Raw genomic sequence first — 72089 nt, forward strand, 5'->3', positions numbered from 1 at the left:
GCGAAGAAGGGGGGCCAGCCGATGTATAGGAAATGTATTTCGACAGAGCTGTCAATTTGTCCGGTAATGGGATTGGAGCTGTGTTGATATCCCCGGAGGGGAAACACTTTCCGATAGCTGTCAAGTTGAGATTTGACTGCACCAACAACGTCGCGGAATACGAAGCTTGTGTAATGGGTCTACAGGCTGCCATCGAAATGAAAATCAGGAAGTTGGAGGTATATGGAGACTCAGCCCTGATTATTTATCAAGTCAAAGGAGAATGGCAAACTAAGGATCCCAAGCTAATCCCATATCAGAAGTACTTACTAGAGCTGATTAAGAAATTCGAAGAAATCTCTTTCACCCATCTTAGTAGAGACAAGAATCAATTTGCTGATGCTTTAGCTACTCTAGCCGTTATGGCCCAAATCGAAGAAGGGCAGGAGATTCAGATGTTGAAGATTAGGGCAAGAAGTGAGCCAGCTTATTGCTTCATGATTGAAGAAGAGCCCGATCGAAAGCCTTGGTATCATGACATCCTGGCCCACTGTAGAACCAGAGAATTCCCTTTGGGGGCAAGCAGAAATGAAAAGAGGATGCTTCGAAGATTAGCATTGGGTTACTTCCCCAGTGGTGAAACCCTATACAAGAGAGGGTCCGACGGTGAGCTATTAAGATGTGTGGATGCAGAAGAGGCAAAGAAAATCCTTTTTGAGACTCATGAAGGAAATTGTGCAACCCATGCCAATGGGCACATGATGGCTAAGCAAATCATGCGACGGGGATATTTTTGGACTACAATGGAAAAGGACTGCATCGAATATTTCCGAAAATGCCATAAGTGTCAGATCTAGCCGGTCCGATAAATGTGCCTCCTCATAAGCTGTTCAACCTCGTCTCACCATGGCCATTCGCAATGTGGGGCATCGATGTGATTGGTCCCATCAATCCCAAGGCATCCAATGGGCACAGATTCATCCTTGTAGCCATCGACTATTTCTCCAAGTGGGTCGAGGCGACATCCTATGCGCACATCGCACAGAATACGTTTCTCAAATTCTTCAGAAACAATATTATCTGTAGGCATGGCCTCCCTAATGAAATCGTCACTGACAACGCCAAGAATCTGAATGGTCCAAAGATTCAAAAATTGTGTGATCAATACAAAATCCGACACCTCAATTCCTCCCCATACCGGCCCCAGATGAATGGAGCGGTGGAAGCTGCAAACAAAAATCTCAAGAGGATAATTCGGAAAATGACGGTCACGTATAGGGATTGGCATGATATGCTCCCCTACGCTCTTCACGCATACCGAACTTCCGTGAGAACCTCAACCGGGGCAAGTCCATACTTGCTGGTTTACGGCATGGAAGCAGTATTGCCTATTGAAGTTGAAATTCCTTCCCTAAGGATTCTGAAGGAGTCAGGAATTGATGAGTCAGAATGGATCCAGTCAAGGTTGGATCAGTTAAACTTGCTTGATGAGAAAAGGTTAGCAGCAGCATGTCATGGGCAGTTATACCAGATGAGAATGGCTAGAGCATTTGACAAAAATGTTCGCCCGTGTGAATTCCAACCCGGAGACCTAGTTCTGAAGAAAGTGCTGCCGAATCAAAACGATCCCCGGGGCAAATGGTCACCAACCTACGAAGGACCCTATGTGGTTAAAAAGGCATTTTCCGGAGGAGCCTTGATCTTGACCCACATGGACGGTGAAGAGTTTCTGAGACCTGTGAATGCTGACACCGTCAAGAGATACTATGCCTGACAAAACCAAAAAAAAAACAAAAAAAATAGTAGTAGGAGTGAAAACCCGAAAGGGCGCTCCTAGCAAAATGTGTGAAAGAAGGCGAAAACCCCGAAGGGGCGCTTTCTGTAAAATGAGTGAAAGATGAAAACCCGAAAGGGCGTCTTAAAAGAGATACTATGCCAAAAAAAAAAAAAAAAATCTAGGGGTGAAAACCCGAAAGGGCATCCCAAGAACCAAAAGGGAGAAATAAGAAAAGAAGCATGAGGCCGAGAAGGGAAATAAACCGTCGTGACATGAGGCTTCAGAGAACTCGAAATAATGGCAGTTAAGGGATTTCAGAACCAGCCACAAGAAATATGTGAGATCTATCCTTGTACCCTTCCTCTTTGAAACTCTATCTTTGTTTTTATTAAAACCATAATAAAGTCATACTTCATTCCTTATGCTTCTATCTTTCTCTTATATTTATTCTTTAACATTATCCCTTTGCAATCTAGTTATTTAATGCGCTATTAATTAGTTAAAATTTTTTCCATAAGATTAGGATTTAACAAATTGATAACCTCACGTACTTTACTATGAGATTTACAGGGAATGAACCAAAAAAAAAAAAAAAAAAAAACTAGAGGTGAAAACCCGAAAGGGCATTTCTAGTCATATACACGAAGGAAAAGTGAAAACCCGCAAGGGCGCTTTTTCGGGGAAAAGTCGAAAACAAAAAAGGGGCATTCGAAGAAATGGAGGTCATGGGTCAAGTCTTGCAACTCGTCCTCCATTAATCTTTGGCCTTCGGGTTTCTGTTAAGTACACTTCATTGGGGAAGAACTTCTTGTGTCCGGATCAGGCTTGCTTTGTGAGTACAATTTAAATTTCCTGCTGATTTTAATTTCCTGCAATTTAAATTTCCTGTTATCAACCTCTGGTTCCTTGATCTAAGTTGATTTTAATTTCCCGCATTTAAATTTCCTGTTATCAACCTCTGGTTCCTTGATCTAAGTTGATTTTAATTTCCCGCATTTAAATTTCTGTTATCAACCTCTGGTTCCTTGATCTAAGTTGATTTTAATTTCTTGCAATTTACATTTCTTGCTATCAACCTCTGGTTCCTTGATCTAAGTTGATTTTAATTTCCCGCATTTAAATTTCCTGTTATCAACCTCTGGTTCCTTGATCTAAGTTGATTTTAATTTCTTGCAATTTACATTTCCTGCTATCAACCTCTGGTTCCTTGATCTAAGTTGATTTTAATTTCCTGCAATTTAAATTTCCTGTTATCAACCTCTGGTTCCTTGATATAAGTTGATTTTAATTTCCCGCATTTAAATTTCCTGTTATCAACCTCTGGTTCCTTGATCTAAGTTGATTTTAATTTCCCGCATTTAAATTTCCTGTTATCAACCTCTGGTTCCTTGATCTAAGTTGATTTTAATTTCCTGCAATTTACATTTCCTGCTATCAACCTCTGGTTCCTCGATCTAAGTTGATTTTAATTTCCCGCATTTAAATTTCCTGTTATCAACCTCTGGTTCCTTGATCTAAGTTGATTTTAATTTCCTGCAATTTACATTTCCTGTTATCAACCTCTGGTTCCTTGATCTAAGTTGATTTTAATTTCTAGCAATTTAAATTTCCTGTTGTCAACCTCTGGTTCCTTGATCCAAGTTGATTTTAATTTTCTGCCTATTTCTAGGTCACTGATTTAGGTATGCTTTAGTTCCCTAACTTCGAGCACTTAATCGTCCAAAATATGGGTCTGAATCTTTACATAATTCCTACATGGAATTTTTTTTTCCTTAATAAAAATTATGTAAAGAGGGGCAGCTGTCGACACCATATTTTGGCCGATCCCCAGAATCAACAAACTTCGAAACCGATCCCTAGCACTAAGTCTCTCCTCGCCATCTAACCACGGTTCCGATCTCTCTTCACAGAAAATTGGATCAATGCTAAGTCCTCATATCAGTCAAAGCCTTACCGGTCTCTCAAATCATTCACCGATCTCTCAATCCCATTGTCAAATATCCTGACCAGTTAACTACATTCCCGATCTCTCTTGTCAGACGAAATTGAACTAACACTAAGAACCTTGCTGCCAGTATTTATGGTCGACCTCTCTTTTAAAAGTTTAGGAATAATCAAGCTAAGGTTCTAATCCGGTTTAATGAAGATCCCGATCTTAGATGTTCAAGCCAAAATTTTCAATTAAGTTCCGTTTAGCAATCTCATGCATGTTGTATTTTCCGATCTCTCACACTTAGGACAATAATAGTTTTCAGTTATTTCATTATACTCAGACAATCAAGTGTTTAGAAATTTTTCGATCACAACCATTCATCGAACAAAAAGGCATTCTATTTCATTTCATTGCAAAATTTGTACAAGTTATCCCCCAGCCTGATCTACATTTCGCTCCTCCTCTCCCTCCTCTTCACTATCCTCACCCTCACCCCCGGGAGCCAGGTCGGCCATCCAAGAGAAGTCCTCTTCTGGGTAACGCTTCTGGAATTCGGCCAAGAGGTCCTTGTGAGCATTCACATAGGCACCGGCTATTCCCGTCACCATTTCTTTGTCTTTTGCCTTAAGCTCCTCGATAAGTTGAGCGACCTGAGAAGCTTCGTTGGCCCGAAGCGCCTGGACTTCCCCGAGAGCACGATCCTTTTCAGCCAGAACATGATTCGGCGCCGTGTCTTCATAGAACTTCGCCCGCCCCTCAACTTGAGATATGTAATCCTGAGCGGATGCGAGTTGGGATCGGAGGGAAGCCCCTTCCTGATTCTTCTTCTCGACCTCCTTACCCAGGCGATGAGCCTTTTCCCGGACTATGGTCTGGTTTACCAGACACTCCACATTCAGGCTCATGGATCGAGTCAAGATACCGTCAAGGCTGTCTGGGGATAGCCTGTCCCGATCCTCTCGAAGGCAAATGGAAGATCCCAAGACTTTGGCAAAATCGGGGTTCTCCCGAACAGTTCGGTTATTCTCCAAACAAGCGATCAGCGTTTGAGCGCCGCAAGAGGGGGGCCTCGCAGAAGAGCGGGAAGGGCCCCTTTCTGTGCTTGGAGCAATTGGAGGAGGTGGAGGCGGCTCTGCCTGTTGAGGAGGAGATCGGACAGCTTCAGTGATCGACGGCCCCAAAGGTCGGGGCGGGTCCCCTTGTACCTCCCTAGGTTCATGACCGAGTGTTCGAAGCATTTCCGAACGCTTCATCTCCTTTATTTTCCGGGAGATCTCTCTTTCTTTCTTCCGCTTCCTGGAACCCTCACCACCCACCATACCTGCACAAAGAAGAGGTCAGTGAGATCGCTAAGGTCCTGAGATCTGAGAAGTAGAAAATACCAGTGCCAAGGTCAGAGAGCGGAAGTTCGCGATCATGACCGGTAAGCAGCTGTATGGTCCAATGGTGCACTCGGCCACCGTGATCTAAACAGAATACTTTTGAGTGGCAGCCTGATTCTTCAGATCCATCACTATTAAGCTTTCCTCCTGGTTCAGGGTAATGCGCTTCGGAAGCAAGGGCCCCTGGTGCCACCAGCTACGGGGGAAGTCCTCAAAGCAGGTCGGATTTTTGCTCCTCAGGATAAAGAAGCGATTTTTTCAATTTTTAAGGGAGGAGGGCAGATCGGTGAAGAGCTCACAATGAGGCATCGCCTGAAAGAACCAGTGCTCGTCGTCCTTTCGGTGAGTTAGCCTGTGCAGTTCGGCAAACACCTTAGCCGTAGGTCTGATTCCCTTAGCTCGGCATAGGCCTCGGAAGGCTACTAAGATCCACCACGAGTTAGGGTGAACTTGAGCAATGCACACTCGGTGAAGTTTTAGGACCTCCTTGAAGAAGTCATCCAGAGGGAACCGAAGACCGGCCTTTAACTGTTCCTCGTACACCATAACCATGTCATTCTCTTCAAAGAAGTGATCGGCTCGGTGATCGCCGTGACACCGGATAAGTTCGTACGAATTAGGACGAATATTGTAATCCTGGCTAAACGATTGCAGATCGGATTCTTACAAGATCGATGGCAGCTCGTCCATAGGGAGATTCTCCCTCCCTGAAGAAGGTGCGTGCCTTGATGGTCCGATCCGCCCCCGAGCTGGAACGGAGACCCTAGGAGGTTCTTGTTGAACGCTTGGCCCGACTACCTCTTCTTCATCGGACGACCACGAGAATTGAATGGACGGAGGGCTCGTCGCTCTCTGACCTTCGGCACCGCTCATTTTCAAAGAAAATAAAGAATTTAAACAAAAAAGAAGATCAAAGCCCTTACCGGAGTCTGATCGGCGTCGGAAGAACTTGAGAAAACGAGAGAACTTTGAAGTTGTGAGCAAGAGACTGAAATGACATACAGGAGCAAATGGCTAACCCCCCACCCCTATTTATACTCGTCCGAGCATTTAATGCTCACGGGGTTCCAGGCAGTGCATCGGTTAATGGGACTCGCCAGCTGTTCTGACACGTTTCTCAAACATTCCGAATTACATAAAGAGATCGGTTAACTAGAGATCGGCATATTAAGTTGAATATTTTGAATAAAGGATCAGTTAAGAGTCGTTTCGTTAGGAACCAGATCGAACAAATATATCAGAGATCGAAAAATAATCAATAAGATGATAATTGACAAAATAAAATTTTTATTTCCAAAAGATCGGATTACATCATTTGGGCGATCTTTAGGGATCGGATTACGATAAAGGTCTAACTACATCATTTGGGCGATCTCTAGAGACCGGTGGAACATCCTATCTAAAAGGCCTATGTCAAAGCCTAGTCTCGTGGCTGAATCAAAAGATGTGTTGGACCAGGAGACCGGCTATTGACAACGGATAGATGTACAGCTCAGATGGGGTGACTATGACTCCCATGAAGATGAGAGACATCGTCATCGATGTTACCGCTCGAAACCGACCCGCTGTCGGAATACCCAATGTGGAGGAAAGACGCTGTCGGAACACCCAATGTGGTGAGAAGCCGAATAAACTCAGTTGAGCGACTCGAGACCGGCACGATCAAGGTCCGCAATCCAGATCGGTCAATTGATCCAGTTCTCTCACCATCATCAGACAAGGTTATTCGATCACCGGGATCGTAAATTTTCAGTCGGTGAGTAAAAAAGTCCATCGGAAAGAGATCAAAAGCCACAGCCGTAGCCGAAATTACTGCCGGAACAGTTAAAACAAGAAAGAAAAAGCAAGAAAGGAAAATCGAATGAAAGGGTTCCTTCTGTCAGGGGTATATATAGGGGAAAACGGGCATTTATTCTTTGAGCGAAAACGGCGACGCCGAATCGAAAGGAATTAATGCTTTGACCGGACCAAGGCTGATTAAGGGATCGGAATAATAGAGATCGGAGGATGGGAGATCAGCATGAGAGATCAGAATAAGAGCGTGTCAAGAAGAGGGATCGGAAGACAAAAGGAATAAGACAAATCCCAAATAACCGTCGTCAGAATCAGAGCCGAGGTAGTTAAAGCGTGGCAGACGAGATCTCCACCGCACGCCTAAGAATTGCCCGCAATGCTGACAGGCGCTAGGGTATGTCATGACAGTCCTGTACATCCCAATCTCCACCGTTGATCTCACTTGTAAGGACAGACCCGGAACCCTTGGATCAAGAGAGAAGATGACAAGACCAGCGTCTTTCGCTCTTAACCCTCAGATCGTTCCGGACAAGAGGATTTAAGACCGTTAGATTGAACGAAGAAAAGGACAAATATTCTGGAGAGTAATCTCAGCCATTCATTTTGATTCTCTTTAATTCCTGAACATCCGATCATGTCTTTCGAAATCTTGACCCTCCATCGCCCTCAAAATAAATCCTGACCCTTCATGGGGAGCACCCGATCCCTATAAATACCTGTAAGAAAAACTGTTCAAGGGACGGAAGGACGGGTAAAAAAGAGAGGTAGTTATTATAGCGGAGGAACTCTGAAACTTCATTCAGTTTGTTACTCTGCTACTTGGAAGTGTTGATTAAAAAGACTTTTGAAACTAGTTTTCTGAAGTGTTTTCTTGAAAAGAATTCTGAATACTGGAACTCTACATTTTCAGTTTGTTCATTATCTGGTCACACTCTCACTTTCAGCCCTTTATCATCTCTGTTTTCATTCCCATTGTCCAAGCTCAACTTCATTCCACTCGGTTTTTATCTTAATCTAATCGCATTTTAGCTAAGCACCCTTCAGTTCACGACAAACATCAGCCCTCAGGCTAATCAATCCACTGCCTTATCATTATTTGTCACCCCGTAGTTATTTCAATAGATTTGGCTCCTCACAGGTAAGAGCTCATATTGCTGTTTTATTAACTGTTTACGTTTACTTTTCGCACTTTCTTTGTTCTTACGTATGCGATTTTCTCCGAGTTCATTTTGTGCAAAAGAATCCCAAAGAACGTTACTCTCAAATTATCTCTTTAGTGATCAGTCCATCATTTTATTAATCTTCGTCATTTCTGAATGCAAGTTTTCTAGCTCCTAGTAGCGTGTAAGTGGTTGGGTAAAACGTAGGTAACTGCAACTTAAGGGTCTCTTTTAAAAGAGAGAACCTGAATAACACGTCAGGAAAATAGCCAAACTATTAGGCTGACGTAAACGGCAATTCGGCAAGATACCATAAAGTGGAATAAAACCAAAGTAAACGAAACAGAATAGATCGGATATTAATAGGTATTGGTAAAATGACTACATGGAAGGTCGGTAAATCAAGTCTAGTATTCCCCGTTTAGTCACAAGGTATCAAGAAGCCTTATCCCCAGCATCTTTGAATGCCAGAATCCTTAGCTTTAGGCTCTTATGACATGTAGCTGAAATTAAAATTCGGGAGATCGGAAAAGTCCCTTTCAGGCTCTTGTTAATCTAAAAGAGATTGGAGGAGAGTTCTTATCCGGTCTCAACTCAAAACTTTAATAACTATTTAATAGAGATCGGAGGAGAGTTCTTATCCTATCTCAACTCAAAATTTTAATAACTATTTAATAGAGATCGGAGGAGGGTTCTTATCCGGTCTCAATTCAAAATTTTAATAAATATTTAATAGGGATCGGAGGAGAGTTCTTATCCGATTCTCAGCTCAAAATTTTAATAAGTACCTAAAAGAGATCGGAGGAGGGTTCTTATCCGATCTCCAATCAGAATTTTAATAAATAACTTAAAAAGAGATCGGAGGAGAGTTCTTATCCGATTCTCACACCAAATCTTAACCTGTACGCAAGATAATCCCAAAACCAAAAATGATTCGTGAGGTCAACTCACTAAGGTTGTCTCATTTACTTATGTATCTGGGTAATCCGAATTTAGTGAAAGATCAAATATTCCTTTTGTCAAAAGGATTAACATTTTCGTTCAAGTCCTCTTAACTAATTTATGAAGAACATGAAATTAAATCTACTTACCCTTATTAAGGGACGAGGTGGGGTGCCTAACACCTTCCCCACCCATTTATGGACCCTGAACCTAGAATCTCTGTCTTGAAGTGGTTTCATTTTTAATTTATCTTCTCAAATAGTTTTCTTTAGTTTCCCTCAAAACTAAGGTGGCGACTCCTCACTCTTTCCCACTTCGGTGAGTGATCGTCCAGGCGACCGCAAAATCCCTTGCGACACTAGTACTGTTCAGTGGTACCATTAATTTCATATTAATAGGATATTAGTCCCAATTTACATATTCATATCATTTTTAATATTTAATTAGCCTTATGAGTATTTTAATTACCATGTATAGCATTTTTCCCATAAACCCTTCTTTAGGTTCGTTTTGATGTATTATCTTTATCTAGGAATTTCGCTAGGTTAGGATGCCTATTTGGTCATATTTCCTTCACAATTGCTCCTCTATGTTTAAACTTGAATTTCAATTTTTGAATCACTCAATTTGGGTTTATAAAACTCAAGTTATGGTCAAAATACCATAACTGGTCCCTTTGCCTCTAAGCTGTCCAGAATTTACAATTCCTGGTCAATTTATGGTCATTTTTACTCTTTGGTTCCTTCACAAGATATGTTCCTCTATGTCTTAGGGACTCCCAGGTACAATTTCATAATTTTTTAAGCTTAGTATAGTGAGTTATGGTCAATGTATTGACCTAGACTCTTAATTCTATAAAGGCAATAATCAAACTTCAGGGCAGTATGTTTGACCCTCTTTTTAGGGTCTTTACACTTAGAATTTAGCAAAGGTGTCTAAATCAATGTTGTAGCCCTAAGTATCATGTTTCCAGATCATATTGGCAAATCTCAAATGGAATTTCCTAGTGGGAGTTATGGCCAAATGAACACACGGGTATCAAATGGCATTCTAGGTTCAACTTAATATTTTCCAGATTTCAATTCCTAAATTTGGCTAATATTATCCCTAGGATGCAATGGTTTTTAAAGCTTGGTCAAAACATAAAAATTATTTTGCTATGTCTTATAAAACTTTTGGCACTAGTTTCACTCAATTTGTATCTTTAGAGACCAAGTTATGACATTTTTGCCAAAACTGGTCAAGTATACCAAAGGAACAGTATTTTGGATAATTTCTGGGTTGGCAGTTTTAGTGACCCAACTTGTGCTAACAATTTAACTTGGTTAAAGGCAAAACTGGGTCAAGTGGTCTTCATGAAAAGTGTAGCCCTATGTCTAAGCTTTCCATTGATGTAAATTTTAGGTCATTTGGACTAGTATAGAGAGAGTTATGACCAAATGAACACGTACTGTTCATTTGGTCATTTTCTGGGTTTCAGTGTTTGGTCATCCGGGTTTGGGCAGAGAATTAGTCATAATTTTGACAAAATTTGGGCATAGTGTCTGCATGAAAAATGGGCTATTTTGAGTTTAATTTCACCTCCAATTGGTCTCATACTAATTAGAATCACACATTTTCAATTATAGGTCAATAAACCCACTGGACTCATTGAGTCCAGACCTGCAGAAAATTGAACACTCCCAATATCTCAATTCCTCCAACTTTGTTACTTCAATTTGCATGAAATACACTTCTATAAGTAACAATCTCAACTCAATAGGTCAATTTCAAGTATTTACACAAAGTCCTCAAGCATTTACACAACCCTAGTTTTCAAAGTTTCAAATTTACACAAACACTACACAATCAAACACCCAAACATTTCAACTCATCACACATTCTCATGGAACCATTTTTTATCACTTAAAAGCAACAAACTTCAAGTTTCATGGCTGCCAAAAATTTAAGGGTTCTTTCCTCAAGATTTTCTTTTTATTTCATGCACATTTTTACTTGATTTAGCATGATATTCATGCTTAAAGAAGAGATTAAAAGTTTAAAGCACTAACCTTTTTAGGTGTCTTGCAAAACTTTAATTTTCTTGTTTCTTTTTAATATCTCTAGCTTCCTTAGGGTGTGGAGAGTATTTTTTTGTGAAGTGGGCTATGGGTTTTGGTGTGTGGAAGCTTGGGAAATCAAGCTTGGAAGCTTAACAACAATGGAGGAAATGGGGAGGAGGTGTGCCGGCTCCAAGGGGAAAGAGAGAGAAGAAGTGGAGGTGGAAGATGAAAGTGGGTGGAAGCTTGTCTTGTAGTATGTATTTATATTTTTATTTTTATTTTTTTGAATTTTTCCTAAGCTTTTTCTTTTCTTTTCTTCTTCTTTTCTTTTCTTTTTCTTCCTAATTGAATTCATAAGGTTTTAATTTATTTTAATTATTTTAATTCTCTCAAATTTTAATTTGACATGTAGGTCAAAATTCAACTCTAGGGATGAAATGATCAAAATGGGGTTAGTAGTGCATATTAGATTATTTTTATTATTTTTGTACCAATTTATAAATTCTCTAAATTTTAGTTTATTTTTCTCTAAATTTTTCTTATATTTTCTTAACATTTATTTCTTCAATTTCTATGTGTAGTTCCAGACATTTTAACTGTCCGAACAGACATTAGTCGTCGGAACAGTAAAATGTACGGACTATCTATGATGAGGCGTTACACTAAGTAATAAGGTAAATAAGTTTTGTTATTTGAAATAGCTAATAACAATGGAACAGATTTTAGATTTAAAAAGTTTCGAATATAAAATTTAAATAGAATTCAATCGATAAAATAGAAAATAGTCTCATTATTTTTTTTTCCTTATAATTATTTTAAAGATTTAATGGCTAATATTATGATTTTTGAAGAAATTATCAATTTTAATTAATCTTTCTTTTTAATCGATTATAAACTCTCAAACAAAGGAAAAATTAGTTTTGCTCATTTATGGAAATTTGCTAGAGGCTTTTCCTTTGATTTGAACTCAAGGGAAGTTCTTACTTAAATCTGATATATTATGGATAATAATTAAATCTGATCTATTATGGATAAAAACATAAACATGTAAGATCTCCATTATATATTTTGTATTTTTAGTCGATAATAGATAAGTTTAGACAAGAAAATTCCTAAATCCATAATTAATAGGATATAGTAGGTATTTAGGTGAACTACTTTTATGAAAGAACATGTTCTTTTCTCTCTTTGCTAGATTTGTGAAATTACATACACTTTCCCTTTGTGGTATTTCAACTTTTAAATCAGAGTGCACAGCCAAACACATGGAGAGAAATTTAAATTTGGCACCTTGCATAAGAAAAGAATAAGATAAGATTTTTATTTTCTTTTTTTAATACTTTTCAACTATTTGGTAAAAAAAGAACTTTTCAACTAAAAAGTTTAAATTTTTTTAAATAACAAAATTTAAAACTTTGTTTGTTTCATAAAAAATTACTTGAGTGTGAAAAGTACTTTAAAAAAAAGATTATTTTCTATAATTTGATATGACATTAAACATAAATTGAAAAATAATTAAATTTATGGTCAAAAATTAAGTAAAAAAAAAAATTAAAGATGCTAATTGATTACTAATCCAATGATCCAAGAGCATAAGTGAGATATTAAAAAAAAAAAAAAAAACCAATCAAGTAGGTATTGGAGAAAATAACTTCTCAATCTTAAAACAAGAAGTTATTTCTCTAAATTTAAAGAGTATTTTTCTATGACTGACAAAATGATTTTTTTAATTTTTTTTACTTTTAAATAAAAAATATAAAAAAAATTTCAAGAAAACATTTTTCTATAAAATAAACAAAGGCTAAATATCACATTAACTTTCACTTAAAAAATATCATATTAAATCTTAATTTTTATATATTATTTCAATTTAACTCACACAAGCTTATTATTATTATTTTTCCTATCCTCATAATTCGCAATACAACCATAATATGTCGGCATTAATAAATGTCTGTCTGAGGGTGCCCCTGGAGTGTGACATATACCTAATTAAAGATGGGACTTTAATACTTGAATCGGCAATTTGTGTAACCATTACCATTTTCATTTTGCTTACTTCTAATGTGGAAATATAGAATTATTCTTGAAACCCTTCTCTACGAGTTTAAGTCCTTAGATTGAGTGATTTCTTGACATGGTATCGAACTTTTAGATCAAAAGGTTTAGAATTCGAATTTTAACCACATTTATTTATTAGTTAAATATTTTAATACAAGACAAAATAGATTTGTATTCATTCACACTTTAAATCTAGTAAACTTTCACGTACGTCAATAAATTTATATTTTTAAATTGAGTGGTTTCTTAACAGCTTCCAATCATTTCATGGAGTCATTTTCCACCCAATTTTCATGCTCTGATTTTGCAATTTCATAGCTCCTGTTAACTTGCCGACAAGTTGGTGCAACCCCTTTCATATATAATCTAAACATTTTGAGTTGGATCTTTGGACGATTCATAACATACGTTTTTATATTTAATTAACCAATAATAATACTATGATTGTAGGTCATAAGCTATTAGGCTAATTTATATCTTCTGTTTTTATAATAGGATATATAAGAATTCTTTATGAAACAATTCATCACTTAAAAGAAAAAATCTTGGCCAGAAACTATGTATTTTATATTATTTTTATTTATCTAAATTTTGTATATTTAGAAGCCTTTGTAAGTGATAAAATTCAATTTTTATTAAAAAAATAAAATTTTTATATAATTGACTCTAATTAAATCTTTAATTTGAGATCTTATAGCTCTAAAAACTACTCTAATACCACCGATAAAAAATAAAACTTTTCCACCAATACATGACCTACAAAAGGGAATGAAAAGTAAGAAGTGATTGCGGTGCAATTTTAAAGGGCCACTTCAACATTTAATGCATCAAATGAACTTTAATATGTACATATTTACACGCATTAGAAAAATCGTTTGAGTTAATAGACTTTAGTGTGATAGAGATAGTATGTACAAATTCATGTTTCCTCAAGTTAATAATTAATTTAGTTTATTAAATAATTTAAGTTTTTATTTGAAATCTGTAGAGACTCTGCAATTTACTTATGGGATATTTATGTTGTTTATTAAGTGTTTGGTTTATTGGGATTTTTATTTTTGAGGTTAGTAAGTGACAATATATTTATTCAAGATACTCTGATAAGACTTGTATGATTTAAGAATACTTAAATTATACGCCGGTGGCGACACAAAATTTTAGATCATGACACTGTAGATCTATATGAGAGAAGAGGTGTAGCAGGCTTCATCACTTTAGTTTTTCATGATGAGAGATAAGGTTTTCAGTCTTACAATTGACAATAATCTCATATTTAATGCAACCCTCAATCTTGTCTGGATTAGATTTTTTTTTATTTATCGAGACTAACAAGTGTAATTGTAATAAATAATAGAGGTGTGCAGTGCAAGGTTCATGGAGTCTTGAAATGATCTCAAGTACCATATCAAATTAAATTAAATTTATTTCACTGTTTTGTTTTGATTTTGATAGCCGTGGATTATATAATTAAAGGCAGATCGAGGAAAAAAAATTTCATGGTCAATATATAAAAGTATAATAAAATATTAAAAAAAATGTTTTTACAGTTACACTCGACGAAGTTTAATACTCAAAAATTTTCTCATCAACTCGTACTTTACATTAAAAGTCAATTTAAACAATAGATATTAAAAAATTTTCTAATAAATATAAGAGCCAATTAATTTTTCATTATGAAAATATATTTTTCAATAAAAAAAAGCTCAATACTTAAATTTAAGAGGAGTCAATTTATAAAAAAACACATGCTCATATAATTAATTTCATAAATATGAGGGGTCAATTAACCCCTCATTCATGGTAATGAATCCACCACTATATATAATATAATATTATCTTTCATTTCTATATTTTTTCTTTGTAATTTTGATCATAAATATATTAAATTATTTTATACTCTTAATTATAAGTATATTAATATATTTAATCCATAATTATATTTATAGTTAAAGATTATTATAATTAAAAAAAATAACTAAAAGGTATATTATATAACATATCATGTATAATAATGATAATTTAAATATGACTTTTGCAATAATAATTATATAAATAAATTGAAATTAAATCAAATTAAAATTAAATTAAATTAAAATTAAAATATCAAAAACTGTATTAAGATCGTATCAAAATTTCTATTTCTAAACAGACTTTAAATCAAAATAAAAACCACACACCGTATTGTATTAAATGTCTTTATCCAGGTTAGTTGGTGCCTGCTCAACCTAATGATAAGGCTGATTGGAGTCAACGCGACCTAGCCAAGATGGCCCCATGTGTTGGCATCAACCCAACCTCCTTTAGATCGGTTGTCCTCCACTCAGATTGCCCATACATACAACTTATTGACTCAAGAGGTTTTGTGATGATTTTCTGAACAGAAGGCACAAAAACAAATTCCAATGTGGCAGACAAAGAGCATGCAACAAGTGACAATATTTGGCTGAATCCACATAATCCAAAAATAAATGAAAATTTTCCAGAAACCAATGAGCATACGTGCATTCACAGTTAGATGCTTCAATCAACTTCATCATAACAAATACAAACTTGGTTCACCCACTGATTAGAACAGTGAGAATTTTGTTTATTACAAGCCGTTTAATTACTGCATTAGGGTATCTACAGTTGCCCAAGAAGATCATCATATATAAACATATTAATCTATTCACTTATTGAACCTTTAAGATTTTTCAGATATCAAAGCATCCACGCTGGTATGAATCCATTAAAATTTTGTTCTGTGGTTGCAATAGTGACTTTATCTCTTTCATCTGCATTGGAACTGTGAATCCAAGAAGGGAAAAAAATTAAATAAAGGAAAAGAACCTAAACGTAGCAATCTTGAATCAGAATTCTTGCATTGTAAGCAGAGATTACCCAATTCGCAAATTCCTATTGCATTGCAAAGGATTGGCAAAATCCTCTGGTTGAGTAGGCTGGTGGTTGTATTGAACACATTGTTCCCTAGCTTCCCATGATGATTGAAGGCCTGCATCAGTTTCCTCCAACTGTCCATAAGACATGGAACTATTTACATGTTGAAAAACAAAATTGATTATTGTTATAACAAGTACGCAATTCTAAGACGCACACACAAATCGCACAATTACACAGTATAAAATAGAAAAAAAAAAATAACACAGGATTTAATGTGATTCGACCGTAAAGTATACATCCACAAGCAAGAAAAGAGAAAAAATTCCACTATGATGAAAAGAGCAAGATACAATCACTCAGAACTCTCAAACCCTAACCCCAGTGCGTTTGAAAATATTATAATATTTACACTGGTCCTATCAGTTTGTGCCTTCTGCTACCACCACAGATCTTACTTTTTATTTCAATCGAATCGTAGCGTGAAACTTTTGGATTAAGTCACAATTAGAGTCCATTAAGGCATATCTAAAATTCAAGCCACAAAAAATAGCAATTATGATTGATCAGCAAGCTCATGATGTATGACCTAATGGTGGAGTGTCTGCCCCATAGTGTAAGAGCTCAAATATTAAAACCATGATATTGTTTTTCTTCCCTTTAAGCAAGTTCTGGTTTACCTAAAAAATCCTTGTAATGTATGCCACAAGTTTTTTAAAATATGTTGTCTCACATTAGTTTGAGACAATACTCTGATAAACCTTCTCCTCTTGAGCTAACTTTTGAAGTGGAGTTAGGCACAATCTATTTTCTCTACATATATCAAAGCTACTCTATTTTAATGTTGAGCTACTCGCAGATGTGTTTGCCTTCAAAGTTCAAACTTTATGTTACAGATATTCATGTAAGCGTGAGGAGGATTTGTTGTCTCACATTGGTTTGAGATAAGATATTTGAGCTAAATATAAGACTTGAACAAATCTCTTCCCCTTCCCCTTGAGCTAACTAGCTTTTGTGATGGCATTAAAACTAGTTCATTTTCTCTATATGTACAACTTTGAAGTTTTTTAGATGATGGTTAATTACTCAATAATGGTAAATAGAGTTGAATCCTAAGGTTCTGTTTGGGATTGTGATTGGGAGGTCAAAAAATTAGTTTAAAACTATTTTTAGAAGAAGTATTATTTTAAATATTATTAAAAAAAGAAATTTGAAAAAGATGTTTTACTGCTATAATTTTTTTTACTATATCAAATTTAAATAAAAATTAAAATTTAGATATGAAATAGTATTTTTCTTCACAACAGCTCTAAGAACAATATCAAATAGACTCCAAATCAACACAAGCACAGACAAAAAGAAGGAAAGTTTTAGGTAATCCAAAACTCAGAGAGCCAAAAGATGTAAATGTGACAGGATTCATGAGAAAGTTATGTAAAATTTCACATGCCTTCTTCCTTAGAGCATTGTTAGTCTCCAATAACAATTCTTCCTGTACAAGAATCAAACTCAGGTTGATAAATTTGTATGATATACATATAGCAGAAAAGTAGAAGTAAAAGAGGTCTTCTGTACATACCTTCCTTTGAAGTTCAGAAAGTTTATCAAGCATAAATTGGGTCTGCATACAAATTAATAATAGCCAAATGAGAGCTCAGCATATGTTATATGCAACCAGGTTCACATAGAGTCTATTTGTCATTATTGTTGAGTTGTTAATTATTGAAAAAAACACATTGTTTCATAAATATTTATTAAAAACCTTTTAATTTTAATTTAAATTTAGCATGATTTTATTATAAAAATTTCAAAATAACAAAATAGCTTTTTGAATTTTTTATTATTTTTTACTTTTTTGTATGGTGATTTTTCAAAAAGCAATTATAAATATTTTTTTTAATGTCTTAATCACAATCTTAAATCGAGTCTTATTTTAAAAGTAAATATATATATATATATATATATATATATATATTTGTTTTTTGATATTTCAAAGTTAATTTAAAAATTACTAAAATATAAAATTTTAATTTATTGCACTATATTTATTAGATAAATGCTTCATTATTTATTCCTTTAGAAAGGGATAGAGTTTGAAGTGATAACAAATATGAGTGAAAGGATAATAGACCATAATCAACATTATATTTGAAGTATTATTTTTATAAAATAAAACAAAACATCTTATGATTTAAAAGCTCTAAACATTTTAGATTAAGAGAGTGTTTGACTTGCCTATTTATTGACTTAAAATGTATTTTTAACTTATAAATTAATTTAACAATAATTAATTAATTAATTGATAAAAAATACTTAAAATTAACTTTTAAATAGTTTAAGTGTTTGGTGAAAAAATGATTAAAAAAAACTTAATTTATCAAAATGACAAAAAATGGCATATCATTGAGTATTGTGGTTGTAAAAATGAAGATAATGCTGATATTTTTAAAAATTATTAGGATAATATAGTATTTTACTTGGTCAAAAACATAATTTTAAAATAAATAGATAAATTATAAGTATCACTTCTAATTTATTTTAATTATTTTTTTTAATTTATAAGTCTAATCAAATACTAATTTACTTATAACTTTCTACTTATAAGTAAATTTGATCGGCCTATAAACTAAATGAAACACCCTCTATGTTTGGATCTACAAATTTTGAATTTCTATCACATGAAAATAAGTAATGAACCTAGATTATAGAAAAATTACCTTTATTTTGTGATTTTTTTATTTGATATTCAAATTTAAAATCTGACGATTCTGAAAATAATTTTAATATTATTAAATTAAAATTTATAGATGTATATTTAGATATCAAAATTTGAAATAAGGTATTTAGATTTTATTTTCATATGAATTATTAAAAAAATATAAATTTTAAATAACAATATTTTATTTATTAAGAATTTTTAGAGTAAATTTTAAATAATGTTATTTTTTATATATCATTTTAAATTCACACTGAAATAAAATGCTATCTATATTTATGAGCCTAATATAAATTCTTGATCTAAAGAATAGAAAAAAGAAAATATAATGACATCAAATTTAAATCTTATATTTTAAATTTTCTATGCAAATGTAAGGTAATATTTTTTATATTTACTTTATATGAAAAGTAATATTTAATCATAACTCCCTCACTACTCTTGGATAAATTGGATCCATATTTTTATATAGGAGGACAATTCTATGTCATTTTATAACCAATAATTATCAACAAAAACTTTCAATCAAATAAGGATGGATGACTAATATGAAAAACATTAAAAAATTATAAATTAATATAAAAAAAAAACCAACCTTTTAAAATAATAATAACAAAGTTAATTAGTGGTAATTTAGTTAGTTTTCCTACATTTTTAAGGTGTAAAGAGTGGGAAAGTTTAGAATTTGAGTCTCATCATTTACCTTTTTTAAGATTATTCACCTTTGTACGAGAAAAAGAGAAAAGCCACATCCTGCTATGTAGTTAATCAATTGTAATTGGTCCATTGTGTTTTCATTGAATAATAATAATAATAACAATAATAATAATAATAATAATAATAATAATAATAATAATAATAAAAGCATATGAAAATTTTAATGTTTCATTTGAAAAAAATCATTTACAAGAAATGAATTTAATTTAATTAACAATTATATTATTTTTATATGATTTTTTTATGTCTTTTAAATTGAATTTTTTAAAAAATAAAATTAAATTATTTCACTTATTAAACATAAGAATTAACAAAAAGAAATCAATTAAATTAAATTTTTGTAAACTTTTTAATTTTAACAGAGAGTAAATAAAAATATAAACTGAAATTTCTCATCTCTTTTTAAAATTGAAATATTCAAAAAATTTTAAAGAAAATTAATAATAGGAAATATTTAATACTTTAGGGCATTTATATTCTAAAAATTTTAAAAATTCAAATTTAATATATCTTTCTTACATTTTTGTACCTAACCAAAAACAAATATACTATCATACAGTAATAATTAATTTATTCATTTGACATGTTATTCTGAAAGTCTTGGAGGCAATATTCTACCAAATTTATTTTTAATATAAGTTAAAGTTGTTTATGAGTTTGCTCATCAACATAATCAAGCCGATCGAATTCACTTGTTATGGTGTTTTTATTCTAGTGATTGAGCTCATATTTTTATTCAATCTTATTCAGTTAATTCATTAAACAAAATCAAATAAGATTTCACCAAATTATTTCAAAAACTTCAAGGACAAAAATATAATATCAATATTTTTACCGTATTCAACTCTCTAGAACTGTAAGATCTCTTTAGACTTTGTTTATTTCGCAGAAAATAATTTGTATATAGAAAATGTTTCCATAGAACATGTTCTCTATAGAAAATGTTTTCCAAAAAATAAAAATATTTTTCATTGTCCGGTTATAATGTTACTAACTGTATATCACATTTTAATAAGATTATAAAAAATCTAGAAAATGAAAAATGACTTTCTCATTTTTCTTAAAAATAACTTAGTCTTCCCTTTGACTAAGAAAATATTTTTCGTTTACTATTTTTCTGAGTATCTCAAATGCCAAAAAATACAAAAAATATTTTATGTAATAAACAGAGCTTTAATTTGAATCTCAATGAAAATAAATAAAAGACAAAAATATGTAATTGGGTACCTTTGTTGACCTGATTTGCTTCAATGAGGAGTCAAGCTGGTGTTCAAGCTGCTTAAGATCTGTTGTGTTCAAATCTCCCAAATCCTCCCCAAGAAGATTCCTATAAAAATTCCCAACTCAAGTCTACCAAATCTATATATACAGATTATTTTATTATAATTTAAATACTTGTGGAGTATTATATTCATAATTCATTCATGGAAGATATGAGAATATTATACCTCTGTGAAAGCTGTAGGGCCTCCACTTTTTCCTTTAGCTTCAAATATTCCTGGTAGCAGTTCTGTTTCAGAATATTGTAGCAGTTAAAATTTGTTGAAATTCATTAATTAATTGCCAAGCAATCAAAAAACCCTTTTATTTATGCTTAGGAAAATTATTTTTTTAGATTTGTGATCTAAAATTTTAATGAGATTTGGATTGAGACCTTTTTTTTTAATTTAAGTGGGAGAAATATTCATCAATATGAAGAAAGAATATTTTATATATTAAGTAGAATTCTTATTATGGTGTTATTCCTAAATTGAATAAAACTCCTAATCAAATTAGGATTGAGGGGACTAATACTATGAATAGAAGTATTTTCAAAATGTTATTGTGAAAAGGTTATTTGGCTTTGTCCATGAAAAGTGACTTCAACCATTGAAGAGAGTGGCTTCAACCCATGGAGTAAATGGTTTTGCCAATTACAGAGGATTTGGGACTCCTGCCCATTGCAATCTCATGGAAGGGAAGAGGCTTTAGCCTTAAGTGTAGAAAAGATATAGAATTCAAAAGGAATGAATCCTTGCCCATTAGGTGAAAGGTTATTGCCCATATAGTTGAAAATACCCTTTGTGTTGTAGCAGTTAAGATAGTAAATATATTAGATTATGTCTAGAGGAGACTGTAATGGACTAACTAATATATTTACTATGAGCAGTTTGTAATGGCATCTCTTGGGTATAATTAGGATAATGGGTAGTATAGCTTAAATTTTGTAATTGATTATTATTTTATTTATAGTGAAAGATGACATATTCATAGATGTAATCTTATGTGAAAAGAATGAAACCACGTAAATGTTAGAATTTTGTATGTTTTTTTTTTATTTTTTTTTATAGTTTACATACTTTCGTAATGCACAACACATATTAATAAACATTTTTATGCTTAATTAATTATGTATTTTAGTATTTGATCACAAGGGATTCAATCTATGAAGATGACCAAAAAAAATTGAAAATATTATTTTTGCATAAAAATAAAATTAAAAAAAAAAAGAATTACCTGTATGTCATGCATGGATTGGTTGGCCTCCAATGGCGCATAACTGCATCTATGGTACTTCTCAATTGTCTTTGCCATGCTTTGAATAATCAACACAAAACTCAATCAAAGTAGTGATAATAATAACAATAATAATAATAATATTAATAATAATAATAACAACGAAGATGACAACCAATTTGTGAACATCTATTTATCCATATACTAAATTCTTAAAACCCTATGAGAAATATAAAATCCTTATAGATTTGAAATAAAATTTCTTTTTTGGTGATGTAAATTTTATAAAGTTTATAAAAGAGTAATTATTTATAAATTTATATAGCCAGCCCCAAATTTTTGAATAAAGGCTTAGTTGAGTTGAGTTATTTATAAATTCACACTTCTCAATTGTTTTTGCCATCCTGGAGATTCAATTTTGTATAATATTTTTCTTGAGATATATCCACAAATGCATGTAAGTAGTAAAGTTTATGCAGTTCAGTAGATACAGTAAACTGTTGCTGTGATCAAAGGTTAACAATTAAGAAAACTTTGGTTAAAAAATTGAAAGTTAAGTGTTACTTTTACAGGGTTAAAAAATTATTAATGATATAATAGTTAATGATGTTTGATAAGAAATTAATAAAAAAGACTTAAATGAAAATATGAAGTTGCTACATTTGTTAATTTAGTCCCTGAGGTTAATATTTAACTTTTAAAGATGAATTAAATGTTAAAGAGGTTAAAAATTAACATATGCTCTTATAGCATCCAAACAATATTAATTATAAGTTAAAATATACAAGAGTAATAATTACTCCTTGCTAACCTTCCCATGACAAACGCTCCATAATAGTTAATAGTTGAGAAGTCAAAAATTTAGAAATCTCAATTTTACTGATATGAGCTAGTTTAGGTTTAGGTTTAATTAACTCTTTATATTTATATTTGTGCTCTATAAATGAAACTACATAGTTTTAAATTTAAACAACATGGTCACAATAGATTTACATGGGTCAAAATAAATATGTTAACTTATTAACCCGATTAAATAAATGGGTCATTTTGTATCTTATCAGATTAAGTGAGTAAACCCGATTAAAAACTCTTATTTTTGGCGTGTCATAAGCGGGTTGCCTGACCCTATTTAAGCTAAACCCAAACCTATTTAACTACATGTCGAGTTGTGTCATGAAATTGGGTCGTGTCAAAAATTGCTAGCTCTAATCAAGCTTACAACCAATGCTTTGATTGTTAAATGATGTAGTATTATGTGCCTTTAAAGAAGACAGAATTATCTGGAGGGGTCATCCTAATGGCATTTTCTCTGTTTATTGATTGTATCAAACCATTCTCAACAGCTGCTCGCAAGCAGGTCTCCACCTAAGTGAAATTGTTTTTCTAGTTAGCATGCTGAAATAGAAATTCCCTCAAAGGTTTGGCTTTTTTACCTTGGTTTGATTATTATAGCTAAAAACAAATGCAACTTTTTTGGTTGCCATGGTGACACTACTACCCACCTCATTCATTGCAAATTCTCCTCCAAAATTTGCTTTTTTTAAAAAAAAAAAAAAATGGTGGAATGTTTCATTTTGCTTTCCTATTGATATCTGTAGCTTGTTTTATCAATGGCTATACTCTTTAAATGCTTTCTTCTGAATTGGACTCTTCAAATGCTTCCTGTTCTATTTCTCTTGTTTTTCTCACCAAGTTTTTCCATTTATCATGCCACATTTAGGTTGGATACAAGTGAAGACCGAGGCATTCATGTTAAGTTTTTCCTAGTAACTTTTTTTATTAATAATAAAAAAGTTGTATTACAGATAAAAAAAAGTGAAGGACCTTGGGTCTACTTAACCTCATCATGTCATCTCTGAAACTTAGTGCTATTCTATCAAATGTCTCTTTTATAAACATAAGGAGAGAAGCTAATAACTTAGTGGACTATTTGACAAAGACTTGGTGCTCCAAAATTGAAGACTTTAACTATCACTTTAACCATTGCCTTTTATGATGTGTCATGTTGTGAAATTGTGTGAGATAAGATGTTTTGTTTTGGTTGATTGTATCTTCTGAGGGTGTGATCATATTGTTGGTTTACTTCATGGTTGTTTCTTGAGCACTTGTTGGGACTAACTATTAATTTGGGCTGGCTTTTGGAGTTTCTTGTATTACCAAGCTTTTTCATATAATATGCCACATATTAAGTTAGTTGTATAGGAGAGGTCTGTTTATTGAGATTTAGTATATGTGACCATGTTAAGTTTTTCCATATTTCTTTCTATTAAATAATATAAATTAATCATTTTGTTGATAAAAAAAAAAGCGTGATACAGTAACACTCCCTAATACAAGCATAATCCAACATCCCTATTTATCTGGATTCCTAGTCCCACTACAATTAGACTTTCTCTAAAATAGAAATATATTATAATTCCACTCATTATCCAAAGAGTTTACTTGATGCCTATACAAGAGGCTGAAGCCTCTATAGTCAGGTACATTATTTTCTCTAGTCAATTATTTTCAATCTCAATTTCAATTACTGACTTAAGTATCGGAGGAATTATCCAAGGCAACTCACCTAGTGTTCTCTTTCTTATCTTGCAGGTTCACATCGCAAAAAAAAAGAAAAAAATCTACGAATAGCATCAAAGTGCATGCTTTTCTCAACAACAATTTTAACAATAGTATTCAACGCACCCTTAATTTATTGAGGGATAACTTTTTTTTTATATCAACTTTAAATAGCACTCAAATGTAAAATTTCAATAGCTATGGAGACTTTTTTAAGATAAATCAAACATACAACTGCGAATATGAGTAGTCCTTCTATCCAATTTTATTTGTGGTTTTTTAAAAATTAATTTATTCAAAATTATTTATCATTTTAAAAAAATTAAGAAATACTAATTAATTTTTTTTTATAATTATTTTTACAATTTTCTAAAATATATCTTATTACCTCTTTCTTTTAATTAAATAAAAATTAAAAATTTAATAAAATTAAAAAATATTCTATTATAATTTAAATAATTTAATTATTTTTGTAATTATCGTGAAAAACCTTAAATCAATCACGCAGACATATGCATGTTTATATATATATATATATATATATATATATATATATATATATATATATATGAGGACTGTCTCTTTTATTAAGTTCCGTGCTATCTTATGTAGTCTCGCCAGTCCTTTTACCGAAAAAGTTGTGGAAAGCTGCTCGCATAATAACTAGGGGTCGTTAATTACGTCATATTTAACACAATCACTCCGTAAAGGTCTGTTTTTTTTTTTTTTTAAAACAATTACTTCATAAAGTTGTTAATTAAATGATTAGAATGAAATATTTTACTATTTAAATTTGGTTTGTTTCATAAAAAATAATATATATAAAAAATATTTTTTATTTTTTATAAAAATATTTTTCATATTAAGCATGTATAAATAATTTTACATTTTAATGATATTATAATTAAAATTTAAAAAAATAACTTTACCTTGTGAAAAGAATAAATAATTCTCTTTAAAAAATTTGCTTAGTTTCCTCTTTAACAAAGAAAATATTTTTTATTAACTCATTTTCTAAATGTTTTAAATGCTAAAAATATTTTTTACACAACAAATGAAACCTTAATGTGAATTTTATTATTTTTTTTTATTATTATGCAGGTTTTTTCAAAAAAGGAAATAAAAACATATGTAATGATTATTGTATCCTGAAAAAAGATCACCACAAATAACAAATTTATCAAATTAAAAATATTGTTGCGCATGGTGTCATAATTAACACAATAACCAAACATCATTAAGTTATTGGTCTGTCATTCAATGATCGAATATCTATATCGTAATGCATAAATTTAAGATTCAAATCTTCATAAGTCTCATACCCTTTTATGAATTTTTGACGGACAAAAAAAAAGAAAACAAAAAAGAAAAAAAGAAAGAAGAAGAAGAAGAAGAAGAAGAAGAAGACTAGTTTACTTAAACATAGCACTTAATGTTCTGCATCAAATGTAAGGTTTCTTTGATGTTGTTTCAAATGGTGTAAGGTGGAAATATTCCTTCAGTAATATACTTAATGTTCTGTATCCAATGCAAGGTTTCTTTGATGTTGTTTCAAATGGTGTAAGGTGGAAATATTCCTTGAGTAATATTCTTAATGTTCTGTGTAAAATGTAAGGTTTCTCTGATGTTGTTTCAAATGGTGTAAAGTGGAAATCTTCCTTCAATAATATATTGGGTTCTTAAGCTATATATTGGGTTCTTTGATGTTATTTCTTCTTCTTCTTCTTCTTCTTGGAATCTTAATCCACGATCACCAGCTAACGCAACTCAAGAGGATTTTAATGGAATTTAATCAAGAGGATCCAATATTCAAATGTTCCATTTGAAGTTAATTATTAATCATAAGGTTATTAAGCAAGATATGAATAATAAACCTCTGAAAAGAAACTCATCACCTACACAGCAAAATTTTCCTTAATTACCATATCAATGATAAAACTTTCAGCAATTCATTTAGACAATTTCTTGAAATTAGAAAACAGAAGAATAAAAATATGAACAAGTGAGTTAATTTCTTCTTATTATTACTCAGATCTTCAAGAAATAGACACCCAAATCACCACTTAGACAAGAAAAAAAATAGTCCAACCAACAAAAATAATCCTCTAACAGAGACCCTTTATATCTTCTAAATCGAAAAGGGAGGAAAAGAAAATGGATGAGAGATCAAAGAATAACAGAAACAAGCAATCTTAAAAAAAAAACCACAAATTTAAAAAGAATCCAAAATGAACCCAAATTAATATCGTCTTAAAAGCATCAAATAGAGGGAGAGAGAACACACAAATTTTCCACAAGATAAACATATATATGTATGGATGAGACCGTACGTACCTAGAGGTGCTGCAGAACTCATAGAGCTTGCCACGATTAGAGAAAATGATAAGGGCAACCTCAGCATCACATAGAACAGAAAGCTCATAAGCTTTCTTAAGCAACCCATTTCTTCTCTTAGCAAATGTTACTTGTCGATTTATCTTGTTCTCTATCCTCTTCAGCTCTACCCTTCCTCTACCCATCCTTTTTTTCTTTTATATTAAACAGAAACCTGGTGAAGACTGCAGTATGCTTCCTCTCCTTCTTCTTTAGGGCAATAACTGGTTCTTCTTTTGACAAAGTAGGTGGTTAATATCTAGGTATTAGGTTTGCTACAGTAAGGTAATGATACCCTTTATTAGGAATAGTAAGGAAGACATCAAGAAGGAAAAAAAAAAGTGTTGGGTCATTGTTTGCTTTTCCTTTTTCTCCTTGAGAATCCTTTGCTTTTGGTTTTGCTAGCTAGCCATATGTTGGCTTAGTTTTGGTTATGGTAGACTTTCTTCTTGGCCAGAGAAAATTATAAATCATAGTATTTCTTGGCTTTATTTTCATTTATCTATTCATTAATTTTCAATTAAAAATAAGCTCAAGACCTATAAATAATTTTAATATATCATTAAAGTAAAATTTATTATATTAGTAATTTTAATTAATGATATTAGAGTATTTTTTATAACCGTGATGAGATGTTGAATTTGAGTCCAACTATTAAAAAATATTTTTTTCCTTCATGGGGCATCACAGAAAGTACTGGCAAGCCCCAGTTTTTTAGGTAATTTTTATAGCATGTCTCTTGAATTTTACTTCATATTTTACTTTTATTCCTTAACTTTAATTTGTTACTAAAAAAAACTTTTAAACTTTAATTTTATTGTTCAAATATCCCTCTAACTAGCTATAACAGGTTTTTCCAAAAAAAAGATAAAATTATCTTTGGTTTAAAGCTCAATTACACCCCTTTACTTATTGGAGAAGTTTAATTTAGCCCATTTTCAACTTTTTACTTAATTTAGCTTAAAATTCTCAATTTAAGCTCAATTCAGCCCAAAAATAAAGAAAATCAAGAAATTAAGCTTCTTAATTTTTAGGTTTAAATCAAGAAATTTAGTCCTAAAATTAAGAAATTGAAGTTCTTGATTTTTATTTTAAATAAAAAATAAGAAATTTAGCACAAAAATTTTAATTTTTAGATAAAATTGAGCTTAAATTGAAATTTTTGGGCTAAATTAGACAAAAAGTTAAAAACAACTAAATTGAACTTTCCCAATAAGTACAAGGGCTAAATTTAACATTTTGCCAATTATCTCTTTATGTCCTTTCTCTTCCACTAAAAAAAACATTGGTTATTTCAATCACCGTCTGGACCTATTATAAAAATGTCAATATCATTACAACGATCTGCTTCCTAGAAAGGAGGACTTATCCTTCGCCAGAAAGTACTAAAATTGTATTTATAGAATTCACACCATAACTTTAAATAAATTTTTTAATCTAAAAACTTGTTATTTTAAGTTAAAGGGATTTTTTTTTTGGAACAAAATAAAATTTTAAGGATTTTTTAATAATAAATTGAAATTAATGTACAAAATGAAATACAAAGCAAAATTCAGGAACGAGTTATAAAAATTACTCTGATTTCCTTAATTAGTTTACCAATAAAAATAAATTCTAAAAGAATCTATTCTTTAAAAAATAATTCTAAGAAGTTTGTACCTGTTGATGGTTTTCTTTCCCTCTTTGGTTTTTTAACAGTAAAATTCCAGCAACTCAGTAACATTCATGAAATTGTCCATCTCAGGAAAAGAAAAACAAAATCATGAAAATTCAGTTGCTACACCTATATTACAATCATTATGGATTCATCAGTTAATTTACAAAAATTACAATAATTATAGGTATTCTTGACATTATAATGATAGTATTATTTTGAATTTAATGATAAAAGAAATTAAAATAAATTTAATAAAACCAATATTAATTTTAATGTTGTGATAATTGTATTATAGTATTAATTTTTACACATTAATACACCATATTTAGTGCCTGTTTCGCATTAACATTGAAGGGTCAAGTTTATTTTTCAGAAATTATAAAAATTATTTTGTTGTTTTAGAATTCTTATAACTGAAATCTATCAAATTTAATTTTAAATTATTTTTATTATATTTAAAAAAATATTTTTCTTAATAGTGGCTATAACAGCAATACCAAATAGGTTTAACATTCTCCAATTTGATCCATTGATAGAAAAAAAATAAAATAAAAATAGTTTTATGCTATTTTTGTAATATTAACAAAAGAAAAAAAAATATTTTGAAATAACACTTGAAAATTAAAATAGTTATTTAAAAAAAAACCACAATTAATGCTTTATTGCTATGTATAGGGTTGGAATAAATGCTTTATTTTTGTTACACATAATAAGAAAACTTTAGTACGCTGTGCAGGTATGCATCTTTTATGAAAACTGTACCATAATTAATTATGTGTTCAAATATTTAAACAGCAAGTACACTAAATATTTTTTAAATTGACAAATAAAATTTTATATTAAATCTGTAAGGTTTCAATCAAAATCAAATGAAATAATTAAAAAAATAATAATATATATCTTCAATTCTATGGTTATAGCAATGGATTAATTTCATATATGATGAATAATTCAACATATATAAATTTTATTATTATTGTGGTTTTTAAGATAAATAAAAAAAATTCATTTAGAAAAAGAAAAATTAAAAAGAAATTGTAGATCATGAAATTAGACTAATTTAATTTTTTGAGTTTAATTTCTGTTAAAATTGGACTAATTTAACATGTACATTAATATTAATAATTTTTTTATTTTCATAAAAAAAAAAACATAATTTTGATTAGCACTGTGCACGGTTCTTAGGAGTCCAAAACGAACCTAAGAATCATACTGAATCAATAAGAATCGTACCAAATTAAGGTTATTTTAATACTTTGACTTGGTTCTGATTCTTCACTAAGAACCAAATTGAAACCATGCCAAAACTGAACTAGAACTATACCAAATTGGATTGAACCGAGAACCAAATTTATACATATATTTTTTATTTTTTTTAGATGTATTATATATATATATATATATATAATTGTAAACTAAATACAACATAATATTATATTTTATTTTTCTATTTTTTTAATAATTTTAATTATAAATACGTTAAATTATCTTATAATTCTTAAATAAAATATATTATTATACTATATATATTCATTCATAATTATATTTATATCTTATAATTAAATATTACATAATTAATAAATAGTTAAAATATATATTATATGATATACTTATACTATTATGTTATATAATATATTTAATTCTAAATTATATATTTATTTTATAGTTAAAGATTATGTAATTTAGAGATAGCTAAAATATATATTATATGATATTTTCTGTATTAATAACTCAATTTAAAATTTAAATATTAATTTAAATATGATTTTTTTAAGGAAATAATTATATAAAATGTTTTAAGAACTGAGAATCAAATCGAACTGAACTGAAATCGAAGAATCGAGAACCTTACCAAAATTGAAATAATGAAGAACCAAACCGGAACTATATCGAAATTTTAATTCAATTCGGTTCTATTTCGATTCGGTTCTTGAATCAGAATCCCAAATAAGATGACATGCTTATTTTTAACGGATAGAGTTAGTTAGATCCTTATCAAACCGTACGTGGTAGGTTGAACTTGTAAATCAACCCTAGGCTTGATATAAAGCAGAAAAATTATTATCACTTATCGGTAGGTATGAAACTCCAACAGTTGAATCCGTTAATATGTATAGATTACAGTATCATTTATATCCTCAGTTATAATTTTATATTATACTTCAGACTTTTAATTTTATTAATTTTATTTTTAGATTGTTTTTATTTTATTTTAATTATATTTGATCATAGAATTATTTGATGTGGTACTCAAGTCTTTATATGAATAAAAATTAATTATTGATTTAAATGATATAAAGGGCTCGCTTTAATTAAACATTTTAAACAGTCTTCTCAAAGGGTAGCTAGGATTTGCATATATATTTTAAACAAGTCTTTCAATTTTAATTTTAAATGTGTCAAATAAACTTTATGTGTTTTAATTTCAATTTAATGATGTTCAATAATTTCATAAAAAAATTTAAAAAATTAATAAAATTTTTTATCTATTTATATATTTTTTTAAAAAAATATATCCAAAATTAATAAAAATTATTAACTTGTCAAATTTGGGTTTTTCTTCCATAAAAAATAACTCTATATCTCCAAGAATAGTTTTTTCAATCTTTATTATACTCTGCACAAAAGCCCACTAAATTTGAAATGTAAATAAGCACATGTCCTCTTTACCTTACCCTGAAATATTCAACAAATAAATAGGAATGGCTAGGATTCGAACGTTCATCATAAACTTAAGATACAAGATATATAGTGGGATCTATTTATTAAATACATAGGTCCCTCACATGTTTGTCTCTTATCACATGTTTCTCTCTTGGATTCATGATAAACCAAATCTAAATAAGAATGATATTAAAATTTTAATTTAATGATATTAAAATTATCTTTAAAATTATAAAGATCTCAATAAAAACATAAAATGCCAGAATATACAACAAAATCCACTACAATAAGGATAAGAAAATAAAATAAAATAAAATAAGCATATTTTTCTCTCTCTCACTGTCTCTCTTTCTCTCTTACCGATTCATTTGATCCGCTGCTCACTACTCAGCCTTGCTAATCCCAACTCGATTCATTGCCATGTTCCTAAAGCTTCTACACTAGCCAGCCTGAAACCACATATGAAAACCTTCTCTGCAATTGACACTGCCTCTACCTACAAAATGTGCTCATGTCCCTAATTTCACTATTTCTTGCTATGAATGGCAACGCATAAGATACTCGCCAAAATCACTCTATCGAAACTTCAATTAACATTTTCAATAGCATACTCACCATCTATACCACTGCAACGATAAGAAGAGAAATTTTTAATTTTTTTAAATATTTTTAATTATTTAAAATATAAAATATTATTTTATTAATTATTAACTTATTTTATTAAAAAATTATAATTTAATTTATTTATTTTAACAAAATTAATTACTTAATTCTTATATTTTAAAAAATACATTACTTAATTAGTTTCTTGTTTTTGATTTCATCTATAATTTAATTTTTTATTAGTCAATATATTCAAAGAAAATATCTTACTAAATAATTAAAAAATGAATGCATTATATAATTACATATATTAAATTATATAAATTAAATAATATTGAAATTAATGTTTAAAATAACTGAATAAATTAAGTGTAAATAAAATAAAAATATAAATTTTTTTTAAATAAAATAAAAATATAAAAATTAATTAATATATTTTTTAAAATAAATAATGTGTAATAAATTTTCCCTTTATTAAATTTAATAAGAGTAGAATGAAAGGGCGGGCATTCCAAGAAGAGCATCTCTATGAATAAGATTTATAGTAGAGAGAGAGACTTGCTGTCACTATCAAGAATGACAGAACACGCTCAACCACTGATAGCTCTACGTGTCGACCAGTCATTTGGCCTTTTTCACTTTCAATCCTCTGTCTATCATTTTCTCTATACCTTTTAAACGTGTCGATCACGGGGTTCGGACAAACACATCCTTTCGTACTAGGGCCATCCCCTGCTCCCCAGTTTTCGTGTCTTTTTTTTCCTCCGTCCACGTACACATATTTTTTAATTCTAAAAAAAAAGAAATATAATTCTTTTGTTCAACTTGTAATTACAGTTAGTTATTTAATTTTATTCATCAAATATGAAAAGTTTTGCCTGAGGTTGAAATTGAGATATTAAAAGTATTTTTTTAAAAAAATATTAATTAAAATATTGTTAAAAAATTATTTTAAAAATTCCATAAAAATTATTTAAAAAATGTCAAATTTATTAATTTTGATAATTTTTAATTATTTATTTAAGAATATTGATGTGACTCAATCACAGGTGCATAGTTTAAGTAATATAGAAAAAATATTATTCCTATGGAAAATTTGTTTTTGCAATTGAATTTTTAATGTCAAATAAATCATGTTAAAATTGTATTTTAATAAAAAAATAAAAGAAATTTGAGAATTTGAAATTTAAAGTACGAAAATGTAAAATTCAATTCAAATAATAATTAATTTAATAATTAACTAAATAAAAAAATTAGTAATATTAATAATAAAAATTGATAAATAAAATCAAACTAAGCACTCAAAAGTAAAATTCCAAGTAATAATTGATAAAAAACGATTTTGGAGTTAATGATCTATATTTAAGTCAATTTGAAATTTTTCGAACTAGCCCAATTTATGAAATTTATGGGTTTAAAGGAGACTAATTCTAAAATTCTTTAAAATCTCCTTTCGATTAAATCAAAGAGTGCCTTGATTAATTAAACTCTACTTTCGTAGAGTTTAAAATTAACTAAGACCAATTAAAATATTTAATCAATCTCTTAATCCTTAGTCTATTTCTAGATCTAAGCTAATTAAGTTCAATTTCTTGATTATTTATCACTTGATTTTTTCCTTTTGGTCCTTCAACCAATGATTAAGAATATAACTTAATGGGGCCATTCACTAAGCATGTAAATAAGTATACAAGAAATAAATTAAATCTCATAAATTTCATTAAATAGGAGCTAATCCAGTTCAATCCACAAAAATAACTCAAATATTACATCCCTAACTCTAAAATCTTGGAAAACTACTCACAATCCATGTTCATTACAGGAGATTTTGTGCAGAAAAAGAAATAAAACATGAAAAGTAAATTTAAAATGTTTGGCATGAACAATCTGATGAAGAAGAGCCAAAATCCCAGCTGATACGTGAAAAATGACGTTCTTTCTCTTTTTGTCTCTTTCCTTCATTTTATTCTTTTTTCTTATAGCAAAAAGTGATGTAATGATATTTAAATACCCCTTGACAAAAACCCTAGAATGGTCTAAAAATGGTGTGAGGTGAGGTCATTACATGTGTGAGAATATTTCTCCTTCAGCCAATTAATGAGAAAGTGCATAAGCTATGCAGTGCCTATGCAGGATCTTATGCAGAGTCAAGTCTTGAGAGGATGAGTAAAAAAAGGTTTGCATAGTCATGCAGGTCCCTGTACACATTTTAGTAAGCTCCAGAAGTTTTTCGTGAAGGTACATAGGTGAGTTGCATAGGCTGTGTAGAAGGCTATGTAGGTTTCGGCATGTTCAAGCTTTCTCCTGTGAAGGTACACAGGCTATGCAACATCCTGTGTAACTTTTAGCAATTCTCAAAATTTCTTCTAATTTCTGCACACAAGCTGTATAGACCATGCAGGATGTGCAGATTTCGGTAGACTTCAAAATATTAAATTTTCAAGCTTCTTTTTTGGCACTTTTAGACCTGGAATTTACTCTCACTTGCACAATTATCTTTTAGTCCCTCAAGAATATTATTTTATCTACAAAACAAAAAAAAAGATTATAAATTAATCCAAAAATTGTCAATTATGAAAAATTAACTAAATAACTAATAAAATTAACTAAAAATGGCAAACAAATGAATAAAATGACTATGAAATTCAACCTAAATGACCACATGAAATGAATTTATTAAATACCCCCAAACTCGAATCTTTGCTTGTTCTCAAGCAAACCTTAAAATATAAAGTAATTTTAGGGTGCCTTGTCCATGGAGTCATGAAAATCACTTATTAGATCAATCTAACTCACCTTAGCCATACCAATAATTCATAAACCCATCCTTCAAGATGCAAAGAATCTATTGCTTATTCAGGCTTTTACCGCTTAGCCTCAAGTCAATTACTCATCCAAAAATCCCAAACCAAGCAATCAAAAGAGAAAGTCATGCTCAAAAGAACTGTAGAACAACCAATAGCCAAAGTGCCTCTATATAGAATGATGGAATTTAATGAATGAATGAATAAATTCCCAATCCCATAGGCAAACCTTCTATCCCTATCTCCACTAATGTCCAAATACAATCAAGAGATCAAAGGTCTTTTAGGGATGTAATGGGGCTATAGGGTTCAAAATGAGGCTAACAAAAAAAAAAGGATAAAAGGGATTCAAAGCATGAGAATATTTTCAATCTTAAAAACATAAGGTACACCTCTTTTTTTCTTTCTTTCTTTCTTTATTTTTATTTTCTTTAACTTTTTTTTTTAAAGATGAGAGAAATACATAATGAGAACTTTCAAGTACTTGCAAATTTTACAAAGTACATAGAATGAAAGGATTACTTTGATACTTTAAGTTTATATATTGTATCTTCTCTTGATGATTGTCCCTAAAAATACCACCCCCCAATCTCGTTTTCTTTAATTACTTTGGGTGCATTTCCTTTAATTTGAATAACAACAATGAAAAGCACATATATACTAGCACTTTTACAAAATAATAATCATTTCTTCTCTTTCTTTTTTTTTTTTCATAGTGTACCAAATATTATGCATAATTATTCTCATGAAAAAGGGCACGAGTGTTTAGTTCATTGGCTAGGTAGTAATAAAGGTTCCAAGAAAAATTAGGTGTAATGTAGGCCCAAAGGGGTTTTTAAGGGTTAAGTTTAATGAGAAGAAAAGGCCAAAGGTTTAAAATAAGAAGGTTTAAGTCAAAGAATGCTCAATCATCCAATCATCTTTCTTTTCAAGTACTGTCACACCTTACCCCTCTGTAAGGCATAACATGATCCCGTAGAATACTTAATGAACTACCGAACTTCACCTACCGATAACTCATTAAGTACCCTACAAGGGATTTTAAAACAATTTTCTTACATTTTGAAAGTGGTGAGCATTTTGGTAGGAATTAAAAACCATTTATTCAAAGTTTAAATACTAGTAAAAATTTTTGTCCATTTTAATTTTGCCGCAAATTTTATAAAAATTTTGACAGAGTTCCATTTGTAATTAGAGAAAACAGTTCTTCAAATACTTGAGAAAAACACTTCCAAAAATTTTTCACAACTCCCATCCTCCAATAAATCTCAAATCAACTCAATTCAAAACACTTCAACGTAATTCCACAATACAAATCAAAAGTCATCATCTCAAAATATTTAATACTTCATTCACAAGGCATAAAACATGAAATTCACATGTACAAATATTAATTTACAGAAGGAAATCCAAAAATAATATTATTACAATTTATTTACAACTGCTCAACTTACATTGATACATACAACATTATTATATTTACATCAAAATTAACTATAAGGGTATAAAATAATACCCGTACAAAATGATCGATGTGGTCCACAATTCGATAGCAGCTCACTCTGCTGCTTTCTCCTTGCTCTTATCTGCGATAGCAAAATAAGCTATTGCTGAGTATAAAAATACTCAGTGGTGCACAATAAAAATTTAAAATGCAATACATAAATCGTTCATTGATGAAACACAATTTGAATACTTCTCAATCACATTTCACAAATATCAAAGCTCATAATAACACCATTTAGTCAAATAATTTATTAAACACAGTGTTGCCAACATCATATACACTTAAGCCATGACACAAAATTTCTGATCAATGCCGTGTTGTACACCACGACAAAGCAATCTACAACCCCATTAATCGAAATCAGTGAGGGAGGTGGCTAGCTAGCTAATGAGTACTCATCCGATCTCAACCTCAACTGGCAAGCTAGAGAGGGAGGAAAATAAACGATCTCAACCCCATAAATGGAGGAGGAATAATGCGATACTGTCATGCTAAGTGTGAACATAAAATCAATTCAAAACAAGTTATTCAAATAATTTACTGGAAATCGAGTAAATTTTCAAAGTCATATTCACAATCATAAGTGGCAACACAATTCATAATTAACTCAAAAAAATCAAAATTTCAAGAATCATATATTTAAACAACAATTACTGTGCACAGACCTGACGTGAGTCACCTCTAGGCCTTGACTCAGTCTCTCAAAGCTTCCAAGTCTTGTTCAGCTGAAACACACAATTTCACAGTGTTTCAGTACCATAACTTAGCATAAATCCAAAAATAAATTTCACTTCATTTTTACCTAGCTTTAATGTGCTAATTTCGACGTTCTCGAAGTTTTTGTGTTCGGGTTACTATTCACTATACTATTCAAGTCAAATTGTTGACTTTTTAAGGCTTAATAGGTATGGGAACTCCAACTTCACCCACATACCACATTTTGGTCATTAAATTTGTTGGTTTTGGTCATTTTCTCAAAGCTTAAATCCTTTTGGCCAAATTGTCAAATTTTCAGTTTTGGTGCTCTAAGTTGCACTGTTCCATTGGTAATTTTACTGTTGGAATTTGATAAAACTTCCTTCATAGAAAATGTTCCTTATTGTCTTAAGTTTATTCTCATTTTTGAATCACCCAAATTGGATTTTTATAGCTCAATTTATGGCCATTTGAACTAGGGTTGCAGCATTGGACACAACCCAGTTTTTCTGGGCAAATTTTGGTGTTGGCAGATTTGAGTCACCAACTTGGGGTGGCCAAATGGCTTGGTTGCTGGCAGAATTTGACTTGTGTTCTTCATGAAAGTTTTAGGTCTATATGTCATCTAACCTCTGATAAAATTTCAGGTCATTTTAACCTGCCTAGCTCGAGTTATGACTAAATGAACAAACACTGTTCATTTGGTCAGTTTGAACAGTGGCAGACTGCTCTTATTCAACTTTGGTCAATTTGTTCACTAGGTTTTGGTCACTTTTTGGGCATGGTTCCTAAATGAAAATTGTGTCATTTTATGTCTATTTTCATCCCCCATTAGTACCATATCAATTGGACTTGTAAAATTTCAGTTTTGGTCCTTCAAAGTTGACTTGGTTATACTGCCAGCAGCATGACCATACAACCTCCGAATTTAACTTAATTTCCAACCATTCCCACACAACTCATTTGGTCATAATTGACCATTTTTCACTTCACAATAAGTAAAAGATATCATTTATTCATTTCTCACATTTTTGGTTCACAACCCTAATATTCAAAACCCTAACTCATCCATCTCATGCATATAATCACAATTAGTGCTCTTAATCCTAACCATTCAACTAAATAAGGTTTTTAAACTCATTCAAATCCATCAAACCATACAAAATCATACTCCCATTCAACAGGCTGAAATTTCAGTTTAGTCCTCCCCCCATATTTTTATTTCATTTTATTAGTTTCTAAGCTCATTTCAACAACTAATTATGCATTTAAAATGGAAAATAACAAGTTAACATACTAACCTCTCTTAAAACTTCAAATCTCTATCTTTTACCCTTCTTTCTTCTTGTAATCTTCTTCTTAAGTTGCAATAACAAGCTCTAATAAGGTTTTTAGGGGAGTTATGAAGATTGAGTGAAGGAATTTAAGCTTAAGTGTAAGCTTAAATGAAGAGTTTTCATGGAGGAATTTGGGAGAAGGTGGGGCGGCAAAGAGAGGTGGAAGATGACTAATTGTTTTTTTTTTTTCTTTTCTTTTATCTAATTTTGGCTTAAGGAAGACTACAAAAATCTAAATTAATAAATAAATAAATTAATTTTTTTATGGCATCATGCATGAGGTCATGCATGATGTCATCACCTTTTTACTTTTTCATTTTCCTCTTTTTTTATTTTTTTTTATTTTTCTATTAGTTCTTTAATTTAATTCTCGATTCCGAAATTTTCTTTTCTCCAATTTTATTTGACAGTTAGGTTAGGAGTCAGCTCTCGGGGTCAATTGACCAAATTGCCCCTCGCCAGTTCATCCCGGTTTGCAAATAATTCCATATTTCTTCCGGCTCCCTGACCTAATTATTTGACTGGCTTAACAGTTCTTTTTCGTGATTTTCTCTTTTCCACTGTGTTCATAAGGGTCCTAAGGACCGCAGCGTCACATTTTACGGTTCGAAATTTGAGTTTAAAATGACTTCGCAGTCGTTCCCGAGGAGGTCACCCATCGCTGTGACTCTCGGCTCGTTTAACTTCTTATGTTCTGTTTTTCTTATTTATACTTAACTAATTGAACATTACTAATTATTTGTGTTTATGGCTTCTCTAGTTGTTTTAAGTATGGTTCTAATCCCCTTAATTATCTGGACCGACACCGGTCACCGGAACAGTGAAATATACCAGGCTATACAAATAGGGGTGTTACAAGTACAAGCTGATATTTAGCCTTGAAAGGTTCCAATCTCTAAATAACTAGCTGGATGACTTTTGGCTAAGAAGATATAGGCAAAGGTAAATATTTCAAAACTTTGCACCTCTTAGGAACTTTCAATCCTCAAACCCAATTTGAGGTAGGTTAAATCACTCTATTAAGTAACTCTCATTATTCAAGGGACTTGATAAAAATTTTATTTCATAAACGCATGATTCCTAAAAATGAGCAATGCATTAACTACATATAAGAAATTTATAAGCAAATTTTTTATATGGTTGCTATATGAAGTATGTATGTATGTGTAAAATATTTATAATATGAATGTATGATGTATATAGAGTATGAAATGAAATGAAATGAAATTTACTTAGACTGAACATGCTAAAAAAAATTTTTAAGCAAAAATCTTATATACACCTCAAACTCAAATTAGACATTGTTCTTAATGTCAAAATAAATGCCAAGATGGGATGTAATGCAAGAAGTTGGCGTAAGAAAGTGCAACAAATTTGTGAAATATAAGTACGTGCTAAAATAAATAATTCCAGAGAATGAGCAGTAAGGCTTACTTGTAATTGCAAGAATTGAAAAATGTACCTTATAAATGGAGTAGAAAATTGTAAGGGTTTACCTTGAATGGAGAATGGATAATTTGGAGGCTATTGAAGTCTAAAAAGATCCCTCAGTAACACTATTAAAAAGAATGAAAATCATAGAAAAAGCGATGCTGCATAGGTTAGGTTGCATAAGCTGTGGAGGAGTTATTGTGAAGAGTAAATTCTGCAGAATTTTTGCAAAACTGTGTACTGTGAATAGTAAATTCTGTAAAACTAGCCTTATAGTAGTAAAACTGCATAAGCTATGCATCAAGCTGTGTAGTTTTCAGTAGAATGAACAAAAAGGCACAAACAGTACTGCAAACTTAAAAAATACATTCCAAAAATAGCTTTTGGTGCCTAGAACTCAATTGAAATGAAAAATATTAGTTGCACGAACTTCTTTAACATTAAAATTAATACCATACATGAACAAATAAACTATTTATGCAAAGTAAAAGTACCAAATTCTACTATGAACAGTATTTTCTGCACAAATATACCTGTGAATAGTATCAATTTATGCAGAATTACTGATCTGTGAACAGTAAATTCTGCAAATTCTCATTTTTTTTATTAAGCGAATATCATTCACACATTAAGAACCATCTAAAAAAAATGCTAGCATACTCTCATTGAAAATAGACAATCCAAAACCTAAAAAAAATTCTCCAAATAAGAATTTGTAATAGGAAATATCCATCTCTAAAAGTTGTATTCAAGCCCAACACATTAAAATCAAAATTCATGCACTAACTCAATTTTCAATTCCACAATTAATCACGCATTTAATTCTTCAATCCAAACACACCCTCCCATGACAAATCAATATCATGGAAATAAATTTGTTACATCACCTCAACCATTTATCAGAGTGAAAAATAAGAGATGAACTCCTTTAAATGCTATCCTGATGTAGAATGTAAGCTCTTGACAATAACTCTCACTTTTGCCAATTTGACAAAATATGCCACATAACAAGCATAAATCAAACTTTAGACCTAAATCAATTAATTATGCAACCTAATAAGTACATATTAAAAGAATAGAAAATTCCTCAATCTGCATTTTCTCATCTTCTAGCTCACAAGCATCTGTACAAGGAAAAATTAGACAATTGTTAAAAATTGAATCTAAGGGTGATTGAAAACAAAGCAAAACAAAACAAATAAAATAAAATTAATAATAATAAAAAAAGAAATTAGGATGCCTCCCAAGAGCGCTAAGTTAAGGTCATTAGCTTGACCCTTGTCATATTTTACAGTGGCTGGAATTAGAAATTATTGCCTCTATTCCCAACAGGTGCTTTAATGAATCTATACTTTATTTCTTTCCATTGCATGAGAAAATCCTTATTACTTTATCTAAAAATCCAACCATTTCTTTCTTGACTACCTTTGATGCATCTTTTTCTTTGAGAGATTGTTTGACTTCACTTTTCCTCACTTACTTAATTTGAAAAACTAGTGCCATTGGAAAAGCTGGATTACTCTTGAAATGTGTGCAATGGCTGCCACTTTTGGTTTTTCATCATTAATACTTCCTTTATGGACAAGACAATTTTCAAGAGGATCCTTCGGATAACTCTTTCTAAAGTGCTCTTTCACTAACTCACCAACTATATAAACTCTTAGGCAAGAGTTTACATCTTAATGTTGCTTCTTCATGGCATTGCCAATGTTGAAAAACTCATTCATCCTCTCCAACTCTAAGAGTGAGCTTTTCACCTTTGACATCAATCAATGCTCTTACTGTAGATAGGAAAGGCCTCCCTAAAATGATTGGCATATGAGAATTCTCTTCCATGTCCAAAATGACAAAGTTAACTGGGATGTAAAATTTTCTAACCTTGAGTGGGACATTCTCTAAGATCCCTTCTGGATACTTAATTGATTTGTTTGCTAACTGAAGAGAAATGTGAGTTGGCTTAAGATCTCCCATGTTGAGCTTTTCATATATGGAGAGGGGTGTAAGGCTAACATTAGCCTCTAAATCACATAAAGCTTTTGTAGAACATAAATCCCCAATGTGGCATATAATAAAAAAACTTCTCAGATCTTTAAGCTTATGAGAAAGCTTCTTTTGGAGGATGGCACTGCATTCGTCTGTTAAGGCTACAGTCTCATGATCTTCAAGTCTCCTCTTATTTAAGAGGATTTCCTTGAGGAACTTTGCATAAGAAGGCATTTGGGAAATAGTATCAATAAAAGGCACATTGATGTACAACTTCTTCAAAACTTCTAAGAACTTCCCAAATTGTTTGCCCAATCTTGCTTTTTGAAACCTTTGTGGAAAGGGAAGCTATGGCTTATAAGACTCTGGAGGTATATACTTCTCCTCTTTCTCTTCAACCCCGCTTTACTTTTTCTTGAACCCTCTTTTTTTTCACTCTCTTGTTTTTCATCTCCTACAACATCTTTCTCATTTTTTCTCTTCTCACTTTTCTCTAATTTTTCATTGTTTACTACCTTCCCACTCCTTAATGGGATGATTTGACAATGTTCCCTTGGGTTTTCTGGTTGATTTGGAAGCTTTCCTATAAACTTTGTACCTGAAGAGCTTGCTTACTGTGTAATCTAGTTTTTCAGCATCCTATTGTGTGTTTACATTTGCTCTAGCCTTGCTTTCATCTCTTTTATCTCTTCATCATGCTTAGTTTGGTTAACAAGAATTTGTTATAGCAAAGCTTCAATTGTAGAACCTTGTTCTCGCTGTCTTAGTAGAGGTGCAGGATTTGTATTCCTTTGTTGAAAACCAAGTGGTGGTTGCCTATTCGGCTGGTATGGATGCCCTTGTTGCTATGGTGGAAAGTTCTGAATTGAAGCTTGATTTTGTTGATTTCCCTATGAAAAATTGGGATGATTCCTCCAAGCTTGATTATATGTTTGAGAATAAGGATTTCCCATATTCTTTTGCCCATAATTTCCAAAATAAGAAACTTGTTCTCCATAATCAACTTCATAACTCATTGTTCCTTCTGCATGAGCAACTTGTTGAGAACTTCCAGAAGATGATGAAGTGACTAGCATACTTAAATCCTCCATTTTCTTAGTAAGGACATTGGTGAGTGCATCAAATTTAACATTGATCATGTTGAATAGATCAAGTTTATACATCCCAGCTACTTGCTTCTTTTGAGTTGGAGCTGGCCCTCTTGGACTACTCCAAAGATGAGTATTGTTTGCAAATTTCTCCAAAAGCTCATAAGCTTCATCTTCATGTTTCATGATGAACTCTCCTCTAGTTTGAGCATCAATGATCCCTTTAATTATAAGAGTAACATTTGTGTAGAAATTCTTATTTATCATCCATATAGGAATGGCATGATGTGGACATTGTCTCTCTAATTCCTTCCATCTCATCCATGACTCATAAAGAGTCTCATCCTCTCTAGGTTAAAAAGCAGTTATTTGATTCCTTAATTCTTGAGTTTTTTCAGGTGGGAAATATGGGGCAAGGAATGCATTAGTGAGATTATCCTAATTTGTGATTGAATTGTGAGGTAGAGAATCAAGCCAATCTAATGTTGTATCCTTCAAAGAGAATGGAAACAATTTCAGCCTCCTCGCGTCATTAGATACTCCTGGTTGCTTTTGCATATCACATACATAGCGAACTTTTTAAGATGGCTATGAGGATTTTTTGAAGGATGACCTCTAAATTGAGAATTCTGAATCATTTGAAGCACCCTAAAATCTATCTTATAGCTATTTGCATCAATTCTTGGTCTTGCAATGCTGTCTCTCAAATCATCAAAATGAGGGAATGCATGATCCATCATACTTCCCCTAGGCACATTAGTATTAATAACTTCTTTCCTATAAGCAGCATTCTCATTGTTCTGATTGTTTACACCATTACCACTACTACCAATTCTAACTCTTTCCTCAGCCATTTCTGTCTCAACTTTTACTGTTCTCAAAGCTTCTTTTCTTCTTCTGATTTGTTTCTTGTTGGCTCTATAAAACTTCTCAGTTTCAGGATTGTACAAAAGAGATGTGTCACTTGTACTTTTTGCTCTTCTCATAAAAGATTAAAAAGCATCTAAAAAGAACATTAAAACACAAAGTGAAAAGATAATGTAAAAGTAAAAACTAAAATAAATTAAAATAATCAAGAATTCAATCTTAAATAAAAAACTCTCTAACAACGGTGCCAAAAACTTGTTGTGGCCCAACCACAAGTGCACGGGTCATTCAAGTAGTATAAAAAAGATATCATTCCCTTGAAAAGTTGTATTTTTAATTGAACTTTTGATATGAAATAAACTATGTTAAAATTGTATTTTAATCAAACAAATAAAAAAAATTTGGGAATTTGAAATTTAAGGTATGAAAATGCAAAACTCAATTCAAATAATGACTAATTTAATAATTGGCTAAATAAAGAAATTGTTAATATTAATAACAAAAAATTGATAAAATAAGATTAAGCTAAGCACTCAAAAGTAAAATTCCAAGCAACAATTGATAAAAGATGATTTCGGAGTTAAGGGTTTATATTCAAGTCAATTTGGAATTTTTCTAGTTAACCCAATCTATGAAATTTATGGGTTTAAAGGAGACTAATTTTAAAATTCTTTGAAATCTCTTTTTGAATGAATCAAAGAGTGCCTTGGTTAATTAAATCCTATTTTTGTGGAGTTTTAAAATTAATCAAGACCTATTAAAATCTTTAATCAATTTGTAAAACCCTTTTAATCCTTAGTCTATTTCTAGATCTAAGCTGATTAAGTCTAATTTTTTTATTATCTATCACTTAGTTTTCTCATTTCGGTCCTTCAACCAAGGATTAAGAATATAACTTAATGGGGCCCTTGACTAAACATGTAAATAAGCACAAAAAAAATGGATTAAACCTCATAAATTTCATTAAATTGAGACTAACCTAGTTTAATCCATAAAAATAATTCAAATATTTCATCCCTAACTCTTAAATCATAGAAAACTACTCACAATCCATGTTCATTACAAGAGATTTTATGTAGAAGAAGAAATAAAACATGAAAAGTAAACTTAAAACTAAGAAACCGATATTTGGCATGAAGAATCTCGTGAAGAAGAGCCAAAATCTCAGCTGGTGAGTGAAAAATGGTGTTCTTCCTCTTTTTGTCTTTTTCCTTCCTTTAATTCTTTCTTCTTATTATTCTTCTTGTAGCCAAAAGGGATGTAATGATGCTTAGATACCCCCTAACAAAAACCCTAGAATTGTCAAAAAATGGTGTGAGGTGAAGTTATTATATGTGTGAGAATATTTTCTTCTTCAGCCAATTAATGAGGAAGTGAACAGACTATACAGTGCCTATGTAGGATCTTGTGTAGAGTCAACTCTGGAAAGGATGAGTAAAAACAAATTTGCATAGCCATGCTGGTCCCCGGGCACATTTTGGTAAGCTTCAGAAGTTTTTCATAAAGGTGCACAAGCGAGTTGCATAGGCTCTGCAGGTTTCGGCTTATTCAGGCTTTCTCTCGTGAAGGTGCATAGGCTGTGCAACACCCTGTGCAAGTTTCGGCAATTCTCAAAATTTCTTCTAATTTTTATACACAGCTGCACAGACTGTGCAGGAGCTGCAGTGCCTATGTAGGATCTTGTGTAGAGTTAACTCTGGAAAGGATGAGTAAAAACAAATTTGCATAGCCATGCAGGTCCCCGGGCACATTTTGGTAAGCTTCAGAAGTTTTTCGTAAAGGTGCACAAGCGAGTTGCATAGGCTCTGCAGGTTTCGGCTGAAGGAGCGGAAGCGTGAAAAACACAAGATTATACCATTGAATTCAAAAATTTTTCACCTAGGGTCACATGCACCATGCAAGATTTATTTTTATCTATTTGATTTCAATGATAAACAACATATTAAAACTCTTTTAATATGTTTTTGGATATGTATTTGCCATTTAAGATTTTAAAATTAATCAGATTAATTTTAGAACCCTAGATTAAATCAAGAACGATTACACTAACCTCTTGATGTGCTGCAGCGTGTTTGCGCCTTTGAGATTCATCTTCAGGATACCAGATGTTGTCCCTCTAGCTTGTCCACACCAAGAACACCTATGGCAGCCCTTGAACAGATTCTAAAGCCTTTTCTATTAATTAGAAATTCAAGTTCTGCCTTTTAAGAGATTAGAGATGTAAACAGGACACTAGAAACAATTTCTAGTGTTCTTAATTCAAGAGATTGATGGCTAATCTCTTTGAATTGATGAGAGATGAAGAGAAATAGCTGGAGAGGCTCAAAGTGGCGTGACAATTGAGAGGAGAGGCTACTGGTTATGTTTTCTTTTCATAACCACACTTAAATAGCTAGGTTAACACATTAAACCCTAGCCACATGTCACCTTTTGATTAGCTCTAGGTTTAAGTGACCCAATCACATTGTGCCAAGTGTCAAACCTATATTTAATCTTGATTTTAATCATCTTACATGATTAAAAAAACATTTGGCAAGCTTATGTGTTATGCCATGTGTCACCATCTCATGGTGCCACGTGTCACACTGTGAAATGACCAAAATGCCCCTGTGTCTTAATTTTGAGTTCTTAACCCAAAATAATTATTTTCTTCTTCTAATTAATTTATATCAAATATAATTTAATTAATTAATCTCTATTAATTAATTTCTCATCAATTAAATTCATATTTAAACACTTTAAATATAATTTTAATTTGTACTACACATCCAATAATCTAGATTTGGTTTCAAGTCATGCTAGGGACTTTGCAATTTAATTGCAAACCAAATCTATTTAATTAATCAATTAAACTCTTTAATTAATTAATTAAATCATATTTAAATAGGTGATAACTTGTGTATGTGTGTGACTTACTAGGCTCATCACTAATTGGCAATGAGACATGATATCAACTCTTAATATCATCAGAACTCTTTCTTACCATAAATGATTTCTCTAAATCATTTTATGAACCTCATAGACCATGGTTAACACCTAGCATAGCATGCCATGGCCACCCAATTAGTAATAAGGTTTACCTTAAATGAACCTATAATCATATGTTACCATGCACTAGAATCTCTCTGTTACAAAATCCCAACTCAAGCTGGAGTCATGGTTTATGTCAAACTCCATTTGCTATGAATATTATGTTCTCTTTTAATTCCAGTTCTTGATTAAAAGATTTTTCTCATCAGAAACTCTTATTTTTCTCATCAGAAACTCTTTTCTGAATAAATCTATCTGTCCTGGCCAGGAACTTGAAACATCAAGAATAATTAAATGAACATAGGATTTTATCTCTATTTACTTAGAGGAACAGATTCCATCTTGATCAACACCTACCTCCATATATAACTAGCAGGAGCCAACACATGCCCATATACCCATACATAGTACAAGTATGAAAGCAGTATCAAACTCAAACTACCTATATACAAGATAACTGTTCTATCTCAGGTCTAAAGATTATATGCACTGATATGATTTATGACAAAACATTGACAAGAGTAAACTCCATTTGCTTGTCATAAGTGTCACTGGTTCGGAATACTTATAAATTATAAGTGCCTATCAAGTTTGTTATATGGCATGATACTCACCATTCCATCTTATTTATATCTCATATAAATAACTTGGGAACAAACATGAATACAATCTTTCTGGATAAGTCATGTCCTTATTATGAAGTATCCTCGATTGTGAACCTATTTATGATACTTTGTGCTAGAAATATTGTCACTCATATTCTTAACAACTTAAGAATAATATTTCTAACAAAATATCAATGGACCTTTTCTATTACACATAAATATATTATGTAAACGGAAAAGTGGAAATGCCTTTTATTATTAAAAATATGTACAAGATACATACTAAATGATATGCTCTAGGGCATACTACTAACAATCTCCCACTAGCACTAGAGCCATTCATTACAATATTTTAGACCTATCTTCTCAAGATGTCGGTCTAACCGAGCTTGTGACAAATGCTTAGTGAATGGATCAGCTAGTTTTTCAGCTAATGTTATTTTTCTGCATGGCTATATCGCCTTGCCCAACTATATCTCTGATAATGTGGTAGTGCCTTTCTATGTGTTTGGATTTTGGTGAGACCTTGGTTCCTTAGCTCAGATGATGCTCCATTGTTGTCACAAGTGTAATGGAACCGCGACTCAATGGAAGGAACTACATTGTAAGTTCTCATCACGAACTTCTTTATCCAAACGACTTCTTTTGCAAGATCGATGCAAAGAATATACTCACCTCGATGAGTGGAATCTGCAATGCGTGCTCTGTTTGGAACTCTTCCAACCGATCGCACCTCCATTACAAATGAACACATATCCAGAGGTAGACTTTCTATCATCGATATCGATTGGAAATCGAATCGGTATAACCATCCAATTGCAAGTCTCCACCTCCATAAATCAAGAATAAATCCTTAGTTCTTCTCAAGTACTTAAGGATATTCTTGGACTATCGATGTTCCAAACACGGATTGGATTGATACCGCTAGTCAAACTAACGCATATGCGATATCCGGCCTAGTACACAACATTGCATACATTAAACTTCCAATAGCCAAGCATATGGAATCTGGCCATCTTATCTCTTTCTTGGTGTCTTTGGAGACATCTCTTTAGAAAGGTGGATACCATGTCTCACTTGGTAACAATCCTCTCTTGGAATCAAGCATGTTAAACCTCTTTAACACCTTTTCCAAGTATAGACTTTGGGATAAACCAATTATTCTTTTCGCTCTATCTCTATAGATGCGAATCCCAAGAATATAGGTTGCCTCCCCTAAGTCTTTCATGGAGAATGTATTTGACAACCATACCTTTATAGTCATCAACATACCGTATCATTACCCATCAACAAGATGTCATCCACATATAAGACAAGAAAAGTGATAGCACTTGTCACTAACCTTTTATATACACATGGCTCATCCTCATTTTTGATAAAACCAAAAGATTTAATGGCTTCATCAAAACGGATGTTCCAACTCCTCGAAGCTTGTTTCAACCCATAAATGGATCGCTTTAGCTTGCATACCTTGGAACCATGTTGGGATTCAAATCCCCTAGGTTGTTCCATGAAAATGTTTTCTTCAATGTATCCATTGAGAAAAGGCTTTTGACATCCATATGCCAAATCTCATAATCATAGTATGACTATTGCTAATAAAATCCTAATTGATTTAAGCATGGCAACAAAGCAGAAAGTCTCCTCATAGTCTATTCCTTGCCTTTGGCGAAACCCTTTCGCTACTAGCCTTGCCTTATAGGTCTCTACCTTTCCATCAGAACCAATTTTCTTCTTGAAAACCCATTTGTTCCCTATAGGTACCATACCTTCAGGTGGGTCAACAAGATCCCAAACTTGATTCTTATACATGGAATCAATCTCGGATTTCATAGCATCAATCCATTTTGAAGAGTCTATATCTGATATAGTTTCTTCATAGGTAAGTGGATCATCTCCATGATCTACTTCTTCATGAGTAGACAACTCTTGTTCTTCTTCATGAAGAAAACCATATCTCACTGGTGGGTGAGATACCCCGGTTGTTCTACGAGGAATAGTGTAGATGTTTCATCAATGGGTATAGGTTGACTAGATGGATCTATATCCATCCGATGCATTGGTTGGTCGAATTCTCCAATTCTAACTCTATTTGCCTTCCTTTGCCTCCTTCTTGAACAAACCGTTGTTCAAGAAATGTGGCATCTCTACTTATCACAACCTTTTGTGAAGTAGGCAAATAAAAATAATATCCAAAACTATCTTTTGGATATCCAACAAATCGACCTTTTACGATCCGGTCTCCAATTTATCGGTGTTCACTTTTTGATATAAGTCGGACAACCCCAAATCTTAACATTCTTAAGAATTGTTTTTCTTCCATGCCATATCTCATAAGGTGTGGAAGAAACTGATTTTGATGGAATCCTATTCAGAATATATAAAGTTTGATTCTAATGCAAATCCCCAAAAGGAGATTGGCATATCAGTATAGCTCATCATACTACGTACCATATCTAATAGGGTACGATTTCTCCTTTCAGATACACCATTCATTGTGGCGTTCTGGAGGAGTCGGTGAGAAACAATGCCATGCTCTCTCAAGTATTCATCAAATTCGATTACTCAAATATTCACCTCCACGATCCGATCGAAGAGCTTTAATACTTTTTCTGTTTGATTTTCTACTTGATTTAAATTCCTTAAACTTTTCAAAGGATTCATGTTTGTATTTCATCAAATACAAATACCCAAACCTTGATTTATCATCAGTAAAGGTAATTAAATAATGAAAACCCCCTCTAGCCATTTCTTTAAATGGACCACATACATCACTATGTATTAGCTCCAAAATATTTTCAGCTCTTAGCCCTTGTCCAACAAAGGGTGATCTAGTCATTTTGCCTTGAAGGCAAGATTCACAAGTTGGAGTAGGCTCAGAGCCCAATGAGGATAGAAGCCCCATTTTCTCCAATTTTGCAATCCTATCTTCTGCAACATGACATAACCTTAAGTGCCAAATATATTTTGAACTTGAGTTGGTTTTCACCATGGCATTGTATTCTTTTAGATCACTTGCATTCAATTTGTGTTTGTCATTATTATCCAAATAATAAAGACCATCATTCATATAACCCGAACCAACATATTTATTTCCAAAATAAATATTGCAAACATCATCTGAATGAAATTCATAGCCATTTCTAGTCAAACTAGATATAGAAATGATGTTCTTAAAAGCATCAGTACATATAAAATATTATCCAAACACAAAACATGTCCAAACATGTAAAAGATTTAGATCCTATGGCTAAAGCTTCAACGATTGAGCCATTGCCAATCAGGACTCTAATATCTTGAGAACGCAAGTCGCTATCGTTTGCTAGTTCCCGCATATCATTAGAAATGTGAAGCGGCACGATATCTAAAACCCAAGCTGTAGATGAACTATAAGTATCATCGTAATCTAAATAACAAGATATGGACATACCTTTGAAGGTGTATCCTTCTTGTCCTTGAGAGAAGCAAGATACTCTAGGCGGTTCCTTTTCGGTGCCCATCCTTTTGGCGGTAGAAACACTTTCCTTTGCCTCCATCGCCTTTAGTCTTCCTTTTACGTTTAGCTATTTTCTTGGAAGGACCAGGAATCGAGGTTTCTTTCTTATTGCCCTTCTTCTTGTTGGACTTTCCAGCAGAAGAAGATGCAACCAAAGCTACCTCTTTTCCTTTATTGCCTGGCATATTCTTTTGGGCAATAACCAGCATGTTGAGTAATTCAGCTAAGGTGCATTCTTGTTTAGTCATATGGAAATTTGTCACACAATTCCCAAAAGACTCGTGGAAGGATCAAGGATCAAATCAGTTTGTAGTTGGAAATCCATGTTGAAGTCAAGATGTTCAAACCGCTCAATCACCGAATCATCTTGTGGACATGATCCCCAACATTACATCCCTCGGACATCCTCATACGGAATAGCTGTCTAGATATCTCATACCTAGCATTCCTGCTGTGCTCACCATACAACTCTTGTAGGTGAAGGAGGACCTCACTCGCACTCTGCATGTTCTCATGTTGCTTCTGTAACTCATTACTCATAGAAGCAAGCATGTAACACTTAGCTCTCATATCATGCTCCTTCCACTTGTCCAAAGTTTCATGTTCCTCTTGTGTGGCCTCTAGAGGTAAGGGACCAGGAACATTTGAATCTAGAACATATCCTATATGTTCAAGGTTCAGACAAGTTTCAAATTTCTTAGCCAATCGCATGATTAGGTCCTGTCAACCTGTTGTGATCAAGTATGCTTGCAAGGATATTGGGTGGTGGTGGTTGTTTTGTGCTCATTTTTATCAGAAAATTAAACTGCAGAAAATAACCAGATTAATTAGTAAATGTATCATGTAATTAACCAAAATGATTATGGTCTTTTAATCAAATTGGTCCTCCCACTAACTTAGCGAATCCTACACTTCCAAAGTAGAAAACGGAAATCCTAGTTGGATGGATTTCTAGTGGGTGATTGAATTCTTATAATTCTATTGATCATCCTCAGGTACATCCATTATTGGAATTACAATAAACTATAAGTGAGCAACTCCTTGCCCATCACATCTCATGTGAGGTTCAATCCTTTACCTAGCCCCTAATGCTCAAAATCTCAGGTACATCCATTATTGACTTATCTTGCATTAGTTAAGTTGATCCCATTGAGCCAGTAATTATGCAAATAATTTTAATGTCCTCAGGTACATCCAATATTGGCCACCAAACCATTTACATATTTACAACATCTCATGCTTAACAATTATTCTTAAGAAAATCTCTTAAATTAATTGCATCTCATGCAACTATTTAAAATTTCTTAAAATAATTGCCCCATTGGAGGGCTTATGTTATAATTACTTTAATTATACCATTTCCAACTTAATCATTTGTTTGGAAGATTTTATAGTCATTTTAATTACTATTAAGGTCTCACTTTGCACATTATCCATTTAGCATGCATATATCATATAATTGCATACATTCCCATACATCTCATGCATTCATGGATAAGCAGTAAATATGGTATGATCATGGACTTTCTAAGGGATTCAATTCTGAGCCACCAAGAATTGAATCAGGGCATTCCTAGGTGCATTTCATTCATTCATTTTACAAGAGTTGCTGAAGGAGTACATAATCAACACTTGATATTGAATTCCTTCCATTGGTCCCACCAATGCTCTTGACCTCCTTGAACTTCTTGCAATCCAATATTACATAGTAATCCTTGGCATACCAAGGCGAATTTACAAGAAATTAAATAAATGAAATTACAACCCAAAAATATTACAAACTTAATAATACATGCCCAAAATAAATTAAAATAAATTAATTAATTTACAATCCCAAATAAACATAAAAGAAATAAATCCAATCACATTGGTCTTTTATAGTCCATGATCATCCATCATGCATATCACTATTTAACAATTAAATAAAACATACATACTTAAATTAAATTGAATATCTCATATTCAACTTAAAAATCCAGATTTGAATATGATTCAAATAAATTTAAAAATTCAGATTTGAATCTCATTCAAACAAATTTAAAAATTCAGATTTGAATCACATTCAAACAACTTCAAAAATTCAGATTTGAATCACATTCAAACATTTTTTAAAAAATCAGATTTGAATCACATTCAAATATTTCTTAAAAAATCAGATCTGAATTTTATTGAATCAATTTTAAAAAATCAGATTTAAATATGATTCAAACAACTTTAAAAATTCAGATTTGAATCACATTCAAACAACTTTTAAAATTCAGATTTGAATCACATTCAAACAATTTTTAAAATTCTGATTTGAATCATAATTTAATTGTGTGATTAAAACAACTAATTAAACACTTTAATTAGTCAAAGAATAGGCCTTAGATCATACAACAATTGCAGAATTAAAAGCCAAACCTTGAACCACCCAAGGAACCATTGTTGCCGCCACCAATGGTGGCTTCACCATGTGTGACGCCACATCTCATGATCCAACCAGCAATGAATCTCTTGATCTCATGATCAAACACACAATTAAATTATATAATCAACAATCTAAATGGCAAATATAGTGGCTCTGATACCAATTGAAGGAGCGGAAGCGTGAAAAACACAAGATTATACCATTGAATTCAAAAATTTTCACCTAGGGTCACATGCACCATGCAAGATTTATTTTTATCTATTTGATTTCAATGATAAACAACATATTAAAACTCTTTTAATATGTTTTTGGATCTGTATTTGCCATTTAAGATTTTAAAATTAATCAGATTAATTTTAGAACCTAGATTAAATCAAGAACGATTACACTAACCTCTTGATGTCTGCAGCGTGTCTGCGCTTTGAGATTCGTCTTGAGGACACGGATGTTGTCCCTCTAGCTTGTCCACACCGAGAACACCTATGGCAGCCCTTGAACAGCTTCTAAAGCCTTTTCTATTAATTAGAAATTCAAGTTCTGCCTTTTAAGAGATTAGAGATGTAAACAGGACACTAGAAACAATTTCTAGTGTTCTTAATTCAAGAGATTGATGGCTAATCTCTTTGAATTGATGAGAGAGGAAGAGACATAGCTGGAGGCTCAAAGTGGCGTGACAATTGAGAGGAGAGGCTGCTGGTTATGTTTTCTTTTCATAACCACACTTAAATAGCTAGGTTAACACATTAAACCCTAGCCACATGTCACCTTTTGATTAGCTCTAGGTTTAAGTGACCCAATCACATTGTGCCAAGTGTCAAACCTATATTTAATCTTGATTTTAATCATCTTACATGATTAAAAAAACATTTGGCAAGCTTATGTGTTATGCCACGTGTCACCATCTCATGGTGCCACGTGTCACACTGTGAAATGACCAAAATGCGCCTGTGTCTTAATTTTGAGTTCTTAACCCAAAATAATTATTTTCTTCTTCTAATTAATTTATATCAAATATAATTTAATTAATTAATCTCTATTAATTAATTTCTCATCAATTAAATTCATATTTAAACACTTTAAATATAATTTTAATTTATACTACACATCCAATAATCTAGATTTGGTTTCAAGTCATGCTAGGGACTTTGCAATTTAATTGCAAACCAAATCTATTTAATTAATCAATTAAACTCTTTAATTAATTAATTAAATCATATTTAAATAGGTGATAACTTGTGTATGTGTGTGACTTACTAGGCTCATCACTAATTGGCAATGAGACATGATATCAACTCTTAATATCATCAGAACTCTTTCTTACCATAAATGATTTCTCTAAATCATTTTATGAACCTCATAGACCATGGTTAACACCTAGCATAGCATGCCATGGCCACCCAATTAGTAATAAGGTTTACCTTAAATGAACCTATAATCATATGTTACCATGCACTAGAATCTCTACATTACAAAATCCCAACTCAATTTGAGTCATGGTTTATGTCAAACTCCATTTGCTATGAATATTATGTTCTCTTTTAATTCCAGTTCTTGATTAAAAGATTTTTCACATCAGAAACTCTTTTCTGAATAAATCTATCTGTCCTGGCCAGGAACTTGAAACATCAAGAACAATTAAATGAACATAGGATTTTATCTCTATTTACTTAGAGAGCAGATTCCATCTTGATCAAAACATACCTCCATATATAACAAGCAGGATCCAACACATGCCCATATACCCATAAATAGTACAAGTATGAAAGCAGTATCAAACTCAAACTACCTATATACAAGATAATTGTGCTATCTCAGGTCTAAAGATTATATGCACTGATATGATTTATGACAAAACATTGACAAGAGTAAACTCCATGTGCTTGTCATAAGTGTCACTGGTTCGGCCTACTTATCATTTATAAGTGCCTATCAAGTTTGTTATATGGCATGAGACTCACCATTCCATCTTATTTATATCTCATATAAATAACTTGGGAACAAACATGAATACAATCTTTCTGGATAAGTCATGTCCTTATTATGAAGTATCCTCGATTGTGAACCTATTTATGATACTTTGTGCTAGAAATATTATCACTCATATTCTTAACAACTTAAGAATAATATTTCTAACAAAATATCAATGGACCTTTTCTATTACACATAAATATATTATGTAAACAGAAAAGTGGAAATGCCTTTTATTATTAAAAATATGTACAAGATACATACTAAATGATATGCTCTAGGGCATACTACTAACATCGGCATGTTCAGGCTTTCTCTCGTGAAGGTGCATAGGCTGTGCAACACCCTGTGCAAGTTTCGGCAATTCTCAAAATTTCTTCTAATTTCTGTACACAGCTGCACAGACTGTGCAGGATCTGCACAGGCTGCGCAGATTTCGACAGACTTCAAAACTTTAAATTTTCAAACTTTATTTTTGGCACTTTTGGACCTGGAATTTACTCCTCACTTGCACAATTACCTTTTAGTCCATCAAGAATACCATTTTATCTACAAAACAAAAACAAAATTATAAATTAATCAAAAAATTGACAATTACGAAAAATTAACTAAATAACTAATAAAACTAACAAAAAATTACCAACAAATGAATAAAATGACTATGAAATTCAACTTAAATGACTATATAAAATACATGTATTAAATATATTTTTTAAAAGAATTTCAATAATATTGCCAAATTAATAAAGTCGTATTTGACATTAAGCTTAAGAGTAAAAAAGCATTATTTTGGATATGTTGAGAAAAAAAATATAATGTAATAAATTGCCTCTGTTTTATCATCTTATTTTGTTTTATTGCTTTTTTTTTTCTTGACTTCATGAAAATTCAAGTAATTTAAGTTGGAGACTTTGTAATTTATAAAGTTAAATAAATTATATACATATAGAGAGAGGGAGAGTTCATAGAAATTTCAAATTATTTTTTCTCTTTTATATCTCTTTTTTGTGCGGTCACCATTCACCGGTGACTATCACTAGATTGATTTTATTTTATTATTTATTTTGTTTTATTTTTTTAATAAATTTTAAGAATTGTATTCATTTAAAATAGATATGAATTTCTTTCATTAAAAATATAACTGATATCCTATCCCTAATATTAGGGTAATAGTTCTCGTTATTATTGGGGGTTTGTTTTCTCCCTTTAATAAAGTTTTGTTTTAGTTTCATGGTATTTGAATGGACTTTTTGACATTTCAAAATACAATATACATTATTCATTTCTTTTGGTTGGAGGCTTGAAATCTTCAAGCATAAATAATGATTTTCTATTAATAAAGCTTAATATAGTGCGATCTATTCTTTCATTCACGTTTGATGATTTAATTTTTTTTGTGGGCCATAAAAGTAGCAAATTCTCAAAAAGTAGTATTACAAAAAAATTTTTATCGTTCAAAATGAAAAAAGATGAAAAAATTATTACGCTTTATCCAGATCATCATCTCTGAACATAATATTTTAATTATCTATATTTTTATTTTTTTTTCTTATGAAAAAATTATGTTGTATTTATCTTGTGATTTTTAATAATAAATTGTTAAACTTTATTAAAAAAATTAAAATTATATGAACCCTTTCAAATTAATACTAGCAGCTAGTAATATTGATTAAATCATTAAAGTTATAACTAAATGCTTTAGAATGCATATGTCATGGTCCAAAAAATTAAATTAATAATTTAAGTCCTAAAATTTTCATCTCTCACGTTGTTTCAATTTATTGGAAAGAATATTTTTATTTATTTAATTTTGATTGAAATTTAAATTTAAAATTTTATAGCTATGTATAGTAGATTGATTATTGAAAGAAATATTTGAATTAGCTTGTTTAGGTGCTTCTTATTTTTGTTGTAATCAAGACAAAGTGTTTTCTTAGGTCCACTCAACAAAACTTAGCATTAATTAACTTATGTTATAAGAATTATTTATAAGTTGATTCAAAATAAAAAAAAAAAAGAAATTTTAAAAAATAAAAATATATATATTTACAATTCATAGAAATTACCAAGTAAGATGAGAAAATTTAACCTTCTCGACATAGATTAAAAAATAATAATATGATTTCATCCCTAAAATTAAAAAATCAAAGCACAAATCAATAGTTTCTTTTTTTTTTTAATTAAATTAAAGCATTTAGAGATTTAAATTAAATCACTTTGTTGAAATATATTTTGTTGGGTTCGAATTGAAAGTCTAAATACGTACACTCTTAACAATAAAAAAAATAATAGAGGACTTTGATATTCTTTCTTTTTTTTTTTTATTGTTGATTTGGATATTATTCATTAATGCTTCGACTTGATTTATATATTATTTATATATGCATTTCATATAGTCATTTAGGTTAAATTTCACAGTCATTTTATTCATTTATTAGTCATTTTTTAGTTAATTTCATTAGTTATTTAGTTAATTTTTTTATAATTGTCAATTTTGGGTTAATTTATAATTTTTGTTTTGTTTTATAGATAAAATGGTGTTCTTGAGGGACTAAAACTTAATTGTGCAAGTGAGAGTAAATTCCAGATCCAAAAGTGCCAAAAATGAAGCTTAAAAATTGAAGATTTTGAAGGCTACTGAAAGCTGCATAAGGAGCTACATAGCCTATGCAAGTTATGTCCAGAAAATACAAGAAATTCTTAAGTTGCCGAAAGTTCATAGCTTAGTGCATAGGCTATGCACCATCTTATGCAAGAGACCAGAGAAATATTGTAAGTCTATCGAAATGTGCGTAGCTTCCTGCATAGCCTATGCACTTTCACGGAGGGTGAACTTAAACCTGCCGAAACCTGCATAGCCTCATGCATAGGTTATGCAATAGTCTATGCAGCTGACTAGAAAATCTCCCAGGCTTGTCAAAATGTGCATAACCTTCTACATAGCTTATGCACCTGCTTATGCACCTTCACGAAAATTCTCTGAAGCATACCAAAACATGCGCAAGGACTTACATGGCCATGCAAACTTATCTTCACTTATTTTCTCCAGTTTTGACTCTGCATAAGATGCTGCATGGGCACAATTCCAGCCATGCAATTCCTCATTAATTGGCTGAAGGAGCAAATCTTGTCACACGTGTATGACCTCACCACACATCATTTTTAGTCCATTCTAGGGTTTATGTCAGAGGGTATAAAAGCATTATTACCTCATTTTTTTTGTAAGGAGAAAGATTTAGAAAGAGAGAGGAAAAGGAGTCGTCAACTTCATTCCTTTCATCTGGAGCTGGGATTCTTCTTCTTCTTCACCATTTTCTGTACTTCTTTCATTGGGTTTCTTCAGTTTTAGTTTTGTTTTCATCTTTTACTTCTTTTTTTGCTAGAATATTTGTATTAAACATGAATAGTGAGCAGTTCTTTTAAGATTCTAGAGTTAGGTACATAATATTTAAGACATTTTGTAGAATTAAAGTGGTTAGTCCAGATTTTATAGTTATTATGAAATTTTATCCATTTCTTGTGTGCCTGATGATATGCTTAGTGTAGGATCCCATTAAGTTATGTTTTTAATCCTTGATTGAAGTACTGAAAGGAAAAAACCCAGTGATAGATAATTAAAAAATTGGACTTAATTAACTTAGATCTAGAAATAGACTAAGGATTAAGAGGGTTAATAGATTGATTAAAGAACTAATGAGTCTTACTTAATTTTAAACTCCGCAAAAGTAGGATTTAATTAATCAAGGCACTCTTTGTCTTACTCGAAAGAGTTTTCAAAGGATTTGAGAATTAATATCTTTAAAACACATAATCATCATATGTTTGGCTAATCTAGCAAAATTCCAAAATAGCTTAAATATGAACCCCTCAACTCAGGAATCATCTTTTACCATTGTTGATTATTAATTGTTTTTAAGTGCTTATTACCTTTATTCTTGCCATATTTCATTTAGCTCAATTTATTTCTCATACCTTTAGTGAAATTTTCCATTCAAGCAATCTCTTTGTTAAATTTGCAAATATACATTTTAATCCACAATCTCTTCATTTAATTAATTGTTAGTCTAAATTTAGCTTAAATTAATATATTTTTTTATATCAAAAATTCAATTTATAACATAAGTTTTCGAGAGAACGATATCTTTTCTATACTACTTAAATAGCCCGTACACTTACGGTTGGGCCATATCAAGTTTTTAACGCTGTTATCAGGGAGTTGCTTGTTTAAGATTGAATTCTTGATTATTTCAGTTGTTCATAGATTTTATTTTTATATTATCTTTAAACTTTGTGTTTTAATATTCTTTTTAATCTTTTATAAGAAGAGCCAAAAGCCCAAGTGATACATCTCTCTTATACAATCCTGAAATTGAGAAGTTTTATAAAGCCAACAAAAAAGAAACTAGAAAAAGAAAAGAAGCTTTGAGAGCAGTTGAAGTTGAAACAGAAATGGCTAAGGAAAGAGTTAGAATTAGTGCTGGTGGTATTGGTGTAAATAATCAGAACAATGATAATGAAGCTCATGAGGAAGAAGTTGTCAATGTTAATGTGCCTAGGGGAAGTATGATGGATCATGCATTCCTTCATTTTGATGATTTGAGAGAGAGTATAACAAGACCAATAATTGATACAAATAGCTACAAGATGGATTTTGGGGTGCTTCAAATGATTTAGAATTCTCAATTTGGAGATCATCGTTCAGAAAATCCTCATACTTAATTTAAGAAGTTTTCTATGATCTGTGACATGCAAAAGCAACCAGGAGTGTCTGATGATGTAGCAAGGCTGAAATTATTTCCATTCTCTTTGAAGGATAGAGCCCTAGATTGGCTTGATTCTCTACCTCATAATTCAATCACAAATTGGAAGCAACTCACTGATGCATTCCTTACCCAATATTTCCCACCTGGAAAAACTCAAGAGTTAAGGAATCAAATGATTGCTTTTTGACCTAGAGAAGATGAGACTCTTTATGAGTCTTGGATGAGATGGAAGGAGTTGGAGAGATAATGTCCACATCATGCCATTACTAAATGGATGATAAATCAGAATTTCTACACGAATGTTACTCTTGCTATCATAGGAATCATTGATGCTCAAACTGGAGGTGAATTTATCATTAAGCATGAAGATGAAGCTTATGAGTTATTGAGAAAATTACAAAGAATACTCATCTTTGGAGTAGTCCAAGAGGGCCAACTCCAACTCAAAAGAGGCAAGTAGCTAGGATGTATGATCTAGATCCATTTAATATGATCAATGCCAAATCTGATGCATTTATAAATGTCTTAGCAAAGAAGATGGAGGATTTAAGTATGCTAGTCACTTCATCATCTTCTGAAAGTTTTCAACAGATTGCTTATGCAGAAGGAACTATAAATTATGGAGCAGATTGTAGAGAGCAAGCTACTTATGTCGGGAATTATAGAAACAATCACATGGGAAATCCTTATTCTCAAACATAAAATCCAGCTTAGAGGAATCATCCCAATTTTTCAAGGGGAAATTAACAAAATCAAGCTTTAACTCAGAACTTTCCACCATAACAATAAGGGCTTCCATACTTGCAGAATAGGCAACCACCTAATTTTTAACAAATGAATGCAAATCCTGAACCTCCCCCAAGTTAGCAAGAACTAGGTTCTACAATTAAAGCTTTGCTATAACAAATTCTTACTAATCAAACTAAGCATGATGAAGAGATGAGAGAGATGAAGGCAAGGCTGGAATAGATGCAAAAACACAATAGGATGCTAGAAAATCATATTGCACAACAAGCAAGCTCATCAAGTATAAAGTTTATGGAAAAGCTTCCAAGTCAACTAGAAAATCTAAGGGAACATTGTCAAGCCATCACATTAAGGTGTGGAAAGGTAGTAAACAATGAGAAACTGGAGGAGAGTGAGAAGAGAGAAAATGAGAAAGATGTTGAGGAAGATGAAAAATAAGAGAGTGAAAAAGAAGAGGATTCAAGAAAAAGTAAAGAGGAGGTTAAAGAGAAAGAGAAAAAGTACATACCTCTAGAGCCTTATAAGCCACAAATTCCCTTTCCACAGAGATTTCAAAAAGCCAGATTACGTAAGCAATTTGGGAAATTCTTAGAAGTTTTGAGAAAGTTGTACATCAATGCGCCTTTTATTGATGCTCTTTTCCAAATGACTTATTATGTGAAGTTTTTGAAAGAAATTCTCTCAAAAAAGAGGAAACTTAAAGATCATGAGACTATAGCTGTGATAGAAGAGTGTAGTGCCATACTCCTAAAGAAGCTTCCTCCTAAGCTCAAAGATCCAGGAAGTTTTTCAATTTCATTCCATATTGAAGAATCTTGTTCTATAAAAAGCTTTATGTGATTTAGGGGCTAATGTTAGCTTTAAGCTTAAAGATCCAGGGAGTTTTTCAATTTCATGCCATAGTGAAGAATCTTGTTCTATAAAAGCTCTATGTGATTTAGGGGCTAGTGTTAGCCTTATGCCTCTTTCTATCTATGAGAAGCTCAACATGAGAGATGTTAAGCCAACCCACATTTCTCTTCACCTAGTAGATAGATCAATTAAATATCTAGAGAAGATTTTGGAGAATGTAACTTTGAAGGTTAAAAAGTTCTATATATCCAATTGACTTTGTCATTTACGGCAGGGAGGAGGATTCTAATATCCTAATCATTTTATGGAGGCCTTTCTAGCTACAGTAGGAGCATTAATTGATGTTAAGGGTGAAAAGTTAACTCTTAGAATCGGGGAAGATTAGTTGGTCTTCAACATTGATAATGCCATGAAGAAACATCATTATGATGCAAACTCTTATTTGAGAAGTTATATTATTGATGATCTTGTAGAGGAACATTTTAGGAAGAGATATCCTTAAGATCCCCTTGCTTAGTTCATGGGGGAAGCATGGACAATGACAATCCTTAAGTGGCTGCATTTGCTCAACATCTAGAGAGTAATCCACCTTGTTTCTCAGCATCAGTTTTTTAACTTACACAAGTGAAGAAAGGTGAAATTAAGCAACCATCATTCAAGAAAGAAGATGCACCTAAGGCAGAACTTAAACAACTTCCTTCTCAGCTCAGGTATGCATTTCTTAGCCTTAATGAAACTTATCTAGTGATTGTTAATGCAAATTTGTGTAATTTAGAGGTTGACAAGTTGTTAAGAGTGCTGAGACAATATAGGAAGGTATTAGGATAAACAATAGATGACATCAAGGGAATTAGCCCCAATTTTTGCATGCATAGAATGAACTTAGCGGAAAACTACAAACCATCTATTGAACATCAGAGGAGGTGATGAGAATCAAGCTACATCCACGCCAAAGGATTTCATCCAAGGTCCAATTACTAGAGCTAGAGCTAAATTACTTCAGAATTTAATTTGTGAAATCATAAGGAGCAAGGATTATAAGCTGGAATGGCATGAAGAAAATTATAAAGGATTAAATTTGGTGAAAATTAAGCTTAGAAGTGACCAGGTGTCATATGGAGCATTAGGTTACATGGAATAACCTGTGGACATGCATGCACCAGATCCAACCCATGTACATGCATCTGCTAGCACCTTTTTCAAGGAATATTCCTTACTGTTATAACCACCTCTCTTTTGGACTTAAATGCCCTTATTTGCTGCTGTATTAAATTTACTTTTTGTAAGGAGTTTTTAGTCTTTTGATAGATTAATTTTTGTTTGGACTTAAAGCTCCTTACAGCTGTTACTAAAGTAGGGATATTTTTGTCTTTAGCTTTGAAGCCAAGAGGCTATAAATACAAGTGTAATGAGAGAGTGGAAGACACACTTTGAATATTAATGAAAGATTGTTTCTACTCCTTTAGTGAGTAAATTGGCTATTGCCTTTGTTCTTGTGAAGCTCATTAACTTGTTGAGATTTCTATCTTGCAAGGTTTAATGTGCATAATATTCTTGGTTTATTCATTCTCCATATGAATTGGGTCAAGAATCCCATTTCTGATATTTTCTTTGAATTACACAACCATCTGATTGTGCTGGTTCAAAGAATTGAATTCATACATCTTGATTTGGTGCTTTCCATATTGTTCATTTAATTCTTGAATGTGGGTTTTCAAGTTACCAATTACTTGAAGGTTCACATCAGTTTTGGTATCAGAGCAAAGGGACGTCCAAACAAGGTAGATTCTCTATTTACTTCTTATTCTTTGTGTTTCTTACCTTCTTCATATTTGTTGTTTGGCTCTTGGGGTTTAGTTGGACCTGTTTGTTTAAAAATTTGTTTTGTTGAGTTTGTCTTTGGGTTTTGGGTTAATCAAGCCAAAGCCATTATTCTAGCTATCCATCTTGCTTCCTTCATTTTGAAATCAAGCATGAGAGATTATTTGGGTCATTGAGTTCGACTTACCAATTTGGCCTGAAACTGTACCAGCATTATTTGGGTGTGTTTAAGACGTTGGGTGTAAATTTTGGGGGTTGTTTGATATTGTTTGTCTGCTGAACCAAAATTTTGCGGCAGACTCGATTAAATCAAGTTCACATAGCAAATAGACCCAAAAATTCCTGAAAATTTACAGGGTGTTTATACCCCATTTCAGTAGTTCCCAAATTAAATTTCAGCTTAAAATTCGTCCGTTTGTGTGGGGAACCAAAATTTTGCGGCAGAATTGATTAAAATAAATTCACATAGTAAATATACCTAGAAATTTTTGAAAATTTATCGGGTGTTTATACCCCATATCAATAGTATCCAAATTAAATTTCAGCTTAAAATTCATCCGTTTGTGCGGGGAACTAAAATTTTGTGGCAGACATGATCAAATTAAGTTCACATAGCAAATCAGCCTGAAAATTCCTGAAAATTTACAGGTTGTTTTTGCCACATTTGAGCTATTCTCAAATTAAATCTCAGCTCAAAATTTAACCGTTTGTGTGGGGAACAAAATTTTGTGGCAGACAAGATTAAATTTGGTTTACATAGAAAACCTGTCAAGAAAAGCCTGAAATTCTAGCAGCAATTAGTCAGTACTGGATTGCATTTGCCTTCTCAATTTCAGCTCAAAATACACTAATTTGCTTGGTGATCCTAAATTTATGCAATTCTTAGTGTATTGTGTGAACTGCTGGTAATTGTGATAAGTTGGTGGTAAACTTGGATATTTAAGCTTGATATCTCTTCTTTAGGTTGTCTCTTTTCCAGCTTACTACTCTTTTATTTTGGTGTCTTCTTTCTTGATTCCTTATTGCATTACATTTCCATACTTGAGCTTTTCTTTTCTTGATTTCTTGAGTCACATTATTGCTTTTTTACTCGTTTTGATCCGTCACGTTCAAGAATTTTATTGTGTGTTAAATTTTTGTGAGTACAGTCTTGGATTGAGTTACTTGAGTTTGATAAGAACTTGTGGATATAGCCAAGAGAGGTAAAAGGCACAGAGTGGTGAGTTCATAAGAGGGGAAAAGCCTTGTTGAGTTAAACACGAGTGAAGTGTCCCCTGTTGAGTGTGAACACGTAAGGGAGTGAGTGAGGTATTTTCTTTACACTAACCATTTTCTTGCAGGTCTGAAAACATGTCTAGAAGGGGTGATGGTAGTGAGGGGGAAGGTGAAAATCCATTCTACATGCAGGCTGTCAGACAACAATTTGAAAGAATGAATGTTGTGTACAATGGAATCATAGATAGGTTGGAAAGATTGGAGCAAAGAGATAGGCAAAATGAGAGAAGGCCAAATAGGAGGGATCTTATACCTCCAGTAGTTGAATCAGATGAAGATGAGGTTGATAACTACGATTTTGAGGTTGAAAGACCTAGGAGGGGTAGATATGAGAGAGGAGCTGAAGATAGGAGGAATGGGGATAGGAGGATAAGAAGAGAGGAAAGAGAGAGGAATAGGGCAGATGACAATATCAAAAGTATTAAAATGAGCATCCCTTCTTTCCAAGGGAAAAATGATCCGGATGTGTATCTAAAATGGGAAAGGAAGGTAGAAGCTGTGTTTGATTGTCATCACTATTCAGAGGAGAAGAAAGTAAAGTTAGCAGCAGTAGAATTTACTGATTATGCTTTGGTATGGTGGGATCAAGTGTTGATTAGTAGAAGGAGAAATTATGAGCAATCAATTGCAACCTGGGGTGAGATTAAATCTATAATGAGAAGGAGATTTGTTCCTAGTCATTACTATGGAGAGCTACATCAGAGGTTACAAAGATTGACTCAAGGTTCTAAAAGTGTTGAAGATTATCATAAAGAAATGGAAATTGCTATGATTAGAGCAAATGTAGAGGAGGATAGAGAAGCCACCATGACCAGATTCTTGAATGGTCTAAACAAGGAGATTGCTCATATTGTTGAGTTACATCACTATGTTGAGTTGGAGGATATGGTCCACATGGCTATGAAGGTAGAAAGGCAACTTAAAAGCAAGTCAAAATTTGGAGGAAATTCAGGTACTTCTTCATCTTGGAAGTCTAACTGGAAGAAAGAGGATAGGGAAAATGCTGTTAGTAACTATAAGAAAAATGAGGAAAAGGAAAAGAAGGCGGAGAAGAAATTTGTAGAAAGTAAAGGAAAGGAGGTTGCAACTACTACCCGAAATAGAGATGTGAAGTGTTTTAGGTGTTTGGGCAGTGGACACATAGCTTCTCAATGCCTTAACAAGAGAGTCATGGTCATGAGAGAAAATGGTGAGATAGAAACGGAGGAGGAAATTGTGAGTGATTCCACATCTTCAGGGGAGGAGGATGCAGAGGTAGAATATGCTGCTGAAGGAAGTGCTCTAGTGATTATGAGAGCGTTAAATACTCAAGTAAAGGAGGATGTTGGTGATGAATTGCAAAGAGAAACAATTTTTCATACAAGGTGTCTTATCCAAGATAATGCTTTTAGTGTTATCATTGATGGGGGAAGTTGTGCCAATGTTGCTAGTACTATTTTGGTGCAGAGATTAGGGTTGAGGACTTTGAAACACCCTAGACCCTATAAATTGCAGTGGTTGAATGAATACGGTGAGGTAAAAGTAACAAAACGAGTGCTGATTTCCTTTGCAATAGGAAAGTATCAAGATGAGGTTATGTGTGACGTGGTTCCAATGCAAGCTGGCCATTTATTACTTGGCCGACCATGGCAATTTGATAGAAAGGTGATCCACATGGGTATAAAAATAGGTATTCTTTTGAAATGAATGGAAGGAAAATCATTTTAGCACCTATGACACCAAAACAGATTTATGAAGACCAAAGAAGGCTTAAACAAGCAATGGGTGAGGTAAAATCAAAAGTGGCCGAAAAGAGAGTAGAGAAGAAAAGGAGTGAAAAGAAATTAACTGAAAATGTTGTGAGTGAGCAAGACAAGGGTGGTTGTGAGGAAAGAAAAGAGAGTAAAGAAAACATTCCAAGAGTGCTTGAAAAAGGTGAAACTTCGGCACAAAAGGAGAGCTGTACGGAAAGAGGGGAGAGAAAATTAAGCTTGTATGCTAAAGGAAGAGATGTGAGGAATGCCATGTTTGCCAACAAGCAAATGTTATTAATTCTGTTTAAGGACTCTTGTTTATCCACATCTGACCTTGACCCCTATTTGCCTAGTGTTGTTGTCTCCCTTTTGCAGGAATATGAGGATGTGCTACCTGAGGAGATGCCAGCTGGACTACCACCTATTCGAGGGATTGAGCACCAGATTGATTTTGTACCTGGAGCTGTTATTCCCAACCGTCCAAATTTATAGAACTAACCTCAAGAAACTAAAGAATTACAAAGGCAAGTTGAGGAATTGCTAGCTAAGGGTTACATGAGAGAAAGTATGAGCCCTTGTCTTTGCACGTCCTTTTGGTACCAAAGAAAGATGGCACATGGCGCATGTGTGTGGATTGTAGGGCGATCAACAAAATCATCAGAAAGTATCGCCACCCTATACCTAGATTCGATGATATGTTGGATGAACTTTGTGGTGCTTGTGTGTTTACCAAAATTGACTTGAAAAGCGGATATCATCAAATTCGCATGAAAGTAGGTGATGAATGGAAGACTGCATTTAAAACAAAACATGGACTATATGAGTGGTTAGTGATGCCTTTTGGGCTAACTAATGCTCCTAGCACTTTTATGAGATTGATGAATCATGTGTTGCGTGCTTTTATTGGAAAATTTGTTGTTGTTTATTTTGATGATATATTGGTTTACAGTAGAGGCATGAATGAACATATGCATCATTTAAGAGCTGTATTCGATGTGTTAAGAAAGGAAAAATCATATGCTAACTTGAAGAAATGTTCATTTTGCATGGAAAAGATTGTCTTTTTAGGATTTGTCATTAGTGCTAATGGTGTTGAAGTCGATGATGAAAAAATTAGAGCTATTAGAGACTGGCCCACTCCAAAGTCTGCATCTGAAGTGCGTAGTTTCCATGGACTAGCTAGTTTTTATAGAAGATTTATTAAGAATTTTAGTACCATTGCAGCACCATTGAATGATCTTGTCAAAAAGAATGTTAATTTTGTTTGGGAACAGAAACAAGATGATGCTTTTCATAAAATTAAAGACATTATGTTACCTGATTTTTCTAAGACTTTTGACATTGAGTGTGACGCATCAGATATAGGTATTGGAGCCGTTTTAATGCAGGATAAGAGACCAATAGCATACTTTAGTGAGAAGCTTAATGGAGTAGCTTTAAACTATTCTACATATGACAAGGAGTTGTATGCATTGGTATGTGCCTTGGAAACATGGCAACATTACCTTTGGCCAAAGCAATTTTTCATCCACACAGATCATGAGTCATTGAAGCATATCAAGGGGCAAAATAAGTTGAGTAGGCGTCATGCAAAATGGGTTGAGTTCCTTAAGACCTTCCCATATGTGATTCAATACAAACATGGGAAAGAAAATGTAGTGGCTGATGCCTTATCTCGAAGGTATAACCTTCTTGCCCTTCTTGATGCAAAGTTATTAGGATTCGAATATGTGAAAGAATTATATGCTGAAGATGATGACTTTGCTAGAGTGTATGCAGCTTGTGAAAAGAATGCTTTTGAGAAGTTTTATAGGCATGATGGATATTTGTTTAGAGAAAATAGATTGTGTGTGCCTAAGAGTTCCATGCGTGAATTACTTGTGAATGAGTCTCATGCTGGTGGATTAATGGGTCATTTTGGTGTTGCCAAAACTTTAGATGTATTGAAGGAACATTTTTATTGGCCGAATATGAAAAGAGATGTTGAAAGAGTATGTGTTAGGTGCATTGTGTGTGCTAAGGCTAAATCTAGAGTTTTGCCACAAGGTTTGTATACACCTTTGCCTACCCCTAGTGATCCTTGGGTTCATTTGTCTATGGATTTTGTGTTGGGATTACCTAGGTCTAAACAAGGCCATGATTCAATTTTTATTGTTGTTGACAGGTTTTCAAAAATGGCACATTTTATTCCATGCCATAAAACTGATGATGCTACAAATGTTGCAAATTTATTCTTTAGAGATATTGTTAGGTTGCATGGCATACCTAAGAGTTTAGTTAGTGATAGGGATGTTAAATTCCTTAGTCACTTTTGGAAGGTTTTGTGGGGAAAATTGGGCACCAAGTTGTTATTTTCCACCACTTGTCACCCACAAACCGATGGTCAAACTGAAGTAGTAAATAGGACACTAACTACTCTTTTGCGTGCTGTGGTTAAGCAAAATTTGAAGTCATGGGAAGATTGCATTCCACTTGTTGAATTTGCATACAATAGAAATGTGCATTCTTCTACTGGCTATTCTCCATTTAAAATTGTGTATGGTTTCAATCCTTCAACTCCTTTGATCTTTTACCTTTGCTTGTGAACGAGCTTGCTAGTTTAGATGGAAAAAGAAAAGCAGAATTGGTGAAGAAAATCCATGAACAAGCCAAGCTTCAAATTGAAAAGAAAAATGAAAAATATGGTAGTCAAGCCAACAAAGGAAGGAATAAAGTCACATTTCAACCTGGAGATTGGGTATGGGTTCACTTGCGCAAAGAAAGGTTTCCCTCTCGAAGGAAATTAAAATTACAACCAAGATGTGATGGACCTTTCCAAGTGCTGGCCAAAATTAATGATAACGCCTACAAAATAAACCTGCCCAGTGAGTATAATGTCAGTGCCACCTTCAATGTTGCTGATTTATCTCCTTGTGTTGATGCAGGAACAGATTCGAGGACGAATCCTTTTGAAGCGGAGGGGAATGATGAGAATCAAGCTACATCCACGCCAAAGGATTTCATCCAAGGTCCAATTACTAGAGCTAGAGCTAAATCACTTCAGAATTTAATTTGTGAAATCATAAGGAGCAAGGATTATAAGCTGGAATGGCATGAAGAAAATTATAAAGGATTAAATTTGGTGAAAATTAAGCTTAGAAGTGACCAGGTGCCATATGGAGCATTAGGTTACATGGAATAACCTGTGGACATGCATGCACCAGATCCAACCCATGTACATGCATCTACTGGCACCTTTTTCAAGGAATATTCCTTGCTGTTATAACCACCTCTCTTTTGGACTTAAATGCCTTTATTTGCTGCTGTATTAAATTTACTTTTTGTAAGGAGTTTTTAGTCTTTTGATAGATTAATTTTTGTTTGGACTTAAAGCTCCTTACAGCTGTTATTAAAGTAGGGATATTTTTGTCTTTAGCTTTGAAGCCAAGAGGCTATAAATACAAGTGTAATGAGAGAGTGGAGGACACACTTTGAATATTAATGAAAGATTGTTTCTGCTCCTTTAGTGAGTAAATTGGCTATTGCCTTTGTTCTTGTGAAGCTCATTAACTTGTTGAGATTTCTATCTTGCAAGGTTTAATGTGCATAATATTCTTGGTTTATTCATTCTCCATATGAATTAGGTCAAGAATCCCATTTCTGATATTTTCTTTGAATTACACAACAATCTGATTATGCTGGTTCAAAGAATTAAATTCATACATATTGATTTGGTGCTTTCCATATTGTTCATTTAATTCTTGAATGTGGGTTTTCAAGTTACCAATTACTTGAAGGTTCACATCAGGAGGTTAAACCTAAATATGAAAGAAGTGGTTAAAAAGGAAACCCTAAAGTTGCTAGAAGCGGGTGTTATATATCCTATCTCAGATAATGCATGGGTTAATCCAGTTTATGTGGTCCCTAAAAAAGGTGGAATAAGTGGTTAAAAATGAGAATAATGAACTAATTTCCTCCAGAACATCATTTAGTTGGAGAATGTGCATAGATTACAGAAAATTGAACAATGCCACTAGAAAAGATAATTTCCCACTTCCTTTCATTACAGAAAATTAAATAATGCCACTAGAAAATATCATTTCCCACTTCCTTTTATAGACCAAATGTTAGAGAAACTTGCCAGACATTCACATATTTGCTATTTGGATGGATATTCAGGTTTTTCCAAATCCCTATCCATCCAAATGATCAAGAGAAAATTACTTTCAGTTGTCTATATAGAACCTTTACTTATGAAAGAATGCCATTTCGTTTATGCAATGCACCAGCCACCTTTCAAAGGCGCATGATGGCAATCTTCTTAGATTTTATTGAAGATATAATGGAAGTTTTTATGGATGACTTTTTTATTTATGGATCCTCACTTGATATTTGTTTGGGTAATCTTTCTAAAGTTTCGCAGCGTTGTGTAGACACTGACCTAGTTTTGAATTGGGAAAAGTGTCACTTTATGGTCCAGGAAGGGATAGTGCTAGTGCATTTAGTGTCTAACAGGGGTATAAAGGTTGATAAAGCCAAAGTTGAAGTGATTGAAAAGATGATTCTACCCACCAATGTCAAAGGAGTTCAAAGTTTTTTGGGACATGCTGGGTTTTAAAGGCACTTCATTAGGGATTTTTCAAAGATAGCTAAACCTTTATCAAATTTATTAAGTCATGATGTACCATTTATATTTGACCAAAAGTGTCTTGGCGCTTTTTACAGGTTAAAGGAAGCCCTGACTACTACACCAATCATGTAATCACCTGACTGGAATCTTCCCTTTGAAATCATGTGTGATACAAGTGACTATGCAATTGAAGTAGCTCTACATCAAAGAAAAGTCTATTATGCTAGTAGAACTCTAGATAAAGCTCAGATCAATTATGCAACTATTAAAAAGGAATTCCTAGCAGTTGTCTTTGCACTTGAAAAGTTCAGATCATATGTCATTAATTCAAAAGTGATTGTATTTTTAAATCATGAGTAATTAGATATTTGCTTCATAAAAAGGAAGCTAAACCTAGGCTAATTAGGTGGATTTTACTACTGAAAGAATTTGATTTGAAAATTAGAGATAAGAAAAGAGCTATGAATGTGGTTGCAGATAATCTAAACATATTAAAAGTAGATAATGAACAGTTAGATGCAGTCCCCATTGATAAGTTTTTTTTGGATGAACAACTTTTCTTTATTGTTGCTAAGTTGCCATGGTATGCTGACTTAGTAAATTATCTATTTTGTGGAGTATTGCCTCCAGGAATGAAATGGCAACAAAAGAAAAGGTTTTTGCATGAGGTAAAATTTTATACATGGGATGAACCCTTGCTTTTCAGAAGATGTAGTGATGGGCTGATAAGAAGATGCATTCCTGATGAGGAGATTAAAAGTGTTATGCAACATTGCCATGCATTAGATTATAGAGGACACTTTGGAGTTTCAAAAATAGCTAGTAAAGTTCTACAAGCTGGTTTCTTTTGGCTAAATCTATTTCAAAAATAGCTAGTAAAATCCTACAAGCTGGTTTCTTTTGGCCAAATCTATTCAAGGATGTGAGAACATTTGTGCTAGAGTGTGATAAATGCCAATGAAGTGGAAATTTGTCAAGGAGAGATGAAATGCCCCATAATGGTATCCTTGAGGTGGAATTATTTAATGTATGAGGAATTGATATTATGGGACCATTTCCATCTTCCTATGGCAATAGATACATTATAGTTAGAGTTGATTATGTGTCAAAATGGGTAGAAACTATTACAACTCCAACTAATAATGCAAAAGTTGTAGTTAAATTCTTGAAAAAAGTTATTTTAAGAAGATTTGGAGCTCCTAGAGCTATCATTAGTGATAGGGATACTCATTTTTATAATAGGCAATTTGAGACCTTGATGAGGAAGTGTGGTGCAGTACACATGGTAGCTACACCACATCACTCCCAAACTTTTGGTCAAGTTGAGATTTCTAA

The 72089-nt window shown here is 32.2% G+C and overlaps 1 protein-coding gene and 2 non-coding genes across 3 annotated transcripts; 1 reads left to right on the forward strand and 2 right to left on the reverse strand.

Annotated features, from left to right (window-relative positions):
* Positions 1-15524: 15524 nt before the first annotated feature.
* Positions 15525-27235, reverse strand: LOC110648814 (agamous-like MADS-box protein MADS2). Its single transcript, XM_058153957.1, has 7 exons — positions 26770-27235; positions 21877-21955; positions 20829-20890; positions 20608-20707; positions 17398-17568; positions 15951-16081; positions 15525-15855 (listed from the first exon to the last, which is right to left on the reverse strand). Exons 1-7 carry the CDS (start codon positions 26952-26954, stop codon positions 15771-15773), a joined length of 813 nt encoding a protein of 270 aa, XP_058009940.1. The 5' UTR covers positions 26955-27235; the 3' UTR covers positions 15525-15770.
* Positions 27236-42855: 15620 nt separating this feature from the next.
* On the forward strand, positions 42856-42963 carry LOC131183514 (small nucleolar RNA R71). The gene has a single exon (XR_009151565.1). It is a non-coding gene; the product is annotated as a small nucleolar RNA R71 (small nucleolar RNA).
* Positions 42964-59873: 16910 nt separating this feature from the next.
* Positions 59874-59981, reverse strand: LOC131183702 (small nucleolar RNA R71). Its single transcript, XR_009151739.1, has one exon. It is a non-coding gene; the product is annotated as a small nucleolar RNA R71 (small nucleolar RNA).
* Positions 59982-72089: the final 12108 nt, after the last annotated feature.

Source organism: Hevea brasiliensis, chromosome 9 (assembly GCF_030052815.1).
Source record: "Hevea brasiliensis isolate MT/VB/25A 57/8 chromosome 9, ASM3005281v1, whole genome shotgun sequence".
NCBI lineage: Eukaryota > Viridiplantae > Streptophyta > Magnoliopsida > Malpighiales > Euphorbiaceae > Hevea > Hevea brasiliensis.

Coding starts and splice junctions, on each gene's coding strand:
- LOC110648814 (XM_058153957.1), bottom strand. CDS start 26,954: ATGGGTAGAGGAAGGGTAGAGCTGAAGAGGATAGAGAACAAGATAAAT. Junction 20,891..21,876: donor AATCCATGCATGACATACAG/GTAATTCTTTTT, acceptor ATTCTGAAACAG/AACTGCTACCAGGAATATTT. Junction 17,569..20,607: donor AGCAAATCAGGTCAACAAAG/GTACCCAATTAC, acceptor ATTTGTATGCAG/ACCCAATTTATGCTTGATAA.